The sequence below is a fragment of the Schistocerca nitens genome, chromosome 5 (assembly GCF_023898315.1).
Source record: "Schistocerca nitens isolate TAMUIC-IGC-003100 chromosome 5, iqSchNite1.1, whole genome shotgun sequence".
Taxonomy (NCBI): Eukaryota; Metazoa; Arthropoda; class Insecta; order Orthoptera; family Acrididae; genus Schistocerca; species Schistocerca nitens.
The window spans coordinates 583,659,183-583,731,271 of NC_064618.1; the positions used below are offsets into that span (position 1 = coordinate 583,659,183).

Genomic DNA, 72,089 nt, shown 5'->3' on the forward strand with positions numbered 1-72,089 from the left:
CCGTCTCGCCACCTTCACTGCCGTGATAAAAAGATTGACCCTGAGATCGTGACAGAAGAGGTGGTTTCCGAAGCCAGTTCCGAGCCAATCAGCCATATCTACAATGACTCAGGTCCCACTTACTTCATGCAAATCTTCATAGAATATGCACATCCATCTACCACATCCTCACAGAGAGCCCTGATTTACAGCAAAATGAATGTCGAACCCTGTATCATCCTTGGCTCCCCTCCCACCTGCAACACTTGCAATGATGTCCACCATCCCCACTCCGCCAATCACCCACCTGTCAAACCAGAATTAGCAGTAAGTGCATAACATATTGATCATCCTATCCAACCCTAGAATTCACTCCACTCAACCCCCACTGCCACAGACACCATCAGATCCCTCACAATTGTCCTCCAAAATATCCAACCCTTAGAATGACTACATGCGCTACAACGGATTTCTCTTGCTGCCTGCTGTTTTCCACCTCAACTCCCAGGGCATCTACTCCCAAACATAAGTCCACTTGAAACTTTCTGGCAGATTAAAACTGTGTGTCGGACCGAGACTCGAACTCGGGACCTTTGCCTTTCGCTCTACCAACTGAGCTACCCAAGCACGACTCACGCCCCGTCCTCAACTTTACTTCTGCCAGTACCTCGTCTCCTACCTTCCAAACTTTAAAGAAGCTCTCCTGCGAACCTTGCAGAACTAGCACTCCTGGAAGAAAGGATATTTCGGAGACATGGCCTAGCCACAGCCTGGGGGAGTTCAAGTTTCGGTCCGGCACACAGTTTTAATCTACCAGGAAGTTTCATATCAGCGTACACTCCGCTGCAGAGTGAAAATCTCATAAGTCCACTTACTTTACACCCACCTCAGCACCCTCACTTGAAACCCTCCATACCCTCACCTACGCAACTCCATAGACTCCCACCATGGTGTGACAGCAATAGAGCATCCTATACAAGAATATTTGCTCCCTACGCTTGAACAAGCCCCTTTTCATGCACACCCTGTCTTAACACGATGTGGACACGTTTTTCCTTTAGGAGACATTTCTCCAACCATATCACACCACCTAAATTACTCCCCATGTCCTCCTTTGTACAAACAATCCTCTCCCCATGGCCAGAGGTGGAGTTGCAATCACCCACACAGCTCTGCCACAATCCTTACTCAATAACCCTACTGAACACCTTGTCCTTAGCCGCCTCTTCTAATCCATAACTGCTACCAGCTACTATCTATATCCTACCTACTACTCCATTGCATACGATTTCCTAACCCACATTGACCATACCTTCTCCATGTATACTATTGTCGCTAACCTTAATGTCCATTCTAGATCCCCTGCAGAACTCGGGTGGTGGTGTTAGTTTACGTACTATCTCCAAGTTGACGTTGTCCTCAGTCCACAGCACATCCATCCTGAAAGCAACACCATGCGAGATGTTGTCCTTCCATTTCCCAACCTCCTTGGACACCTCACTGCAGAAGTCCTCGACCCAATTAGAAGTGACCACCCACCTGTCCTCACCATATCCTGCACACTACCTCATCCTCATGCACCCCATTCCCATCTTCCATATAAAAGTGCAAACTGGAGTATCTAATGGGAGTCCATAGATACCCAGACAGGAATTCATCCCCTTATCTCCTAGCAAACTGATGATATCCCCATGTCACAGCCTTCCTGCAGCAGGCATTGTCAGATGCTATCTCTAGCCATATCCCTACCGAAGCCATACATCCTCATTGCCCCACTCTTCCACCACAAACTGTTTTTCTCTGCAAATCAAGTCTTTTATATTGGTCTTTCCCGTGGGTTCTGACTACGATACACTCACAAATCATTGGAAAATACCGCGAAACATTAGTAATCTTCTCAATTCCAAGAAACCACAGAATTGGCGCCAGACATGCACCAATGCTACAATCTTAGTTAACTCTTCGAAGTACTCAAAGGCATTCCACCAACTTAATAACCATCCCATCCCTCACTACCTGATAACCCAACAACCTTCCCTTACCTGAGGACCTGAGCAGAGCCAATCTCTTTGCATCATGTTCAAATAACATACGGGTTTGCTGCCGGGTGACGTCGTCGACCACCGCCGATATTTCGACAGAAGCACCCCCTGCCATTCTCAAGTGACAACTGCAAGAAGGAGGCAATGTGCAAGGGAATTTAATTCCTCGGTTCACAGAGGAGACACAAGGAAGATACCACACAATAAGTAACCGCAGAGTCAACACAACCAAAGATGACTAACATCAGAAATATCGATAGTGACTATTAGCAGGTGAGGTAGCACTAATTCTGTACCTCTGTTTTTTGATGAGAGACAGCCGGATTCCAAGCAGCATTTAAACAAAATTCACCATCTCTGTTTATAAGGTTGCTTGATAGTTTGATTTCAACAGTTTCCTTAATAACACTATCCCAATAGCTGGACTTGCAAGCCGGAATCTCCGTGTTATTGAATTCCATAGGATGACCGATATCAAGGCAATGCTCTGCAATAGCGGATTTGCTCGGCTGTCGCAAGCGTGCGTGACGCCTATGTTCAATACACCGGTCTTCTACAGTTCGATTGACCAATATATGACATGCCACAACTGCAAGTAATACGATAGATATCAGCCTTACGCAAACCAAGATCATCTTTTACGGACGCCAACTGGGCCTTAATCTTAGAAGGTGGTCGAAAAACATTTCACACCCTATTTTCCCAAAATACGGCCAATCATGTTGGAAATGCTTCCTGCGTAAGGCAAAAAAGCTGTAGACTTAGGTGCCACTTCGTTGCTATCGTCACCCGTTGCAACAGAAGGCTGATAGCGCAACCCACGTTTGTTCTGCCTCACTACAATCATTCGGACGAAGGGTGACTTCGAGATGTGATAGCTCAGCTGCCCAACTTTCAGGGTCTGAGACAATGTGGGACCTGTGAACCAGGGTACGAAGTACTCCTTCACTCTGAGCTGGATGGTTACAACTATCAGCTCGCAGATACAAGTCAGTGTGAGCAGGCTTCCTATAAACAATGCCCCAACGTACCATCAGTCTTCCTTCTGACCAACACATCAAGGAAGGGAAGGCATCCATTCTTTTCCACCTCCATAGTGAACTGAATATTCGGGTGGATTGAATTCAGTTGTTTCAAAAACCGCTTTAAATTCTCACTACCATGAGGCCAAACAACAAAAGTATCGTCTACATATTTGAAAAAACACGCAGGTTTCAAGGTCGCTGACTCCAATGCACGTTCCTCAAAGTCCTCCATGAACAAATTGGCCACAATAGGGACAACCAGCTTCCCACTGCAACTCCATCAGTCTGTTCGTAGTACTGACCACTGAATAAAAGGTAAGTTGAAGTCAGCACATCTCGAAACGAATTTGTTAACTACACCAAACTTAACCTGAATTAGCTGCAACGAATCAGAAAACCACACCAAAACTGACTATAATATTAGAGTCATTCAAACAATCCCTGCAATCTACGTAAGAAATATGCAGAGTTGTTAATGTGGTGTTCACACCTACCTACTAGTGGGCTCAACAAACTAGCAAGATGTTTAGCTACACGATATGATGGAGCACCAATATTAGAAACACCAGGCCTCAACGGGACAGCCTCTTTATAGACCTTAGGGAGGCCATATAGTCTAGGTCGCACAGCACAGTAAGAATTAAAGCTCTTGATAGGCTCCTGTGACAAAGAACTTTTCTTCAGGAGGTTATTAGTCTCTCAACACTCTTAGTAGGGTCAGCACCGATTTTGCGATACGCCGAATCAGAAAGTAGACACTGCATCTTTCGAATGTAATCTTGCTTGTTCAACAAAACGGTGGCATTTCCCTTGTCCGCTGGTAAAACAATATCAGGATCCATTCTGAGTGAACGTAAAGCAGCCGCCTCAGCTGCTGTAATGTCACATGGGTGAACGAGCCCCAGTCAACACACGACAAGCTTCCCTCCGAACCTCTTCCGCAGCCTCGGAAGGTAGTTTACAAACAGCCTGTTAAATAGAACTAAGAAAATCAACGACTGGCAAGCTCTTAGGTGTCGGTGCGAAATTCAAACCTTTCCCCAGCACAGACAAAGCTGCGTCGTCAAAAGTTTTCTCCGTGAGATTGATCACAGAACGTCGAGAATTAACGTTAGAATTAGACACTGAGCCAAGGAAACGTTCAAACTTCGTCGAATTACGAGCAGTTACAGACAAATTCCCAGTCAGACTGCGACCAAGAGGCACTGTCCACCCAATCCCAAGAAAATGCAGAAACATTAGACACCATTAAATGAAGATGAAATAATTCCTTAGAAACAAAATCTAATTGACGGCGAGGATAGTGGATCCTTTCCCGAACAAGAGTTAAACCAGCACGTTGCTTGATGCCAATGGCGGCAGGAGAATTAATATGAAGCACACTATTAGCAGACGTTGGAAGCACATTATGATTTCGACACTACAAAAAAAAAAAAAAAAATAAATACTGCACATTCCAAACTTACTCTACCGCTGCGAAGTTTATCCAACCTCCGCAAGCAACGATACATTTCCTCCCCATAGAAGTAAACAATGTGAGACTTTAACTTTTCCCGACGAATTGAATGTTCAAATAACTTAAGGGTTTGCTGCCGGGTGACGTCGTCGACCACCGCCGATCTTTCAACAGAAGCACACCCTACCATTCTCAAGGCACATCAAGGAGGAAGCAATGTGCAAGGGAATTTAATACCTCGGTTCAAAGAGGAGAAACAATTAAGATACCACACACAGAACAAGTAACCGTAGAAGTCAACACACAACCAAAGATGACTAACATCAGAAATATGGATAGTGACTATTAATCAACAGGTGAGGTACCACAAATTCTGTCCATCTGTTTTTTGATGAGAGACAGAGCCGGGTTCCAAGCAGCATTTAAACAAAATCCACCATCTCTGTTTATAAGGTTGGTTGATAGTTTGATTTCAACAGCTTCCTTAATAACACTATCCCAACAGGTGGACGTGAAAGCCAGAATCTACGTGTTGTTGTATTTTACGGTTGAACGTTTTTACTACAGTTGGACAGTGAATGTTGGGTCGTGTACTGGTTATCGCTTGAACTAAGTTATGAAATAAATATGAGTATATAATTTCCTATACAGTTTCGTGTACAGTTCAACTACATTTTAACCGATGCAGGATCTTTAGGTGTTTCATTCTTGTTTATATGCATACATATCCATGAAACTAGTTTGTTCATAAATGGATATACAGTATATCACACAGCTGAAGCCGTCTTTTTCAACATGGTATAATTTTACAGCTACGAATGGCCCCAATACAAATTTTCTGAATTAAAATATGTGTAAATGTGTAATAAGACAAAACTAGTTACAATTCTTGTATTTGGGATGGTATGTAGTACGGAGTACGATCTTAAAATAACTAAAAGAGTAACTACAGGAATGATTACAACGTCATGTAATTCAAGAAAAGTCAGTACAAAAAGTAAATAAAATATTAATGTAGAAAATGAAATTATTCTTGTAATGTTTGTGTCGTTGTAGATCCATTGATTTCATAGAGGACATTACGTCTGGTGCCCGTCCATCCACGTACGCAGCGTTGCACAAAAAATTTATTTATTCGGGTGGCTATAATTAAAGAGCAGCTATTCATAGTGGTCCAGTATGGGCTGTAATTATCTTACGGCAGCCAAAACTGGTTGATATGCTAATGTGTTGACACGGACGCGATTTGCGGCGGAGAAAATTTATTACAGTTTTGGTTACCAGGTGCAAATCTGGCATTGCGAATGCAAGAGAAATGTTTCCGTAAGTAATGGATTAGGATGGGACGTGTGCAGAAAAGGTCACATAGGTGAGAAAGGCATAATGTAGAATTTATTACAAACCGCCGCAGGTACACTTAGTTCAGTATGAGCACTGGAGACGCTAATGAGATGCTGTATCCATAAAACGACGTGATCAACAGTTGCTCTCTCGGTGGAATCTGGACAACGTGCTCCTTCATAGCGGATCCGGTAAAAGCGTTCTGTTACATATTCCTAGAGCCGAAAGTCTCATAGATTCAGATGAAATGATTTTGCAAGCTACGCTTATGGAAAACCTCCGGAGATAATAAGATCGTGGAGGTTGTATCAAGCAGATCCTCCACTGGACTTGTGAATCCAAACAGCACAGTCACGTGCAGCGCGTTCAGTGGTCCTTTGTGCACAACACGTGGTTTAACAGTATCACATATTCGACAGTTCTGTGTATTCATTGTACCCTGCGCTGTAAAATGTGTCTCGTCACTCCATAGAATACTGCCCGGCCACATGTCATCAACCTCGATCTGCGCCACAAACCGAAGAGCAAATTGAGAACGTTGCTGCAGCTCATGAGGTTTCAGTTACTGCAGCGTCTTGCACGGGTACCAATGTAAAACAGACTGCACATTTTTCCGTAGTGTTGACCATGGAATGAACGATTCTGGAATAGGGATCCTTAAACCACCAGCTGCCACACCAAGCTCAACCGTGTTTTAGAATTTCATTATCTTCGTCTTCAAACAATTTAAGGGCATCGGGCCTCTCTCAGATCTTTTAGTCGGCGGTACTCTATTAGTGCATCACTATAACTGCTGCCGTTCACATAAAAAAGTTTCATTAAAAAGACGCGGTCTCTCTTCTCGATAGCCATAGTTTCACTCACGTTATGTCTTGTCAAATGATAGCGTGGATGTCATACTGTCATACAAACAGAGTGTAGCGCCAAATTTTCACCCGGTGACTAGATCTGAAACTAATTTTTTCCTGCGTACTTAGATTGAACATTACCTCATTAGCATATTTACCAACTTTTGCAGTCGTACGGTAATTATGGCCCACACCAGACCTCCGTAGGTAGCTACAATTCAATTATAACCACCTGGTGTGTAACAATAGCTAATTTTAATTTTCCAACATTGTAAATCTGCAGATGGCCTATAGAAACTGAAACTGGTCATCGAAAAACAGTGGAGGTTGAGATCAGTCCTGTGTAATTCGTACGGTGGAGGACACAGTACACAAGCTGGGGTTTCTGCCAGCACGGAGCTAGAATCGCTAGCTGCAGCAAGAACACAGACGGCGATTCCAAATAACAAGGCTGGAGCTGCATCGGAATATTGGAGGCAGGCAAAAGCAGCGAGCGGGCGTCGTGGCCACACGTGCATCCTGCAGCCTGCAGCCCACCAGACGCGCTCTGAATATTTCCACCACCTTACTTCCGCAGGCGCTTCTCCCAACGAGACTCTGCTTGGTCGGACACATGTGTCTACCTCCGACTTCTTGGGAAACAGCTCTCTAACCTCACAACTCGAGTGCAACGAAGCTCATTGTTACTGACGATGTCTCTCTTCCTCTCTCTGTAAATTAATGAAGAACGGTATGTTATTGGCCAGCCAGAGATAGATACAGTGTAACTGCTGTAGTAGACACTAATGATGCTTTGGTCTGGCAGTAACGTAGCACAAGTACACTTCAAAATGAAATAATTTATATTTTCTTCGGAAGAGGAAAACTAACAATTATACGTTGTTATTAGAACAAAATTGAGCGGTTCTTTTAAGAGAGACTCACGTCGTTATGCGACGTATCGCTACCTCTCGGTACAGCAGAAAAAAGACGTCCAGAGCTTTTAAGAAAGGATGTTACTAGCTCACTGTTCCGCGAAACTATTTTTCCCAATAATTTCGTAAGTTTCCGCAGCCAGTGTCCATATGAGTAAAATCATTTTGGGTATTAGACATCATTATAAATCAATAAAACAGCTATACCACCGGCGTTTCGACTGGCCTTACAGATATCCTCTTCAGCGGTAATAATTGCTACATTCTTGGAATCGTCTTCTCTATAAAATGTCTTATTTCGGATACCAGAAAGTTACTGATGTCGCACCATAAGGTTTGTCAAAATCGTTAATCACGAAGAAGAGATTTTTTCGTAAATATCGAAGGAATGCCTTCCATCAGCACAGATATTCTTGTATGAGTATGAAGATTAGCATCTCCAAAACGAAAGTAATGTCAGTGGGAAAGAAATATAAACGGATTGAGTGCCAAATAGGAGGAACAAAGTTAGAACAGGTGGACGGTTTCAAGTACTTAGGATGCATATTCTCACAGGATGGCAACATAGTGAAAGAACTGGAAGCGAGGTGTAGCAAAGCTAATGCAGTGGACGCTCAGCTACGATCTACTCTCTTCTGCAAGAAGGAAGTCAGTACCAAGACTAAGTTATCTGTGCACCGTTCAATCTTTCGACCAACCTTGCTGTATGGGAGCGAAAGCTGGGTGGATTCAGGTTACCTTATCAACAAGGTTGAGGTTACGGATATGAAAGTAGCTAGGATGATTGCAGGTACTAGTAGATGGGAACAATGGCAGGAGGGTGTCCACAATGAGGAAATCAAAGAAAAACTGGGAATGAACCCTATAGATGTAGCAGTCAGGGCGAACAGGCTTGGATGGTGGGGTCATGTTACACGCATGGGAGAAGCAAGGTTACCCAAGAGACTCATGGGTTCAGCAGTAGAGGGCAGGAGGAGTCGAGGTAGACCAAGGAAAAGGTACCTGGATTCGGTTAAGAATGATTTTGAAGAAATAGGTTTAACATCAAAAGGGCACCAATGTTAGCACTGAATAGGGGATCATGGAGGAATCTTATAAAGGGGCTATGCTCCAGACTGAACGCTGAAAGGCATAATCAGTCGTAAATGATTATGATGATGATGATGATGATGATGATGATGATGATGATGATGATGATGATGAGTCACTACAATTTTGTACTGTGGTAGACTAGGCTATTGAAACACCCGATTAGACAAATTTAATTTTATGAAAGTGATTAAGTGTAGCTGATGTTACAGTTTTACAATACAAATATCTTGAAATAAAACTCATGTTACTATTTCTATTTTTACGAAGTTATTGCTTTAAAAATTTTGTACTTCTGTTTCCTAATGAAATTAACTATCCAGCTTCACATATCCATTCAGTTGGCGACATTCCTCTTTCCTTAAAAGTTCTGCACAAACCAAATAGCGGTTTCCGTAAGGAACTGGTGAATTTTCCGAACATGCCACATTCCTTACCTTCCAGTTAATATCTCGGTTCAGCTTATTGTAGCTGTGTGTAATCAGGTTAGCAATTTAAAACTTTTCTTTACTATTTCGTATTTGTAATTAGTTGCAGAAGCGTAATGATCGACTGACCCATTGACCCATCAGCTGGGCACGAAATTTCCCTATGCTATTGAGAAGCAGTCAATTGTTCGACATAGAAAATTGTAAGTTCAAATTTAGGCGAATTCTTCCTAGCTATTTATAAGACTTTGCAGAGTGAAATTGCCTTTGAACTAACAACAGAAATTATTAGATATTCACTGTAATACAACAAAGTAGGTGGCTGTGTCTATTGCTATATTGGGAGACTATGTGTCTTTTGACGAGAACTTTCAAACAGTAAATTTAAATTTTCAGTTCAGTTACGATAACTTAAAAAGTTCTGGAAATATTTGGGGTAAGAGCTTGTTTGAGTCACTGTGTGTTTTCATCACCTAGATGTAGGGTTTTCTAAATTACCGGATTAAAATAATAATAGAATGTTAAGTGTCTAGCTTCCTGTGATACTGTTATCGTATTTGCTTACTTTCGTAAACATTGTTTGAATAAGAATGTCCTTTCTTATTTGCATGACTGCAGAGTGTTGCTAGAAGGTAGAGTCACACTTTGCACACGTTCCTCAGTATCATTGCTACATATCCTAGCAATTAAAAAGTTTCGTGGATGGATTAATAAATAGCTTTTGGGATGGCAGTCACATATAACTTTTTTATGATATGTGATTATTTTCCGCTTATTACTTGGATATTTTGAGGAAGGTACATGGCTTGCTAATTCAGGAAAAAGGGATCACATTTTCTTGACAGAAACGACGTGGACCTGGTGTCATTCCACCGTCTAGCTTGACCACAAGACTTTCGTCACAGAGACTATAGAGAGGGGCGTGGGTCTCCGGGGCACTGCACTTTCTGAAGATCGGTTGCAGTGAGCCCTTGTTCGCACTTTGTTGGCAAATAAGATTTTATCCTTTAAATACAGCTGTTCCTAAGTCATTATATGTCCCTAATATGGATGGATTTGCCACTCTCGAAGCATATCTAAGATCGAGCCATAGCACGAAGTGAATGACGAATGGGTGGAACTTGGCTAGAAAAGTGTTGCGTTTTAAGACGCATTCTGTAACAGTCTCGATTTTCTTTTATTCATATAGTACACGACGCGTTTCGGAAAATGATTCCCACTTTCAAGTGTGTTTGTTCTGTGGCATCTTTACGTAATGTTTTCGATGTGTGAGATTCTCCTTTGTTTTGTTGACTTAATTGCAATACATAAGAAACGTACAGCTTTTATTTATTTATCGATTTTTATATGTAGCTAGTGGCGAAAATTGGAAGAACTGGACCGTACAGTTTCCTTACGGTCCATTTGTGCAAGTGTACCACATATTAAAAACCACAAACAACTTCCAGTGCAGAGGATTTATCGAAAATAACTTACATAAACAAACATTTACAAAGATATTTTTAGATGTAGTTGACGGAGACAATGTTACAAATCTTCCATAGAGAGGGTTTTTATTTTAACAATATGGTTCATAATTGACTTGTATCTATTTCACAAAGGTGCTTATTTCTATGTGTCACTATTTTTATTTAAGTATATTGTCAAAACGTGTGAAGTAATCAACTAATTCACTTTCAAGTTTTTTGTTTAACATTTTGTCTTCACATGTTCTGTAATGTGAATATATGTCCAGTTCTTCTAACAAATCCATTTCATTGTCCTTATTTAGTCAGTGGAGTACTTTGACATTTTTCTGCAATTAAAATACCTTTGAACCACGAAAACTTACAACAAGAAATAAATATAGTGAAGCAGATTACAGTTGCCAATGATTACACTGCTTCCATGGTTGACATAGGCCTAGACAAACTGAAGAAAGATCCAAACACAAAGTACACCACAGAAGGAAAAGACAAAACAAAATATCTAGCATCTTACATATTGGCAATACATCACAGAAGATTGCAAATATTTTAAAATATCACAAAGAAAATGTTGGGTTCTCTATACCAAATAAACTACAACAAAACTAGTACACAGTATAAAGTTTAATCATGACCCAAACTCACACTGGAATATGCAAAGAAACATGCCAGCAACGCTGTGTTTTAGATATACAAAGGAACATATCAAAAAACTCCATGTTTTACCTAGGAAAAACAGGCCGAAATTTCAACTCCAGGTACATATAGCACATTAAAGCCTACACACACTATAGACATATAACATCAGCAAAAGAAATATACATACACAATATAGTGTTGAAAGGTGCAGGGCAAGTAAAATACAACGTTTAGTGTGTGTGCTTTAAAAAAAGAATAGTGCTTAACATCTAAGAGTTTATATAAAAATAAAATATATCTGTAAGGTAGGTTGACATAGCAACATATCAAGTGTGTATAGTATTTTTTTACTTTGTGTCTATGTATGCTCGGTATTACATTCTCATAAGGTTACAATAAAATTAAGATAAAAATCACAGAAATCAGAGAAATAAGAAAATAGAAAAGCTAAAAAATAGAAGTCATGAATAAGGAAGAAAAACAGTTGAAGACGTTTCAAGAAAACGAAGAATTTCGTGATACACAAGTGCTTAAAGATAGTAGTACATTCAATCTGTGGGATGTTGAAATCAGAATATTGTTTAATACACAAGACCTGTGTGATATTGTGGATGGAACTGAAACGCTGGAAAATTGCAAAACTTTAGAAAAACAGAAAAAATGGCAGAAAATAGACAGTAAGGGAAAACATTTTATAATGAGAACAATTGATAAAAATGTAAAGCCACATGTATTGTGTTGTTAAACTTCCAAGGCAATGTATGATAAACTTAAAGCAATTTATAAAAGAGGTGCATCTCAAAGAACTCAGCAGTTGCTTCAAGAATTTTATAGTTTCAAATACGATAAAACCAGAGACATAGCTAGTAATATAAGTGTACTACAGAATATAGCATTTGAACTGAATCGTCTCCAGTCAGTAAGGATGACAGATATTATGATCATACACAAGATATTGTCTATTTTGCCAGAAGAATATTAACACTTTTCTCCAGCATGGGATTCGTCACCCAGGGGTGAGAAGACTATGGATAATCTAATTGCAAGGGTTATAAGAGAAGAGTAACGACTGAAAACAATAATCAAGAAGAGATTATTGCCTAAGATGTTGGGTTTAACAAAAATAAAAGAAAAGATATAATTTTTAAAAATTATGTTGGTCATGGACATTTTGCAAGAGAATGCATGAATCCTAAAAAGAAAGAACACTGCTCTATATGCAAGAGGAATAATCACAAAGAAGAGTGTTACTTTAAAAATAAAAATAAGAACTAAAGTTGAGATAAATGATGACTAACTGACAACCTCAGCTGCCGACAGGTGTTGTTGATATACCTCGATGTGGACAGCTGAAAATGTATGCCCCAACCGGGACTCGAACCCGGGATCCCCTGCTTACATGGCAGACGCTCTATCCATCTGAGCCACCGAGGACACAGATGAATAGCGCGACTGCAGGGACTTATCCCTTGCACGCTTCCCGTGAGACTCACATTCCCAACTGTCCACAATTCTACATATGTATTGTACCTTGTAGAACATTTGCCCACCCACTCATTACTCGCGCACGCTTTGGCGATTCCCGAAAGAGTTTGGGCAACCTGTGCGCATTGGTACAGACGAAGGTCAATGGCTGGGTAGCCTTTTAACTGTGTATACGAAGACAGTAACTTGTTCTCGAAAGTACAGTTATTGTTGATGACCGTGCAACTTTTCCCTGGAATAAATGATGACTAACTGACAACCTCAGCTGCCGACAGCTGTTGTTGTTATACCTCGATGTGGACAGCTGAAAATGTAAGCAGGAGATCCCGGCTTCGTGTCCCGGTCGGGGCACACATTTTCAGCTGTCCACATCGAGGTATAACAACAACAGCTGTCGGCAGCTGAGGTTGTCAGTTAGTCATCATTTATTCCAGGGAAAAGCTGCATGATCAACAACAATAACTGTTCTTTCGAGAACAAGTTACTGTCTTCGTATAAAATTGAGATCTTTCAAGCCCTGTCCTCATTGCAAAAAGACTAACCACAAAGAAGAAGAATATTGTTATTTTAAGAACAACGATAGTGGAAGAATATAATTTTGCACTTCGTTTGAAGATATGGTCATGGTTGTTGATAATGTATGTACAGGACATTTGTGTCATGAAGTGGACAAGTTAACAAATGTGAGACATTATGATAGTATTGTAAAAGTTGCCAAACAAGATGGATCAATGAAAATAGTGGCAACAGGAAACTTTGTAGGAGAAACCTGTGTTCTAAAAGATGTTATGTATGTTCCTGAACTGAGCAGAAATCTGATGTCTGTAAATGCAATCACTGAGAAAGATTGTACAGTTGTATTTACTGAACATTCTGTTCAAATGTATAAAGGTGAAATACCTGTTTTGAAAGGACAAAAAACAAGAAAAATGAAGTGAACATTAAATCAGGAATGCAATCACTACCGACACAAGAAGAAAAACAAGAATGGCATAAGAAAAGAGGTCATCCAGGCATAAGCTGTACTTTAAAGATCAAGAGAATGTGTGAAGGAGTTCCTATTAGTTTATGCTCAGCAGAACAATTATGCAAAGCTTGTGTGAGAGCTAAATTAACAAGAAAACCATTTTGTACTGTGGGAGAAAGAGCAACAAGATCTCTTGAAATCGTACATACTGATATCTGTGGATAGTTGAACCCCCACCATTTAATGGATATAGGTACTAAATGACAGTGTTAAAAGGTTTCACTCATTTCTGTGTAACCTACTTGTTAAGATATCAGTCAGAAACTGAAAGATTCATAAGAAAATATGTGTTAGAAAGTGAAAATAAGTTCAATAGAAAAGTGTCAAAAATAAGATGTGATAAAGGTGGTGAATACATCAGCTGTGAGTTTAAGAATTGGTGTGAAGGAAAAGGAATTGTGCTAGATTATAGTATTCCTTATAGCCCTCAGCTCAATGGGAAAGCAGAGAGACTAAATCTGACAATAATGAACAAGGTAAGAGCTGTGATATTCGATAGCAAACTAAAGGAAGAGCTATGGGGAGAGGCAGTGCTCACAGCTACATACTTAATCAATAGAAACCCAACTATCAATCAAAGTGCCACACCTGGAGAGAAGTGGTTTGGGAAAAGACCAGATCTGCAAGACTTCAAATTTTTGGATCAAGAGTTTTTGCCAAAAATTTAGGCTATTTGAAGAAACTAGATGTAAGAAGTAATGCATAGGTTTTTGTTGGTTATGCACCAAATGGCTACAGACTGTTTGATGCAGAAAGAAGAAATATTTTTGTATCAAGAGATGTTGAATTTGAGCAGAAAGTGACAAAACAAACTCTACAGAAAAATCTTCTTATTGGTGAACTATAAAATGATACTAGCAATCAAGAAAATGAAATAGAAGACCATGAAAATCAAGGAGAAGAAAACCAAGAAGTAATAACATGCAATGAAGACACAAGAAACTTCAACCTTACGAAAAGAACTAGTTTGAAAGGACCTGTAAAATATAATTATTATGAAACAGCTTTACTTACCAATAAAGAATGTATGAGTGGTCCAGACAAATAAAACTGGTTAAAAGTAATTGAAGAAGAAAAGAGATCTCTTTAATAGAATGAAATACGGAATTTGGTTAGTCCAGAGGAAGCAAAAGGGAAAGAATTCTTAACAAGCAAATGGATCTTAAAAGTCAAAGATTATGGACAATATAAGGCCACAGTGGTTATCAGAGGTTGTCAAAAAGAAAAGGGTATAGATTTCAAGCAATTATTCAGCCCAATAGTAGATATGTGTTCACTGAGACTGTTGTTTGCCCTGGCAGCAGAGAAAAATTTCCATATGAGAGTGTTTGATGTCAAAACAGCATTTCTCGATGGGAAACTGGATGAAGAAATTTTTATGAAGATACCTGAAGGATACAAAGAAGGTGGAAAAATCTGTGTTTTGAAGAAAGCTCTGTATAGACCTAAACAAGCCCCATCCAGATGGTATAAAACTTTGACAGATTTCCTAACATCAGAAGGACTAATTCAGTTGAAATCAGATCAGTGCATATTTAAAGATTCAACTGAAGAAATGTACATGGCTATACATGTTGATGATGGAATCATAACAGGAAAAGACTTGGAGAAAATTGAAAATACACTAAAGAAACTTCAGAAGAAATTTGAAATGGTTGTGGGAGAAAATCCAGATATGTATTTAGGGATACAAATAATGACGACAGAGGATGGAATATTTTTTCACCAAGAACAGTATTCAAGGAAAGTACTAGAAAATTCAATATGACTGACTGTAAGACCATGAAGACTCCATTAGTTCCAGAGGGAAAGACAAATGAAGAAAATCAAGAAAACGAAAACATTGAATTTGCATGTCGTGAAGCCATAGGAAGCCCTTTTCATTCGTCATATTAAACCAGACCAGATTTTTGATTTATTATAAATTATGAGAGCCGCTTCACAGAAGACCAAATGAAAAGTGATTACAAACATGTAAAAAGAGCTCTTAGATATCTACAAGGTTCCAAGAATTATGGTCTTTCTATAAGAAAAAAGAATGGTAAGAAGATGACGGTATTCATATAAATGTTTATTGTGATGCCGATTATGCACAATATTTAAGAGATAGAAAAATTACAAGTGCATACATAGTTCTTTATAATGATGCACCCATTAGTTGGTGTTCCAAGAAGCAAAGTGTGACAGCTACTTCATCAACTGAAGCAGAATACATTTCAGCAGCAGACTGCACCAAAGAAATAAAACGCATCAATAATCTAATAACAAGAGTTAACCAGAGAAAAGTGAAAAATAATTTTTCATGTGTACAGTCGAAGTGCTATCCAAATGATCAAATCAGGACAGTTGGTTAGACGAAGCAAACATATAGATGTAAAATTTCACTATGTTAGCGAACAATATAGAGAAGGTTTGTTCGAGATAAAATATTTTAACACGGAAGAACAATTAGCAGACATACTGACCAAAGCTTTAGAAAGAGTAACATTTGAGAAATTTAGAAATGCTATTATGAAACAATTACCATGACTGTGTGATAACTAAATTTGTGAAGCTTGTGATTCAGAGTCATTAAAAACAAACATTGTATATTAAGGGGGGATGTTGTAAGGTGTGGAGCAAGTAAAATACAATGTTTGCTGTGTGTGCTTTAAAAAAGAGAATGGTGCTTAACTTCTAAGAGTTTATATATAAATAAAATATATCTTTAAGGTAGGTTGACATAGCAACATATCAAGTGTATACAGTGTGTTTTACTCTGTGTCTATGTATGTGTGTTATTACATTCACATAAAGTTACAATAAAATTAAGATAAAAATCACAGCATATAGAACATCCATTTGATAAAGCAGAGCAAAAGTCAAAGTATTCTATCGACTAAATAAAGGACATAAGATGGATTTATTAGAAGAAGTGGATATATATTCACATTACAGAGAATACGAAGACGAAATGTTAAACGGAAAAATTGAAAGAGTATCATTTAATTTCTTCAGATGTTGTGACAATATACTTAAATACAAATAGTAACACATACAAATAAGCACCATTTTGAAATAAATACAAGCCAATTATGATCCATATTGTTAAGGAAAATACCCTCTGTATAGAGGAACATCATACTCTGTGCAAGACCTGTAGCATTATCTCTGTCAACTACATTAAGAACATCTGTGTAACTGTTTGTTTATGTAAGCTATACTGAAATTTGCGTGTGATCTTTAACGTGTGTTACACTTTGCACAAGTTGATCATAAGGAAATTGTAAGCACAGGTTCTTCCAAATTTTGCCACTAACAACAAATAAAACCGATAAGCAAGTAAAAGTTGTGCGATTTTTATGTATTGCAATAAAGTCAACAAAACCTAAGAGAACCTTACACATCGAAAACATTACGTAAAAATTGCATAGTACAAAGAGAAAACACACTTGTAAAAGGGAATAATTTCCCTAAACGCGTCGTGTACAATACGAATAGAAGAAAATCGTGACTGGTAGTAGAGAAGTTATTTATAAGCAAATCCATAGTAGCACTGAGTTATCACTTCCACGCAGAGTTTTCCAAAAGCTGAGAATTATGTTTATGGGAGGATAATTTCGGAGAGTTGCGAACCTGCTGTGGAGGGAGAGGACTTCCGGCCATAGCGCCAGTTGCAGCGCACTCTTGCTGACGCTGGTTAGTGTGATCCTTATATGCTGGCGACCTGCATGGCTTGGCACACTTTTGCAGAGTTTTGAGTGAGTGTCACATAGCGATATCCAATTTCTAAGCAGCTCAAAATTTCCGAGACTTGCTATACAGCGTGAGTTGCCTGATTAATCATATTGTTTCGTGGGGTTTGGACTCGTTTGCTTTGCATTTGCGAGGTGTACAGTTGGGAAATTTTATAGTGTTCCCCAATAAATCTTTCACGTAAATGAGACTCCCTCACATAGTGTTAGTGAGGCGTTCTTGATTAAATTGAACTTCTAGAGATGTTTGTGTTTCAATATTTTATTCAAGACACAAAGGAATTAATGACATTAGCTACCAGTGGACATTCATTTAAATCAAAGGTGGAAGTTGAAAATTTGTGCCGGACCAGGATTAGAAATTGCATCTCCTGTTTCTTAGGCAGATGGGCTGACCACTGCACCATTCGGACATACCGGGCATCGTGACTTCACGGAATACCCTAGCACGCCTCCCGTCAGATCCAAATTCTCAACTTGTCCACAAACACTGCTGATGTAGTGCCTCTTGCCCGTTTTCCTCATTACTCGCGACATTTCGCCGGACATGTCCGAAGGAGCAGACGTGAGAATGACCAAGTGATCACCTCAGTGCAGATGCACACCACGCTCTAACTCCTACTGGAATCGGCGAAATGCCGCGAGTAATGTGGATAATTGGACAAGGGGCGCTATATAAATAGTTTGTGGATAAGCTGAGAATTTGGGTTTGGCGGAAGGTTTACTACTAGGATAGTTCGTGCTGTTTCGATGACCTCTGTGGCCGGATGGCGCAGTGGTCAGCACATCTACCTAGTATGCAGGAGACCCAGGTTCGAATCATGGTGCCGGCCGGAGTGGCCGTGCGGTTCTAGGCGCTACAGTCTGGCGCCGGGCGACCGCTACGATCGCAGGTTCGAATCCTGCCTCGGGAATGGATGTGTGTGATGTCCTTATGCTAGTTAGGTTTAATTAGTTCTAAGTTCTAGGCGACTGATGACCTCAGAAGTTAAGTCGCATAGTGCTCAGAGCCATTTGAACCATCGAATCATGGTCCTGAAAACAATTTTCAACTTTCCTTATTGATTTAAATCAGTACCCACTGTCTGCTAATGTCATTAATTCCTTTGTGTCTTGATGGATTCGTAATGGCTGCGCGATAGAAATTGTGTCCGTTCTTTCGGACATGTCCGAAAGTACAGTATTTTAGATGACTTTATGCTCGTTGTGTTGGAACAATGTTTTCAGTAAATTTTGCGAGACTTTGCATACATTCCCCTGCAAATATATTCTTTGTCATTGTAATGCGGTATGTGTGGAAAACTTAGAGTAAATAAACGACGTATTAAAGTCAGACTTGGTTTGACGTCAAAACCTAACTATTGCCCCACAGCTGATAGTGGTAAGGCGATCCTCTAAAAAAAGAAATATAGCCAGTTTATCTACATTTCTTATTTGTTTGTATCATTGTGACGATGTTGCGTTGAAATGCAGTGTCCAAACCTCCTGATCATAAGCAGACATTGTGATCGGCTGCTTATTTGATGTATAACAAGCATTGCACACATTTGTCTAACGTGCTATCGACGATATCGTAAGTAAAGACGGATAGCATATTGCATGCACCAGGTAAACACAGACTACACTTATATTTCACGTCTCTCCTTATCCAGGGTATCATAACGCCAACGTTTCATGACAGTCTTTAAGATGGTGATTTTAATGCTTCAGGAGTTTTGCATAGTCTCCCCCAGCCCGTCCCCACGCGTACATTGCACATAATGTTCATACAACAGTGTAAAACTGTCAGAAAAATCCTTCTTTGGGACGTTAAACTCGAGTGACATATTGGCTTGACTGTCAGTTACGCCGTCAAAGCGTCGACCCTTCATGTGAATTTCTGCACTTTGTCGTTCTCTGGTAGGTTCGAACTGATAACGCCAAGTTTCTCTTTTTACATAAAAGATTTGACGGCGTTTTGGCTTCAGTCGAGTGGCGGCCGATGTCGAAGCGTCGCTTTTGTTCTGGAGTAGCCGTGCGGTCTAAAGGCGTCCTGTCACGTTTCGCGCGCTCCCCCCCCCCGTCAGAGGTTCGAGTCCTCCCTCAGGTATGAGTGCGTGTGTTGTCCTAAGTGTAAGTTATTTTCAGTTAGATTAAGTAATGTGTAAGCTTATGGACCGATAACCTCAGCAGTTTGGTCCCGTAAGATCTTACCACAAATTTCCAAATTGTTCTGGAGATTAGGTGTGCGGAACAAACTTTGCACTCTCTCTTCTCTTCTTCAAAACATTCTGGAAAATGTCTTGATCAGTTGATTTAGAGACGTTTAGTTCTTGCTTCATTGCGATATGTGACACAACAACGCTGACACACTATGTTTACGTTATTGGGTCAGTTGTCTTCTGACTGGTTTGATGATATGATTTCTTTACCTGTGCCAATGGCTACATCACAGAACAGCCCCTAGCCACAACATCCTTAGTAATTAGTTATACGTATATACACTTGGTTACTCTAAAAATTTTGCCCACTACGGCTCTTTCTATTTTCATGAAAGTTATAATTAAACCTTCACTGCTGAAGAGGGTTTCCATGAAAAACGATTGACCGCAGAACAACGATGCTGTGTGGAAACATTTGTAAGGGCATGCAGAAGAGAAATAACGAATAAACCATTGAAGGAAACACATCTTATTATCATGTCCTAACCTCTACTTACATTTATCCACAAATTCATTCCCTTACCGGTTGTACAGACAACCTGCTCGTTTCTTAACTTACCAACCTGCTAACCTTTCTGTAACCCTTGTGTCAAACGCATCGATTAACATATACCTTGCTCAGTTTGACAGTTCTCTTCAAATAATAAACATTTGACTGGCGTACTCCGTTCTGAAAAGGGAAGTCCTTCATTCTGTAAAAGTTAGCAATCTGACTGCAAGAATTTTTGAACGGTATAAACTGCCTGAATAATCAACTTTGACATGAAACCTACGATAATTAGTTTTGCAAAACTGATCGCAATAATTGTCTCTTAATGACATAAGTTAGCCCTGATTGAATAAATAAAAAAGGACACCAAAATATTTAGTTCTTATCTACATTCTGCGCAAATCGGGATAACGTGTTGCAGTACTGCTCTGTCTTGCGCACCGATATGCAAAAGCTGCAAATTACTTAATCTACACAGAAACACTCGAGAGTTGCAATGAGTTCTCTGTTGATTGCAAATTCCCATGATAAATTAAAAATTGTAACAGAAAGGTTGGTAAAAAATGAAATATGCACATAAAGTATATTGTGAAAAAGTGCTCATGGCTGATTTTAAATTTAATGAACGTCTTAACATCCAAACAGTACACTTTCCTATCTTTAAAATTTAGCAATTCTCAGTACAATAACCAAGTTAGTCCAATGGTGCATCAGTAGTGAAAAAAAGTGACATCCTTATAATTTTTACCTCTGACATTCCATTAGACTTCCTCCCCCGCAAATCAGTTTCCGTTACGATATTGATGTAACCAAGTTTATTAAACATATTGATAAATTGAGACTTTACATTTTAAACATAACATTGCCTTTGCTTCCTCGCTGTAATACAGCTTTACATTGTCTGCCCCACTGCGCCCTCGCGCACTTCAGGTATAATAACCTAACTTCTGCGATACCGCTTTACAACATCGGTGATGCTCACAATCGATTTAGATACCAAAATTATACACGAAACGTATCAAGTTTAAGTACCAAGTTTGATGGAGGTAGTCTTTTCCTGTATAGTTTACTTCTTATGTTCTTACTGCTTCATCTATCACGCGTGTCTGTACGTAGAAGGTGGCAGAATTCCCCAATAGTGACGTTTGTTGCTAATCTCATTTTTACTTTCGTCAAACTTTGTTTTGCTCTTTGCTTAGTACATGGTTCCTTCCATTGAAAAGGTCTTGTAATCCCTCCTCATTTTCTAAGAGGATAATAGTGTCACCGCCGAATCTTAGCGTCGATAATCTTTTGCCTCAGATTTTAAACCCACTTCCGATTCTTTCTGATATTCTCTCAATGTTTAAAAAAAACAGCTGAGGAGAAACGTCTGTTATGTTCTTTAAATCGTTTTTATTCGGAAGACGTTCCTCTTCCTTTATAGTTTTTCCCTCTTGGTTGTTGTGCTTGCAATATACTATCCGTGTATATAACTGTTTTCCTGAGATTTTTTGGAAAAAAAGCAAAATCCGTTTGAGAGAAGTGTGATTGATTCACATTACGTTTGTTTTTATTTTATTTTTGACGATCACTTTTTATGGCACCATCATAACCAGTTTCGGCCTACAATGACCATCTTCATATGCGCCCACATCTGAAGACAGCCGCTGTAGACCGAAACCGACTATGACTGACTCATAAAAGTGATTTTGTAAAACTCTGTTTCAAGGTCAACAAATTCTTCGAAAGTAATTTCAGTAGTCTTGTACACGGAAGAGCCAAAGAAACTGGTGCACCTGCCTAGGAATGTGTAGTGCCCCCGCGAGGATATAGAAGTGTCGCAACACGACGAGGCATTTACTCGAATAATGTCTGAAGTAGTGCTAGAGGGAACTGACACCAAGCAGGTCTGTCCATAGATCTGTAAGAGTACGAGGGGTGTGGAGATCTCTTCTGAAAAGCACATTGCAAGACGTCCGAAATATGCTCAAAGACGTCCATAAGCGTACACGTTCATCCGCTCGACACAATTTGTCCATAAATCTGTAAGAGTACGAGGGGGGGGGGGGTGGAGTTCTCTTCTGAAAAGTACATTGCAAGACGTCCCAAATATACTCACAAATGTCCATAAGCGTACATGTTCATCCGCTCGACACAATTTGAAACGTGACTCGTCCGAGCAGGCAACATTTTTCCGGTCATCAACAGTCCAATGTCGGTGTAGACGTGCGCAAGCGAGGCGTAAAGCTTCGTGTTGTGCCGTCATCAACGGTACACGAGTGGGCTTTCGGTTCTGCAAGCCCGTATCGATGATGTTTCGTTGAATGGTTCGCACGCTGACACTTGTTGATGGGCCAGCACTGATATCTGCAGCAATTTCCGGAAGGGTTCAACTTCTTTCACGTTGAACGATTCTTTTAAGTCGTCGTTGGTCCCCTTCTTGCAGGAACTTTTTCCGGACGCAGCGATGTCGGAGAGTGATGTTTTAATAGATTCCTTACATTGACGATACACTCGTTAAATGGTCGTACGGGTAAATTCCCACTTCATCGCTACTTCGGAGACGCTGTGTTCCATCGCTCGTGCGCCGACTGTAACACCGTGTTTAAACTCAATCTTGACACCCTGCCATTGTAGCAGCAGTAACCGATCTAACAACTGCGCCAAACACTTGTTGTCTTATATAGGCGTGTTCGACCGCATCGCCGTACACTGCCTGTTTACATATCTCTCTATTTGAATATACATGCCTATACCAGTTTCTTTGGCCCTTCAGTGTATATTGTTTACATTATCAAAGGTAATGTAAGAATATTTTCTCTAGAGCCATTACATACGCTGAAGCCAAAGTAATTCTCAGTTGATTTTACGTTAATTTGCGTGTTATTATTCTCGACTACTTGGACGCATGCACGGTTACTGTTGCATTAAATGGGCTCTTGTTGTGTAGATGATATTTTTCACGAAGTCTGATGAAATAGCATCAAAACCTCATAGCTTAAAACAGCTTCGCAATCTCATAGCTTCTACGCACTACTTGATAATTAACTGGTGAACTGTGCCCCATCCCACATCCCTTTGAAATACATCTACATCTACATCTACATCTATACTCCGCGAGCCACCTTACGGTGTGTGGCGGAGGGTACTTATTGTACCACTATCTGATCCCCCCTTCCCTGTTCCATTCACGAATTGTGCGTGGGAAGAACGACTGCTTGTAAGTCTCCGTATTTGCTCTAATTTCTCGGATCTTTTCGTTGTGATCATTACGCGAGATATATGTGGGCGGTAGTAATATGTTGCCTATCTCTTCCCGGAATGTGCTCTCTCGTAATTTCGATAATAAACCTCTCCGTATTGCGTAACGCCTTTCTTGAAGTGTCCGCCACTGGAGCTTGTTCAGCATCTCCGTAACGCTCTCGCGCTGACTAAATGTCCCCATGACGAATCGCGCTGCTTTTCGCTGGATCATGTCTAAATACGTATGTTACAGATTCCTCATGATGTTTCTTCTCCCAGCTGTATTGTTTGACAGCAGGATTTTTCCGAGGCTCATTCAAACCTTGACTGTAACACTGGATTTCCAATGCCCCCCAAATCGACAACCATTCCATTTTCTACCACGCTGTGAGACAGTTTCTGGTTATTATGGAAGCTGTGAGTGTATTTATTCCAATTACTCACACTGTTTTGTATTAATATTCTTTTACACCTTTAGACCGGACAATTTTATTATCAAATTCTTTGAACGTTATTCTGATATTTTTATGCTGGATCTACGTTTTTGATGTCTATGTCCTTTTAGATTTGTTCACGTTTTTAACGAAAACATTTCGCTTGAGTCTCCCTGCTCTTCCCACTGATTTCTTTTCATTTCGCAGTTAGCTTTCATAAACCTATGTTTGTCTGTGCGACTTCTGTAATTTTCCGTTTTATATAGTCAGTTAATGCTCATCTGAAGTACATCCAGTGGTTTTTAACACAACAGTGTATATTGCCTCTGGGAGGTCAGACACTCATCAGTGTTCCTCAGCACTTAAATGTTCTGCTTATTTGCATATTGACTTTCCCATAGATTATCTCGTCTTTCAACTTACTTTTTATCGCATTTGTATCTGTTGTAAGTTCATACAGTTTCGATATCGGCTCCAGTTTGCATTACATTCGTCTAGGTAGTAGTCCGCGTCGTATTTCAATATGATGCAGTAACGCTCTGGCTACTGCTGCAAATTGCCTTCATTATGTTAATGTGTATATATCTGCTTTTCAGAAGTACAATATCTAATTTCACAGTCCATCTGTTTTCTTCTTGGGTCTCTTAGCTTTCCAAAATGTGTGTCTTGTGGTGAAGATCTCATTTATCTCGTTTCTAACATCTGACGCTGATCGTTTATTCTCTCATAGCTGTACCTTCTACCCATATCTACAACATTCCATCGCCCCCACCCCCCGAATGTTAGATTGTCACCCGACAGCGGTGCTGCCGGCCGATGAGGCCGAGCGGTTCTAGGCGCTTCAGTCCGGAACCGCGCTGCTGCTACGGTCTAAGGTTCGAATCCTGCCTCGGGCATGGACGTGTGTGACGTCCTTAGGTTAGTTAGGCTTAAGAAGTTCTAAGTCTAGGTGACTGATTACCTCAGATGTTAAGTCCCATAGTGTTTACAGCCATTTGAACCATTTGACTGCAGTGCTGAGATTACTGCTGCACTCCTGCCTCTCGGCATGGGAATAACCGACTGTAATACTAGTGGTGGTAGAAATTGTCACATCTACTGTTTAACCGGAAGGAGGAGAGGGGGGATGGTGGCATAAAGTTTCTAACCGCCAGACTTTGGTGTCGATTAAATCACAGTCCTCTCCGCAGTGACTCATGCAGAGAGGAGAAGTGACAATGTGATTATGATCCGTTAGCCTGTTTGTGTCGTTAGGCCCATTGGAACTCTTGGTACTGTTCGATAGTAGGAGGTTAGCTGCCGAAACCGGGTATATTTCTCTCCATTTCCACATCACCATCATACAACGCAAGCATGACACCATAGTATACGCACAGTTGCTACAGTCATCTATCCTCGGTAGTTTCACTTGACATATACCTCACACATCGCGTGGAAAGGGGCTACAGCATACTGAGGATGAAAATCCTTTCGTATTAGGAAGTTGAATAACCCCTAATGGTCTCCCAGTCAACAATGCCACTCGACTCATTCTTTTCTTGCTTTGTTGCCATTTTCCATTACATACCGTATTAGCCACATACATCTCTCTTTCTCTCTCTCTCACTCTTCTCTCTCTTCTGTCTCTTTCGCTCGTCATTTCATGCTTCTGTGTTCGGCACATGTACCTCAACGAGAGGTATTTGCAGTAAATTCGTTTCAGTTGTGATGAGAATAATCCTATTATCCAACTGTCCACAGGAACTTACCTTTGCCCTACATGCCTAAGAGTATTCATAACAAACCCTAAAGTAATTATACCGATCATTCTGTTGCTGTTAGTCTATATTCGTGTAGCCAGATTATTTATTAACTTTTCAAAGGTTCTGCCCTCAATATTCAGACCTGAATTTCAGCCTCTCATTCGTTGAATGTTGGACTTTCGTTCGACCCTCAGTCTTTCATTCTTAGTTTTGTAATAGTCACCTTCCCTGTAGTACTTCCATCCCAGACACCCAAATACGGGATGTTTTACCAATGGAGGGACCATCCTAATAATTTTTCGATTACAGGCCGCACTTTCTGTGGAGGAAAATTATATATATTCAATATAGTAATTCCCTCTTCTTCTCATCGTTTATCACTGATGATTTTACTGCATACAAGGTTTCTCACCTAATCACACTCAAACAGCAATAGGATACCTTGAATCTCTACCCATTCTTCTATCCACTTTCGACATGGCCTCTGACGAAATGAAGATGGCCGTAACATAAATGATGATTTATGTTGGAAACCCAACTAATGGATGGAGATTAGGGTTTACAGTCGTGTCGACATCGAAATGTCTCAAGGATGGGGAAGGAAACCGGCCGTGCCCTTTGAAAGGAACCATCCCGGCATTTTCCCGAAGCAGTATTGAGAAATCACGGAAAACCTAAATACCTAAATCCGGATAAGAGTCCGGTGTGCCAACTACTGCGCCACCACGCTCGGCGAAAAGAAGAAAAAGAAGAGAAATTGGAATAACAGCCTCATCAACCTCACCAGCGGGGACGCTTTTGTTATGGCGAGGGCGGGTTCAGCGGGCGCCTGGCGAGGGCAGCGCGGCCTGTCAGCTGCAGGGCGTGGCACGGCAGCGTCCCCCGTCCCGCTAACAACGCCTGTCGCTGCCGCCGCCGCCGCCGCCGCCGCCGCCGCCGCCGACAGTTTATCGACTGCCTCCCCCTCCTTCCCGTCCCCCTTCCCGGCAGGGCCACCCCCTAGCGGGCCGCCAGATCACACGAATTTCACGGCCGTGTACCGTAACACAGCGCGCCGCCAGAGCTACCAACCTGTAATTAATGAATACATTAATTAGCCGATTCGCGGAGTATTGACCGCGCCGTGATTCAAAGCTGCGCAGCCGGGCCGTTCCGTTTCATTTGCATTGTATTGCGCTGAATGGATGTTTGATTGAAATGGATCGTTTATTACGATTGCTGCCCACAGCCGGCGTCGAGGCGCTAAATGTGAGCTTGTGATTTTAGGAAAGGCCACTCGTTATTGTACGAATTTGGTCAGATATGATTACTGTTTAATTAGTGATTGAAGCATACCCAGAAAAAGATGAGTTTTCGAGATGAAAATGTTGATATAAGGCCTTCATTTTTTCCTGTGTCATGAAGGTTAGTGTCGAATGAATGAGCATTGGCTATAGTCCCTACCTTTTGTAACTGCCTTAGATTTCCGGAATTGCGTGTATGTCCACTTTCTAGATTAGTATGTTGCTAAGAAGGGAAGTGCTTTATGTGTTCTATGCCGTGTGTGTGCGGGTGTATGTGTGTGTGTGTGTGTGTGTGTGTGTGTGCGTGTGTGAGAAAGAGGGAGAGAGAGAGACAGAGAGAGAGAGAGAGAACATTTCTTGGTGCTAGTTTTCTCTCTGTCTGCCTCACACGAGGAATTCCATCCGTTCTCTGCTGTCAACTGGCTACGGTACCACTGAGTACTCGCTTCTACATCTCTAGCGCTACCACCTTCACTGACTCCCGTCATTCGTGTTTTTCATTATGTCGTTCACAATGAATTACAGACCAATATCAAACTTTTCTTACACACTGCTCAAAAGAAGGATGGGAAAATGTCTTTGGGTCTCTTCCATACTCTACTGAGCAATAATTAAAGAGGGACATGTTACCAAATTACACGACTATCTTTCACAAATTAAGTACGCAACAAAACTTCATTACATCCTCGATCGTTTACATAAAAAGAAGAGAAATGTCCGACACTTTTCGAAAACAAAATGAAAGTCTTTCATCCCCCTATCCTTAGTGCCTGCCATTTGACTTTGAGAGCTTCACAACGTGTACGCTCTCCGTGAGCGCTTATAACTGCCTGACATCTCACGTGGCATGCTCCATGTAAGTCTACAGAAGTCAACCAGTGGTGTTCAATGAGATCCCTCGAGACCTTTTGGAGATTCTGTGGTGAACAGAACGACGGCGAACATGTCTGTCAAACAAGTTCCACATACGCATGGTGGAGTTCAAGTCGGGATTTGTCGCCGGCCGTTGTATTACTTCAATGCTCAGGCTTCACAAGACATCCCTGTTGACGCATTTCACATGGCCCTGGCATTAGAACGAATTCTGGACCACCGTCGTATGCAGCAGCCACCACATGGTGAAAGGTTCCTTCTGTTTAGTTACGCATCGTTACCTTTTTGTATCTCTCTTCCTCTGTTTCCTTCTGTCTATGCGAGATCGTGCCGGACGTGTGTGTGGCCAATTCGCCTCATTGACACATGCTTGCCCGCTTGATACATTGCTCGGACGCATTGAATTTAAAGGGCCGGCCCGACATTTAGTTAAATGATCTGATGATTATTGTGTTAATATTGCGCAACGGATAACGCGGGGGAGGGCTCAGAAAACCAAGTGGGCAAGTCAGTAAAGGCCACGCTCTATCATGATCTATAAGGACCCCACTTTGTTGGTAGCATTGCTCTCTACTCAGGTCTGGGGTTTTTAATGACCACTAAATCCATGACATCCAGTTTATAGGTCACTTATTGTCTAGATCCCAGAAGTTTTACAAACTTAATATGACATTTATTATCTATATTCCCCAAAACTTTACAAATTTAATAATTGCCGCAAACAAAGTCAAATCAAATATCTTCTAGTTTTGTCTCGCACTGAAGGTGCTTAAACTAACAGGAATCTCGTTTCTACTTAAGCACTGGGAAAGAGGATGGGACTACGTTGCTGCCCTTGTGGTCCGTCTGCTGGGACAGTGATCTAAATTCGCACTCAAGATTACTACTAAGACCGAATAACAAAAACTGTCTTTGGCGGAAAAACGGGGGAACAAAGCAGACACAAACATTCCCCATATTCACAAAGAAAAGCAAATTCTTAAAAATAAAACATCCTGTGAAATACGGCACACGCAAATAGTCAATTAAGAGCACACGTAAGCATCCTCGCCTTAACTAATTACCAGGAACGAACTGGTAGCTCGCTGGTAGTGCAATTCGGCACCACGTGGCTGACCGATACCAACAGCTAATTTCTTTGTACTCACCCATTTGCTTGTTCTTGCTTTCCATACTATACAATTATTCACACGCTCAACCTATTCTTTATCAAAGTAGTTAGGACGTGCTGCTTGCAAATGGGGGTTAAAAAAGGAACCGTGAACAAAATTTATTAGATGGCCTAGAAAAATTTTACGTCACACGCTTAGAACCTTAAGTATGTCACACACGCATCTCCTACCAGGTTTCACACGGAATCGTCATCCAAATGACTCGTCAGCCGTTACGACCTCGTGTTAACTAGGCGGGGTGAGGCCCCAGGTTACTTTAACATTGCAAAAAATATGCTGCTTCTAAAAGTGAAACTATACAATTTTTTTAGAGCTATTGCTGCTCTCGCGAGCTGAAGGCACCAAGTGATTGCAGCACTATAAAGGGATAACGCGAGCCCCCATGCTCGCCTCTGAAAAAGAAACCCTAACTAAAAACTTTAATTGAAAAGGCAAAATTTCTAAAAAATGAATGAATGGCCGTAACGACACGCTAACTATCTCAACCCTGAAAAAGAGCGGATTAATAACAGTGTAAAACATAATACCTCATCCCACGATGAAATTGGCGGTAAAGACGGAGATTGCTCTCGATCCCGTCTGCTCAGTTCAGCCGCAACCCCAAGAGTGACTGTATCATGGCGGCTCTCAACGGCCGTTCCCTTACATGGAAGGGAAGGGGACCTGTTACCAACCCCGGACTACACTCTGACAAATAGGTGCATCATCTCTGTCTGTACTCCAGGCTTAGGTTGGCACTAACCGACCTACAGAGTGACCACATCTCTGCCTCGGCACTACCAGCAGACCAACTCTTAATAACAAACCCCAAACTTAATCAACCCAAGGCAACGTGGTGGGATTAGGGAAAGTAAGTGTTTTTATGTAATTATGAATTCACACGAGATATCACACTATTTAAACTAAAAAATGTTGAATCTATAATGCAACAAAAAACTAATTGTAATGAGAACAAACTGTTCCCTCTCAATGGACCAACAGATATGTTCGATTGGCGGTCTGGCGTCCATGAGCAACGACAAGATCTGTATGGCTTGTAACGCCGGAAATGCATATCCTCCTATTTCCATCTATTGTACTGTAAATTTTTTTCTTATTTTGTTACCTGAATATATGACATTTCTGTGCCTTTATATATTGTAATTGTTTTACTATATATATATATATATATATATATATATATATATATATATATATATATATATTTATGTCGATGTATAATTGGTTTGTTTCGTAAATATTATTTGTATTTTTACGCTGGGTCTTGCCTAGGGAAAACTGCTATCGAACGATTACATCGATAGGTCGTGTGAAGAATCAAAGTGTGTAGGAACTTTGGTAGTGGGAACCCTGCCGCGTGGAGCGCGGGCAGAGGGGGAGTCTGGCGGGAGTAGCGAGTGGAGCAGGTGTGTTGTGTGTAGCTCCCGCGAGTTGCCGCGCTTTCGGGGTTTGGCAGCATGTAATTGCGCTCGACTTGCGATGATAGTTTCTGACATGGTGTCGCGGACGGGAAGCATTAGCTGGCGCACATCAAGAGCCCGTTTCGCCTGGTGACCGTGTCGAGAAGGCGCGCCAGCATCCAGCTTCTGCAACAGCGACGCCCGACAATGAGTGACTGTCGCCACCTCCTCGATCGACGGCATCAAACCTTCAATCAACCAACAAGGAAGACTAAAAGCACGTAAAGTTTCAGTACTGTATGGCACACCTCAGCTTTTCAAATTGTTCCATTTGCCTCGCAAAATTACAGCAACTTAGCATGAACCTTTGTTGCTCATTGTCCCAATTGCATTGCCAAGTAGGGTTCCTTCCTTTTCCGAAATGAACCCGAGTGTCGTTGAAATTCAAACGCCAGCATTAAAATAATATAATTAGATTTCACTGCTTTAATTTCAAAGTTCAGTTAAAGTATTCATATTTAGATTACACGAGCACAAATTAAGAGTGCGAATTTTGTTATCATATTTTAGCTTACCTGCGACTGGAGCTCAGCTTGGTACGTACTAAATTTTACTATTGTTAATTGTTCAGAATCATTTAATTCAAGTTCAAAGTTAAATCTCTTGTTTCTAAATTGCGTAGAGTCAAGTTGCTTTTGAAATGATTGTTGAGGTAGTCCAAGACTAACCGTAGTTTACTGGATTTCGATGTGCTTCAGAAAGAAAGCTCACTATTAACTTCAGTCACTAAATTAACTTTCGATTTTCCGGTTTTATTAATTCTTTTGCTAAATTAAGTCAGAGTGTAGCGAAATTTATTACTTCTGACAAACTTTCAGTTTTCACACTACACGTGTCAACCTTCAGTTGCCACGCTTCTAGTGCTAATTATATGTGTAATAACCTTTCTTTTTCAGTTACTATAGTAATTGTCCTTAGGACTGGCGACCGTGATTTCCCCCAAATCTCAAATATCTAATTACCGCTAGTTAATTGTTAACGTAACGGCCGCACATTTACTTTCTTTATTAACTTTACCCCTTTTCAAAATTAATTTCCACCAGTTTCATTTGCATTTTTCCTTTCATTTAGATGCAACCCTTTCCTCCCTCTTTACCGACAGATTAACTTCGGTGACGATTGCTTTTCCCAAATTTCCATTAGGTACACGCGGTTTAATTTTTCACTGTCATTAAGGTCGATAAGTGAGGGGGAGGTTACACGTGGCGACCTGGTGACAAGACAATCTTCAAATTTGAGGTTGTTCTGGACACGAATTTTGCATTGTGCAAATCTCGTAACAAAGTACTGGTTACGAAATGGTCGATACGTCAGCGAGAATATTAGTGTGAGGAATCCTAATTAGATTTGAGGTTTTGCATTTATATTGAAAATTATTAAAATGAGTGAAGGCAACAATTACCAAAATTTGGTAGACTTGGATACGAAACAATCGGTCGAACAGTGGGAAACGCGCACCGCGGTACTCATTGTTCAGGGGCAGGCGGCTAGCATGAAAGACGCGACCGCCGAAACGCAACAAAGAGCAGAAATGGAATTCCAAACTTTAGAAATTGTTTCGGAATCGGAAGTGAAAAACAAATATGAATCCCTTGATGACGAATGCGGGGGGACATTTAAAGAGGAAGCCGCTACTGAAGTAAAACCGGTAGTTTCCGAGAATTTAACTGATTTATTGAATGTTTTGATTAACGAAATCAAGAGTCAATCGGCAGAAATTAAAGCTCTGTCTGCCAAGCAAGAAGCTCAGGCTGCCAAGCAAGAAGCTCAGGCTGCCAAGCAAGAAGATCAGGCTGCCAAGCAAGAAGCTCAGGCTGCCAAGCAAGAAGCTCAGGCTGCCAAGCGAGAAGCTCAGGCTGCCAAGCAAGAAGCTCAGTTTGAAAAAATTGAACGAAAGCTAGACGATCAGAACAAAGCTATTAATGTTGTTAACAACAATGTTGGAGTTGTTAACACAAAAGTTGATAAAATCAAAGAAGATATTGTTGTGATTAATACCGAAATCGGTAATCTTAAACAAAAATGATAGGCGTTCAGGCGGAAATTGCGAGCATAAATACTCGTTTTGATTCCGAAATTAGCAGAATCGAGAAAAGTGTAGGAGACGCAGTTGCTCCGATCATCGAGATAAGGTGACGGAACAAATTCAATTAGTGAAAAAAGAGGATCAACAGAAGGTGGAAACTTTAAAGGCTTTAGTATCCGAAGTAGATGACGGAAGAGGAGCGGTTCGACCCCTTGAAAAAAGGCGGTATACACGCGACGGATTTCATTAAAAATTGTTAAAGAGTTTTACCCAGATCATGGACTATAGAGAGAAAAATGAATGCGGTTATTGATGTGTTGGCTGGTGATGCCAAGCGTTGGGGCTTAAATCTCAACATTACGAACCTGACTTTCGACGAGTTTAAAAATTTGTTTCTGGCTGAATACTGGTCAGAGCAAAAACAGCAAGGTGTCTGGCGCGAATTTGTCGTATCGAGGTCTTTCGATGCGAATTCGCGCGGTTCGATGAAGGAGTTTTGTGAGGGCTGGATCCGCAAGTTGGAATATTTGCGTGATCGCCGCACGGAAACCGAAATAGTTTGGGAACTCTACAAGAAGCTTCCAGATGATACAAAACGCTACGTAGGAAGCAATTACAGGACAATCAATGATTTCCTGGAAAGAGTTGAGGACGAGGACAATTGGCGCAATAATCGCGATACTGGTAGAGGCCGTGGTAACAACAACGGGTACCACAGCAACCACAACAATCATAACTATGGGAATAATGCATACCGCAATCTTGGCAGCAATAACAATAGTGGTTCGGGCCGTAATGACAATCGATACAATGCAAATAATAACAGGAATGACGGAAACCAGTATCATACTAGCGTGATACGGGCTTCGCAGAATAGTAATAACGCCAGAGTGTGTGATCAGCCGCCTCAGAAGCATCCGGGGAGCGTATCTGCTGGGACGAGACAGGGAAACCATTAGCCGCGCCGGTGAGGGGCCGACCGGGCGTGGAGAAATTTTGGCGGCCCAATAACAGTAGAAAACCGAGGTGTAGTCGTTATGAGAATTAGGTATGGAATAATCAACGGCGGGAGAGTGTACCAGTGTTAGGAGAAAGGAGTGCGCCCACTAGTAGTAGATCAGCTGTAGACACGGCAGTAGAAAATACATTCGCTGTCAGTGAGAACAATTTAAATAGTGTTCCGGAAATCGATTATAAAGTGGCAGCTGTAATACCCACAGCGGAACTGGAGATTGAGTTTAAGAATGATTCGCAAGTGTTGAGAGAAGATCAGATGTCGGATAAAACGTCTGTCATCGAGCGAGGGGATGCAGAGAGGGATGAGGTCTGGTTAAGGCAGTTCGGTCGCTTATACGACGAACTAAGAGATTATAGGGGCCTATATGGGAGAAGTGTTTATGGGGAGCGCGGGCAGGATTTGCCGCGTTTCGTCCCACAGGAAGATAGTGTTTGTGAAGTGGTAGAAAGTTCTGGCCCTAACCGGCAGACTTTACTAGAAATAGTTGATGTTAATGGGGAGCACGAGCAAGGTTCGTCGTGTTTCGTCCTACAGGAGATGGATGTTGAAGTAGTAACGGAAAGTTCTGGCCCTAACCGGCAGACTTTACCGAAAGTTATAGTGGTAGAAGTAGCCGACCCATCCGACGCAAAACTCCAGTTTAAACATTGCGAAAGTATTGAGGAGAAAGATTACGAGAATTTTAGTGATAGCCGGACACGATTGGTAGAAAAGCATGTGGATTACAGCGTGTATGAGGTTAGAGCTGACATTATACGGTCAGACGATGGCAGTGTGGGTTGCGCAGATCCAGAGGAAGTAATTGCAGATACTACTGGGCACATTCCTCCAGGTAGATTGGCAGATGAGATCGATCTGACCAAAGAGGAATCAACGAAGGTGACAATTAGTGAATCGATAGCAAAGCAACACTCACTAGTTGACGAGTTACAGGATAAGGTTTCGGTATTGGAGGCGAAGCTACAGACTAAGCCTCAGGACAAACGTGTTGAAATTAAAACTGTATGTGAACAGAGGCTGAAAAAGTCACCAGATAAACCGGATTTAGGATCAAAGCCGGATGGTTTTTTCTGGAATGACCTGGATATAGACGAGGATTTATTGTGGGAAAATAAAGAAATAGTCGAGGATAAATGTAGACACATAGTAGTGTCTGTTAATATGCACGACCTACAACTAAACGCGTTGATTGACACCGGTGCAGAATTGAGTGCTGTATCTGGGAAAATATTTAAGTTACTGAAAGACAGACCTGGCATCGTAGTTATGCCAGTAACAGGAGTGAAAATTATCGGTGCTACTGGGAAGGCCAGTAAACCGGTCACAAAACAGATTTTTGTCAACTTCGAGATATGTGGGGCACGATTTGAACAAGAGTATGTCGTCGTGCCAGACTTAACTACGGAAGTAATTATCGGGTTAGATTGGCTATTAAAGTACCGTGCAGTGATTAATTGCGAAAGCAAAACTTTGACATGTACGTCACAAGATAAAACAATAGTAGTTAGTTTTGACGAAGCAGGAGACGGTGTGCATAGGCAATACCAGCCTATACACATTGTTAACTGGCTGGATGACATTGACGTAGGAATCAATTTGAACTGCCGTAACGTTAGGAATCTCGGCATTGACAAAAGTGTAAAAAGTTTAGTGGAAGAGATAATCAAATTCCCTCCACGGATTGACATTAGTATTGGTGTGAAAAAAGATCGTTTGCGAGAAGTAATGAAGCCAAAAGCCGATGCTCGCATACGTCGTCATGACGCTAAAGCGCGGTTTGCTAAGTTTGCAATCGGAGACTTAGTACTTGTAAAAGCTCATGAGAAATCGAGCGAGATAGACAATGAAATCTCTAAATTTAAGTTTGTTTATAATGGACCACATAAAGTCATTGGTATACCTCACACAAATGCTTATTGCTTAGAGTATCCAAGCTCTGGAAAACTATTAGGTATACGGAACATTGTAAACTTGAAATTGTACCAACCTAGGATTGATTAATACCACAGAATGGGTAATTTGTACAGTTTGTGAATATAGAGTGTAAGATTTAAACGATTTGCTAGATTGTCATGCTTTTGCCTGACCAAGAGGACATTAAAGAAGTTGTAATTAATAAGTAATTAACTTGTACTAAATGATTTAACAGAGAGTGATTATTTATCAATTGAAAAATCCAAGCTGCTAGTTTAAGTTTTCAGCTGAGTCACAGTAGATTAAGTAATGTAAATATGATTTAGTAAATATCTGTAAGATTTCATAAATATGTGATTTACTAGTCGTTGCCGATGTACTTAGACGCTGTTTTAAGTTTCAGGCTAGTACATGCGTGTGATGATGGACAGTGTTGAGTTATCCACTGTGATAGTGTTAATGGACTCCTTGAGATTACTCGGGAGTGAGTTTTTCCCAAAGAATTCAGTGAAACGGACGTTCTGCAGATGCCGTTAGACAGGCGAGTGAGACCGAGCGTGCCGCACAGGCGGGCGCAACAATACTGACGAGGCGGAGCCGCTGTCGGCTCTTGTGCCGCTCTCGGCTCTTGTGCCGCTCTCGGCATTCTTTGTACTTGCGGGTACGGAAGGCGGAATAGTTTTTCTTCCCGGACAGCTGATGTGAAAGAATTCTGGTGTCAATATTTATGTTTTTTCGATCTACTGAACATTATTTTCTTGTTTAGCGTCAAATAGATTCTCGTGACGAAAATATTAATTATGAAAAGGTTATACAAAATGTGTAGTCTATTTAATTGTTTATTTGCGTATTTTGATCTACCTGTTTTTTTGACCATGCACTCTAATTAATTATACAAATAGTATTCCATTTCTTATAGTGATACCAATTGTAAAGATTTTGGAATAGCTAAACCATTTTCTATGTTTTCTATGAATTTTGATATGTTGTCAACCTGTTTTATTTTGTGCAAGATGACAGAGTGGAATAAGATTAAGAGTGTCTCCACTCAATTATTATTGTCTAAAAATTGATTTATGCTTAATTAGACGAATGCTAAATTTTGATGATGTTTTGAGCATATGCATTTCCGCTGTTTATTTTTTGGGACATTTTCTGAGTCTGTTTAGGTTACACGAACACCCTCAGACAATGTGGGGCACGTGTAACGCCGGAAATGCATATCCTCCTATTTCCATCTATTGTACTGTAAATTTTTTCCTTATTTCGTTACCTGAATATATGACATTTCTGTGCCTTTATGTATTGTAATTGTTTTACTATCTGTATATATATATATATATATATATATATATATATATATATATATATATATATATATATATATATGTATGTATGTCGATGTATAATTGGTTTGTTTCGTAAATATTATTTGTATTTTTACGCTGGGTCTTGCCTAGGGAAAACTGCTATCGAACGATTACATCGATAGGTCGTGTGAAGAATCAAAGTGTGTAGGAACTTTGGTAGTGGGAGCCCTGCCGCGTGGAGCGCGGGCAGAGGGGGAGTCTGGCGGGAGTAGCGAGTGGAGCAGGTGTGTTGTGTGTAGCTCCCGCGAGTTGCCGCGCTTTCGGGGTTTGGCAGCATGTAATTGCGCTCGACTTGCGATGATAGTTTCTGACATGGTGTCGCGGACGGGAAGCATTAGCTGGCGCACATCAAGAGCCCGTTTCGCCTGGTGACCGTGTCGAGAAGGCGCGCCAGCATCCAGCTTCTGCAACAGCGACGGCCGACAATGAGTGACTGTCGCCACCTCCTCGATCGACGGCTTCAAACCTTCAATCAACCAACAAGGAAGACTAAAAGCACGTAAAGTTTCAGTACTGTATGGCACACCTCAGCTTTTCAAATTGTTCCATTTGCCTCGCAAAATTACAGCAACTTAGCATGAACCTTTGTTGCTCATTGTCCCAATTGCATTGCCAAGTAGGGTTCCTTCCTTTTCCGAAATGAACCCGAGTGTCGTTGAAATTCAAACGCCAGCATTAAAATAATATAATTAGATTTCACTGCTTTAATTTCAAAGTTCAGTTAAAGTATTCATATTTAGATTACACGAGCACAAATTAAGAGTGCGAATTTTGTTAGCATATTTTAGCTTACCTGCGACTGGAGCTCAGCTTGGTACGTACTAAATTTTACTATTGTTAATTGTTCAGAATCATTTAATTCAAGTTCAAAGTTAAATCTCTTGTTTCTAAATTGCGTAGAGTCAAGTTGCTTTTGATATGATTGTTGAGGTAGTCCAAGACTAACCGTAGTTTACTGGATTTCGATGTGCTTCAGAAAGAAAGCTCACTATTAACTTCAGTCACTAAATTAACTTTCGATTTTCCGGTTTTATTAATTCTTTTGCTAAATTAAGTCAGAGTGTAGCGAAATTTATTACTTCTGACAAACTTTCAGTTTTCACACTACACGTGTCAACCTTCAGTTGCCACGCTTCTAGTGCTAATTATATGTGTAATAACCTTTCTTTTTCAGTTACTATAGTAATTGTCCTTAGGACTGGCGACCGTGATTTCCCCCAAATCTCAAATATCTAATTACCGCTAGTTAATTGTTAACGTAACGGCCGCACATTTACTTTCTTTATTAACTTTACCCATTTTCAAAATTAATTTCCACCAGTTTCATTTGCATTTTTCCTTTCATTTAGATGTAACCCTTTCCTCCCTCTTTACCGACAGATTAACTTCGGTGACGATTGCTTTCCCAAATTTCCATTAGGTACACGCGGTTTAATTTTTCACTGTCATTAAGGTCGATAAGTGAGAGGGAGATTACAGGCTATCAACATTAAAGCCTCTTCGCAAGAATCTGTCGATCCTGTACAACATTTGGAGGGTACCGCTCACCATGGATTCCCACACAACATGATCACAATCTAGCGTCAGAGGATATATGCATTCGTCTGCGAACAACACGTTTCACCAGTGACGAAGTTACCAGTTGACATGGGGACGGCAGAATTGAAGGCGAGCACCAACATGTTGTCGTGTCAGTAGGGATACTCGAACATCTGGGTCGCACGGTCGTTTCTCGTAACCTGTTCGTTACAGTTTGATCGAACATAGCGTCTCCAGTGGCCTTTCTGAGATTATCTTCCAGGTCTTCAAGTGGGTTCGTAACGCGAAGGCGACTTTGTCCACTCGCCTTGTGTACTGACCTGTGCCCCTGTATCGTTCCACAACCCATAGATGACAGATAGAGGAACCTGGAGCAGCACGAAGGAAAGTCCATCCTCTTTGGATAAAAAAACCGCCCTTGCAATTTAAATTGCATTAAGATGTCGCTTTGCTTGTACTTGGTTGAACACAATATTCACAAATGGGAACTGCCATCTGTGTATCTCACTAGAAAACACCGGGACACCGGCGCTCGCTTCCTTCAGAGGGGTCACCTGACACTGTAATGCATGACGCAGTGAATGGATGGTGAATGATATTAATTGTTGCATGCACTGAATGCGAATATCTCAAACCATGCAATAACACCCAGGCACCTTAAATGTATTCCCAGTTGAGAATATGGATAACCACGAGTTATCTAACCGAATGACGTAAATGAAAATTTGTCCCGGACTGGAATTCGGACCCGGATTTCCCGCTTGTCGCTTATAATTAGGATATCCGAACACGACTCACGGTCAGACCCAAACTTTCGTATGTCGTTAGCCGTGTGTCTCCAAACCGCACTCGTACATTCATTACGAACAGGGTTAAACTTTCAAACCGCTGTAGAAATAACACCACTGGTCAGAATGACGTCAAATTGCAACGGAACATTATCGGAGAAGGTGAAAACATATGGCAGAAGAAAAATAAATAGTTGAAAATGTAGCAATACATGGCGCTGTAAGCGTCTTAACTTAATAGTGCTCGACCACAAATGACAAATGAATGATACAACAATGCCTAAGTTGTACGTGTGCCTAACTGTAGTACTCAGTGCGCATAAGTGTAGAGGTGTGATACAGTTAGTTAAGTAAACCTACCCATCACGGCAAGGTCATATCACATCGGATGGGAAAAACCGGTTTTTAATTGTCCTGAGGCCAAAAACCGCCTAAAAAGCATCAATAGCATCGGTTTTTAATTGTCCTGAGGCCAGAAACCGCATAAAAGCATCAATCAAAATCAAATCGGATTATTAATTTCCGTGTGACTGGCGCAAAACATGTTCAATATGCTGTCCATCGTTTTCTGCAACAGGTTGAAATCGAAGAACAGCATGTTCCACAACTGATCGAAGTGTTCAGAAAGTGTTGCGCAATGCGTGCCTTAAATGCAGATAAGTTTGCAATCGGAGCACTGAACACAACATCTTTCAGATAGCCCCACAACCAGAAGTCACACGGATTGAGATCAGGTGATTGGCACGGCTAGGCTGTAGGGAAATGGCTGCTGATAGTTCTAGCTTTTCCGAAATGGCGCTTCAGCAGCTGCTTAACTGGAGGTGCGGCATCTTGCATAAAAATGATCCCATTCACACATCGACGCTGTTGGAGAGCTGGAATGACGTGGCTGCGCAAAAGAGACTCGTAGCGCTTACCAATTGTGAGTTAACAAGCATTGCGCTCTCATTTAAATATATGACCGAAAGAGTCAGCCTACAGGACTTGTGAAACGAACATTGTCGTCCAGGGCCGCGTGCCACAAAGGGCGCAGATTCACCATGAAATGGGCAAACTCACAGGCGTCTACTGCCTATGAGGCCTAAGCGCTGTAGTGTGCGAGTGAGACAGACGAGAACCTACGTCATAGGGAAACCCAGTAGAAGCTGTTTGTGGGCAACGAGACGTAGCAGTGTTAAATATGGTGGACCTAAGATCGGCCATAAAGGGAAACGTTTATGGAAACTATTTAATTCTGTAGTAATTCAGGAAATAAAGCCACAGTAACTTTAATCTACCATTCTTCATAAATTTTCATGGTAATCACAATAAAACTTGCATATTATTAAACTTACAGTTATAAATGATATGTCAAATGAAAGAGCAACTCAAACAGTTTTACCAAGAACCTTATAAATGTTCAATGTGAGCACCATTTGTCACACGGCACAGATCAAGTGTATAACCGAGTTCTTCCCAAACGTTGATAAGTGTATCTTCCGTGATTGTAGCAACAGCTGCTTCAATCCGGTTCCGTAATTCAGGAAGATCTGCTGGTAGCGGAGGCACCTACACACGATCCTTGATGAAGCCCCAAAGGAAAAAATCGCATGGCGTTAGGTCGGGCGAACGTGGAGGCCATGCAAAGCAAGCCCTGTCATTGAGCCCCTTGCGGCCTATCCAGCGCCTGGATGCAGTGAAGTTCAAGACTTGATGTGTGCCATGTGACAAATGGTGCTCAAATCGAACACTTATAAGGTTCGGAGTAAAACTGTCTGAGTTGCTCTTTCATTTGAAATATCATTTATAACGGTAAGTTTAATGTGATAAATATCATAAAGCGTTAAAACCCCGATATTCATTTATAAACACCCTGCAGTTTAGGATTTACTATTAAAGTGAATGCTAAAATTTGAACGCTTTGGTCGATCTTAACGATCGACATTCCATATAGAAGCGTATCATTAAAATGACAAATGTTGTAAATATCAACTCTGTAACTTTATTTGTCTAAAAGATGTAGTAAATTTAAATTATCAGTATTTTCAATTAAGCATCAGATCATCATTTCCTTCACACAAAACATATTGAACGATGACAGCATGACACCTTATTGAATCATTAGGTAATAGAATATTTGTTGTTAAGTTTACTGCATAATACTTACTTTTGTTCTTTATTTATTTATCAGAAACCACATTGGTTCAAGGCTATTGATCGTGACATTCAAAGTTAAGAAGGATATTGTATTGGTTTTATCTAAAAGAATTTAACGTTTATTATGTTGTTGTTGTTGTGGTCTTCAGTCCTGAGACTGGTTTTGATGCAGCTCTCCATGCTACTCTATCCTGTGCAAGCTTCTTCATCTCCCAGTAACTACGGCAACCTACATCCTTCTGAAACTGTTTAGTGTATTCGTCTTTTGGTTTCCCTCTACGACTTTTTCCCTCCAAGCTGCCCTCCAGTGCTAAATCTGTGATCCCCCTTGATGTCTCAGAACATGTCCTACCAACTGGTCCCTTCTTCTTGTCAAGTTGTGCGACAAACTCCTCTTCTCCCCAATTCTATTCAATACCACCTCATTAGTTACGTGATGTACCCATCTAATCTTCAGGATTCTTCTGTAGCACCACATTTCGAAAGCTTCTATTCTCTTCTTGTCCAAACTATTTATCGTCCATGTTTCACTTCCATACATGGCTACACTCCATACAAATACTTTCTGAAACGACTTTCTGATACTTAAATCTATACTCGATGTTCACAAATTTCTCTTCTTCAGAAACTCTTTCCTTTATATCCTCTCTACTTCGACCATCATCAGTTATTTTGCTCCTCAAATAGCAAAACTCATTTACTGCTTGAAGTGTCTCATTTCCTAATCTAATTCCCTCAGCATCACCCGAATTAATTCGACTACATTCCCTTATCCTAGTTTAGCCTTTTTTGATGTTCATTTTATATCCTCCTTTCAAGACACTGTCCCTTCCATTCAACTGCTCTTGCAAGTCCTTTGCTGTCTCTGACAGAATTACAATGTCATCGGAGAACTTCAAAGTTTTTATTCAATGGATATTATTGTTACTTTACTTAGAACGTGAAAGTGGTCAAGCTTTGGTTATTTAAACATGTTAAAATGTAAAATAATGTAGAATAACCTGTAGTCAATCAGATGGACGGCTTCAGGAGAGGGAATTCCCCTCATCAGTTGAGCGAGGACATTCGGCTCGCGGGAAACGCGGCCGGGGACGGGCAGAAACAGTGCTGGTACAGACGCGAAGGCGGACAGTTCGGCTGGAGACACCAAATGGTACAGTTTGGATGCAGACGCGAATGCGGACGGTCGGTCTTTAGGCAGCTAGGAAGTGAAACGACGTAGAAAATTTCGCGTTGTGTGGTATCGCGGGACTTAGTCTCTGAGCGGTGAGCAGCCGCGCGCCTGGTGTGAACTTTTCGCGTAGATAACTTACATTTCGCAATGAGATTGTGAGTGATCGAACTGTGTCAAATGGATATGCGCTCAAGTGTAACAGTAACTCAAAATAAGACCACTTTCGCTATTAGTTTGCTTTCTGAATAAACATTATTCTAACCAAATCGCAACTGAGTGGCCTACATCGTTTATGGTTCGTTAATTTAGTTCCCGATATTATTATTACTGTTATTATATGTTATAACAACTTTGTATTTCGCAAACTTACCATAAGCCTGACAATTTAACCAAAGGGTCACAAGTATCTAATTTAGGGCGTGTAATGCGTCACGTGCGGTTCAACCCCTAGACGTGTTTATGCCAAGACATTTCGATGAAGGGAACCGCATGTGAGTCCGAACGTCTTTGGTGTGTTAACTCGCACAGTGACTGTACAGGTAACAGGATCGGAAGCACCTGTCTCTGCCTATGATGAATGATGCCGTAACTCGCACCACACAGTGACCTTTCCAGGATGAAGTAATACTGGTTGATTTGTGTGTGGATTTTCCATTGCCCATATTTGACAATTCTGTCTATTGACATATCTTGTCAGATGAAAGAGGGCTTCGTCTGTCCACAAAAATTTCCACGGCAAATCGATGTACACTTCCATGCGAGAAAGAAATTCTAAAGCAAAGGTCTCTCTCGCTGGAAGGTCAACAGGAAACAATTCGTGCACATGAATAATTTTGAATGGATAGCAAAGAAGGATGTTTCGTAGGATTTTACGCACCGTGCTCGCAGGTATGTCCAATATCGGGCCATTCTCTGTGCACTACACGTTTGCACACCACTACTCGTCTCCTGCTGCATTGCTGTGGCCACTGCTTCCACTGACGTCGAATCAGTTCATTTTCTTCCTCCACCAGGTTGCACCCCAAAAGAACCCGTCTTTTCGAATTTTCGAATCATTTTCTCCAGACCCATGGCAGTCATCGGAGCAACGCCTTTTTTCAAACACTTCAGTGTTCGGAACTTCTATAGAGCGACTTGTGCACAGTATCATTCTCGTAATACAGCTTTACAAGCAAAGCGCAATCGTGCATTGAGACAGTCATGGGGAACGTGAAAGGAAGAAAAGCCGTGTATCCGGCGTGTTTGTACCAACTGCAATAGGTCGTGGGCATGACAGGTGTTTTCATCTACGTTTTCTGACACTTACAGGGCTACCTACTGATCAATTTTCACTACATTCTCATTCGTTTTGCCATACGTTTTTCCTCTTCTCTGATAATATTCCGTTGCAATTTGGCGTCATTATGACCAGTGGAGTTATTTGTACATCGTTTTGAAAGTTTAACTTTACTTATAATCATCCCGTTTATTACCGTATAGAGGAGACATTTTTAACTGAAAGTCGCTTGCCCGGTTGAGGCGGATGTATACGACATTGTATTGCCTGTGTTATTCAGAAGTACTAACTTTCTTTCATCGTCATTCCATTATACAGCTGATGGTTGTCCATATTCGCAACTGCAAATACATTTCATGTATTTCATAACGGCCGTAGTCGCAGCAGTGAAGAAGTACCATGCGAAGTTCCTTTGGACATGCACACATATCCCAAGGAACTTCGTATCGTACGTTTGAACAACACACACTACAATATTGTACCATGGGTATCGCCTGTATTAAAATATTTTTAAAATATCAGACGTTGTTTCACGTGTTCCCCTAATTCTTTTTAACACTGTGTATATCACTGTTGCGGAGTTGGATACTTGTTGGGAGTGAGAGACTGTCTGATTATCCTTTGGAGCACTATCTCTCACTTGTTGATGTATGTAGTTCTGTGACAAGAAATATCGTTGTGGATCTAGTACACTCTGTCATTACTATATTTTCACTAAATAACATTTTTTGGTGCGGAAATGCTGGAAGAAGCGAACCGAGAAGAAAAGGAAAAAACTCCGAAGACGAGCTGGACGACAGAAGAAGACACACATTTTTCCTACAACACAGCTAACTAAAATTACAAAACGTTATACTTTCGGAATACTGCGCAATCTCTATTGCAGTAATCAATCAAATTGATGCTCTGGACATAAGTGAGATACTGCACATCGTTTGTGCTTCCGTCGCTGTTTAAATCAAACGGTTCTTCTAGAATGCTATTGCGAATGTGTATAAAACTAGTGCTACTGTAGAGTGGTCGTCCATGACACTACTCAGACTAGCGATCCTCGGATAACGTCGGTTCAGGAACAGCTGATTGCGAGCCGGCACTTCCATACCACCATCTAACACATACAGACACGACATTCATACTGAAATTTGCTATACGCTGCAACAGTAGCGCCCCAAGCGGACAGAAAGCTACACTTCTGAATATGTCGGATCAGTACAAATAAAACCATATTATATTAAAAATGGCTCTGAGCGCAATGGGACTCAACATCTTAGGTCATAAGTCCCCTAGAACTTAGAACTACTTAAACCTAACTAACCTAAGGACATCACACACACCCATGCCCGAGGCAGGATTCGAACCTGCGACCGTAGCAGTCTCGCGTTCTGGACTGCAGCGCCAGAACCGCTAGACCACCGCGGCCGGCATATTATATTAATTTGTAACATTGTTTTACAGCAGGGAGCACATGTAATGCCATGAAAATCAGCAATAATTAAAAATTAAGTACACCACATTTATCTTTCTTTAGTGTCCTAAGAACTCTGGGAGACATAAAACGGTACATTACAAGGCAGCTTATTTACGTTTCTCTTGTAAGCTACAGGCGCTTAATGAAGAATGTCGTTAATAGACTTTGACCGTACATTTCCAAATAACGAGACGTATTGTATATGGCGGAAAACAATCCGAAAGCACAATTATACGGTCTAAAAAGGAAACGCACGAGAGAAAGGCTAAATATTATGCGCTTCGTCGCGGAAGTTGAAAGGTTGCCAGACCCTGCGGAACTCGCCGATTATAAATGCTGTCAAGAGAGACTACAAGACGTTTTGGACCGGTCACCAAACTATATGAGGGGGTTTATGACCTGTTACATGATGATGAATACGAGGCAGACGTTAGAAACTGCGAACAGTATACAGACGTCGCGAAACGCCCTGTTTCTCGAATGTTACACGAAACAGGGAAACTGATTGAAAAATGTACTGCAAACTTAAACATTTCCGATACTTCTTCGGTGCACTTTGTAACAATGAATGTTTCTTCAAATTCCACCAATCAAGCTTGACCCCTATTCAGTATTCTGGACACGATAATGGAAGCAGTTTGGTAAATCGGTCGTTAAGGACCCGTCGCTAAAACTATTGTCAATAAATACATATTTCTTCGCGGTTATCTGTCAGGAGGACCGAAGTACAGCATTTAATAGGAGGTATTACGGTGATGGCTGAAACGCAATCAGAAACCAAGAGAATCCTCCAATTTCGTTATAGAAACAAGGATCGTATAATTCAGGCCGACCTAGATTACATAGAAGCCATAAAGCCCATTCTGTTGGCCACCTCGGAGGAACTCAATTATTCATTCATTGAATGCCAGCGGCGAATTCAGGCTCCCCGTCTCTTGGGGTAGAAGTAAATGAATACGGCCAAGTCCTGGCGCATAAAATTTCACGCTTTTCCGGATTACGTGTGTCGCAGCTGGATAATTCGCTCCAAGCATACGAGACTATTCAAAAGCCATATTTTGCAGCCTAAGGAGTTTCTGAACTAGGAATTGGACGGAGCGCTTACTACGTAGAAGATACGCGCTGATCTATCCACCACCAGCGGCACTCCGAAGGAAGTTGCACTCTACTCGCACGCGAAACATAAATGACCAACCCTGGAAGCTATGACAGTAATAGAATCAGCCTGGGTCTTTTGTGAAACTCACGGTCATTGGGAGCAGAACTGTGAGAAGATAATATGTATCAGTAATCGAATAGATAAAATGAAACTAGCAAGCAGATGTTTTCTTTGTCTCCAATTTGGCCGTAGAGTATCAGATTGCAGGAAGAAGGAAAAGTGTAGACAGCTGCAACATAAGTCGATTTGTTATCAAAGAAGGGATACTAAGGCTCCTGCAGCTCGGAAAAGCAATAATTCCGTGCTAAAAATAGCTGTCGCTCCCCACGGATTCACGTACATTCAGATGAATTAACCGTTTGCTCATTTGAATTAACGAGTGAACTCTCACGCCACCGTAGACTTATTCGGTTTAATAGTGAAGATACTTTGGAAGAATGCTTCCGTGTCACCTACGTTGAAAATCGTCATGTGATTTCACACGAACCACCTGTTCCATAAAATGTAAACAACTTATCGCAGGTTCGTAATATTACACTATCAGATCCAAAAACAGACTAAACGGACGATATTTCCTTAGAGATTGTCATAAGAGGAGATTTTAATCGGAAAATAGTGAAGGACAATTCGCCAATACGCATCTTTGGATTTTTAGAGTTAGTTTCTTCCATATTTGGCTAGATACTTTGTACGAAAAAATCAGAAGTATGTGTGTATGCAGCTGTGGCGAATTTTGTTCGTGCTCACTGGTCTTCTCTGCCGTCGGATAACGGCGCTTTTGTTTTGGAGGCTGTAGGGATTACTGCTATTAAAGATCGATCCGTGAGCAACAAAGTCGTGAGTCTTCTTGAGGAGTTCGGAGCATCTTCCTGTGGCTTCACCTCCTAAAAGACGGGATAAAACCCTTCCAAGCAACGGAATGACTGCAGAAAAACGATTCAAACACAAAGGGACAAGATTTCAACGCCAAGAAGCCTTTAAGCAAATGTACCACTTCATAATGTCAGACTGTGTAACGAAGGGGTAAGCAGAGATCGCACCCACTCAACTCTCAGGGAAGACAATGTTTCATCTCCCCCATCATGCAGTGAGGAAAAAGAAACATGGATAGCAATGCATCATTTTTGAACGAGGTACTAGAGACAGGTCAGAATCTGGTATCCGAGAGCTAGAGATTTTACTGCGTTGCAAACTACATTCTACTGCTATTGTCAAGGGCATCATGCAGGCTTTTCTTCAACAGGTATTGACTGAAAAAGACAAAGACTTGACTTCTGGTTTGGTGCTAACCGGAACAAAACGGGAGATCTTCAAACGACAAAAATGAGATAATGCAATACCGCTTCAGCAGGCTCTTATTCCGTCTGACCTGCAGCCCATTTTTACTCTCTGCACCTACAAGAGAACACACAGAAAGCTGTATGACATCATTTCCCACCGTAGTGCCTCATAAGCAGGAGTACATACATGGAAGACGTGGCGATCGCAGTAGAAAGTGATCATTTGGCGATCACCATATACTATGCATCTGTAGCTCTAATGAAACCGATCAGCGTCTCCTTACCTTAGAGCGAGAACCCCACGCACAGACTCAGTTTTTAGGTGTAGACTGGAACTCCAATGGAGATCATTTCAAGGAAATCAACAGAAAGTCATTAGAAGAGCCAGCTAAAAAACAACAGTTCGTCAAACGTATGGTTAATCTCTGTGATCCACTTGGACTGTTCTCCCCTGTCTCTCTTGTAGGGAAATTGCCATTCCAGGAGAGACTGTGCAGGGAAATAGGCTGGAATGTACTCATGGCCTGGACCTAGTAGCACGATAGCACACTTGGATACCTAGCATACTCTCATTGCCACAGCTACGTGTTCCAATATGGCTAGCCACAGCTCATAGAAGAAACACACAGGTTCACGTATTACGCTACGTATCTGAAAAGGTATATGGAGCTCTGCTGTACGTTCACAGAGCCTTAGAGAGTAACGCCCTAACGCATATAGTATGTAGCAAGAACAGACTTGCTCCTATTGTAAAGCTAACCTTTCCTCGACTGAAAAATTTAGCAGCAGCAGCAACAGAAACACGACTACTATATCATTTCTGATACACAACAGAATTAAAATCGCACATGCGATGTTGTGTTCGAACGCTACAGTCACACTAAGCTGGGTTTGCAGCAATCCAAACAGATAACTGAGTTCCAAACACCAATAATTCCCACGCATGAGAAGCACTGCTCAGGACAAAACAACCCTGATAACCATCTTTCACGACGACTCCTCGGAAATAAAAGACATCCCTAGAAATTTGGTGTGAAGGACTACCTTCGCTTACGCGCCGACTTCAGTTTAGGCCATTTGATAATTTGACAGCGGACCGACTACATCCTGAAGTGAAGACGAAGAAAAACCGTAGCCAAGTTCTGTTAGCATCCAAACCGACTAGTCTCATGAATATACATAAATGCAACTCATACTGGAAGCTGATTCGTACTACAGCCCTGACTCCCTGTTTTCTACACGACATCAGTCAGAAGGAGAAATCTTCTGGAGAGCTTACAGCCATTGTACTTTCAGCTGCATGAATGTATTGGATACGATTAGACCAAAGACGTTAGACGACAATTAGTCTGGCTTTAAGTAAGGGAAAGGCACCAGAGAGGCAGTTCGGACGTTGCAGTTGACAGTCGAAGCAGGACTGAAGAAAAATTTGTCGACCTGGAAATAGTGTTCGAGAATGTCAGATGGTACAAGATATTCGAAATTTGGAGAAAAATAGGGGTAGACTGTAGGGAAAGGCAGACTGTATACAATATGTACAACAGGGAATAATAAGAATAGAGACCAAGGAAAGCGCACAGATCAAAACGGGTGTAAGACAGGAATGTAGGTTTCCGCCGACGAAGAAGGAATAACGGAAATAAAAGATTTCTGCTACCCAGGTACCAAAAAACCACGATGGACGGACGGAGCAAGGAGGATATAAAAGGAAGACTAACAGTAAAAAAAAGGCATTCCTGTCCAAGAGAAGTCTTCTAGTACAAGACACAGACCTTAATTCCAGGAAGAAATTTCTGAGATTGTACGTTCGGAGCACAGCATTGTGTGGCAGTGAAACATGGATTGCGGGACAAACACAGCAGACGACAAATGGTTCAAATGGCTCTGAGCACTATGGGACTTAACATCTGAGGTCATCAGTCCCCTAGAACTTAGAACTATTTAAATCTAACTAACCTAAGGACGTCACACACATCCATGCCCGATGCAGGATTCTAACATGCGACCGTAGCGGTCGCGCGGTTCCAGACTGAAGCGCCTAGAACCGCTCGGCCACACCGGCCGACAGCAGACGACAACCGCAGCTGTTGAGATGTAGTGCAACAAACGAATCTTGAAAATTACGTGGACTGATAAGGTGAAGAGATTCTCCCCAGAATCGCAGACGGAAGGAATATGTGGATCACACTGACATGAAGAAGGTACAGGATGATAGGACACCTGTTTAATGTTAAGACATCAGGGGATAACTTTCATGGTATTAGAGGACGTTGTAGACAGTGAAAGCTGTAGAGAAAGACAGAGACTGGAATACATCCAGCAGACAAATTGAGTTTTACCAGTAAACTGAATTACACATGACTGCCACTAAAGGAACTAACAATTCCCCAACATGGATAAATCTTAAATAAATAGACAATGCCCATCCAAAATACAGAAAGGATAGCAGATCATTCCGCTGATTGTCTGTTGGAAAGCCCTTAATATTCTGTAAACCTTATTAAAATCCCTTAAGCAATAAAATCCATAATCCCCAAAATTCAAGAAAAGCTGGGAAGGCATACAATTTAAATGTGACTCCCAGCTGGTAGACACCAGCACAAACATTGACAACGACCCTTAAATGAATATGTAATCCCCCTAAATACACGTGTTCCTTGAGATAACTGTCAGTACCAGGGCCTGCCAAAACCAACAAGACAAGCCTCGAGCAGAGACCCTAGCTCCCAACATATGATCAGGATCGATGACGGCAGCCCAGATAGTTAGTGAATCCAGCATAATGCCATGTCCGCCAAATTGAAGCCCCTCCTTAAGCCACTTTCCCCAACCCCCCTATGAGAAAAGTGGGGGAGAGGTCAACTAACCGGATTAAGTTGACTAAGGTGAGCTCTGATGTTCTTGCCCGTGGCTAACTGCTTGACCAGTAAATTAACCAACCCCAGAACCTTAACAATGGAACATGGTCCGATAAAGCAGGGGATGAACTTACCAAGTCTAATGCCACCCTGGGCTCGCCTGGCGTAGTTTCTAATAAAGATCTTATCCCCCACCTTGCCCTGAAAAGGTCGTCTAGCCCAGCTATAGCGCTTTGCCTGTCGACTATGGGCCGATTTGAGATTGTTCCTAGCCCATAGGCAAGTTTCCTCAAGGGCATTAGGAGTAATAAATGTGGGCAGAAGACCATTAACATTCCACAAGTTAGACAGTGAAGAATTGACGGGTTACGACAACATAAGGGCAGCATGAGCAGCTTTCAATGCTTCGTGTTGACCGACATTAAACGCAAAGTTGATACAAGGGAGGGTAATATCCCATTTACTAGGGATGTTAGCGTGGTATGTAATCAAGGCATGCCTAAGATTACGGTTGTCTTTCGGCAAAGGCCGGATGGTGATCATATGGCGTACTATTGATGTGCTTAATGGCATTCGAAAACTGTGTAGAAACAAAGGCTGGAGCATTATCGCTTACCAGAGCGTTAGGAGGGCCAAACTAGCAGACGATGTTGGCCAGGTGTCCGTCAGTAATAGCGGCAGTAGCTCCTCGGTTAGGAACGAGCCAAACAAATCGTGAAAACGCGACAATGACCACAGGGATATAACGGTTTCCATTCTTAATACGGGGAAGGGGTCCCTCAAAATCAATAAAGACTTTGTCCATAGGGTACTGTTCGCGCTCGGACTGTAATAACCCCGTCAGTGGGTTGCTATTGGGTTTTCCCCTTCTATAAGAGTCGTACTCAACCAACCAAACGCCGGATATTCCAGTACAATAACGGCCAGATGAGGTGAGCTCATATCTTCACCACGGTCTTGTACAGGCCTAAATGACCACCCACCAACGAACTGTTGAGGTAGTGAAAGATGCAGGGGACTAACTCAAGAGGCAAGCAAATCCTGAATTCCCTGGGTTCGCCCACTTGTTTACGCAATATACTGTTCTTCAGTGAAACTCTCGGGCCGGCCGAAGTGGCCGTGCGGTTCTAGGCGCTACAGTCTGGAACCACGGGACCGCTACGGTCGCAGGTTCGAATCCTGCCTCGGGCATGGATGTGTGTGATGTCCTTAGGTTAGTTAGGTTTATCTAGTTCTAAGTTCTAGGTGACTAATGACCTGAGAAGTTGAGTCCCATAGTGCTCAGAGCCATTTGAACCATTTTTGACTGTTGGTCTCCATATCGAACTCATTATCTTTCAGACAGAACTGGAGTTTTTCTAGGGCGAACAAAACGGTCAGTGTCTTACATTCACACACAGAATGATTCAACTTGGGGCTAGACAGCCTCGTTGACGCTAAAGCTAAAGGGCGTCTTTGACCATGACCCTGCTGGAGGAGAATCCCAGCAATCCCTGCGTTGGAGGCAGTGGTCTGTACAATAAATTTCTTGCCAAAGTTGAGCAAGGCCAATACCGGGGGGCTCGTGATTGCGGTTTTAATAGCTTCACAGGCAAACTGTTGGCTTTCGCCCCCATACAAAATTTTCTCCCTTCCTTTCTGCACAGATTATTAAGAGGGGCAGCAAGCTTAGCAAAATTTGGGAAAGAACCTGTGAAAACGCTTGGTCATTCCAGGAAACCTAGCTACCTCCTTCCTAGTTCTAGGTTGGGGGAATCTCTTCGTGTCCTTTGTTCGTTCTTGGTCGACACTAATGCCATCGCCAGAAACCAGATAACTGAAAAATGAAACCTGACGCCTGGCGATAGTAATCTTAGACTGCTTCACTGTTAACCCAGAACCGCGAAGCTTCGACAACACTTGTCTATGATGGGGAAGGCGTTCCTCAAACGAACCACTATAAATGACCACATCATCCACATAGTTAAATACACAGATGAATTTCAAATCCCCCAAGACATGATCCAACAAATGAAAGAGAACAGCGGCTCCAGTAACCAACCCAGACGGCACCCTACTAAACGTGTAGAGATTCCAGTCAGTGCAAAAGACCGTAACATGTCTAGATTCTTCGGTGAGAGAAATTTGATAATAAGGTTGATTCAAGTCAAGCACGACGAACCACTTAGCTCCAGAGAACCGCTTGAAGCAGTTGTGAAGATTCGGCAAGGGGACTGACTCCAAAACAACCTTTTTATTCAGCAGCTTGTAATCCGTGATTTGCCACTTGTTCTGACCCTAAGCCTTAGGGATAAGAAAAATCGGCAAGGCATTTGGAGAAGTAGAAGGCATGATCACCCCATCCTTAAACATATTAGTCAGCTTATGAGTCAAGATTTTCATTGTAGGAGGTAAAAGTCGAGAAGGAGACTGCCAAACTGGAATATCGTCAATCAGACGTATGTCATATTGGATCACACCGGTCACTCCTAGCTTATTAGACAAAACATAAGGAAACTCGCCAAACAGACCCAAAAAATGCATGGCCTGCTCCGATTGAAAATGAGCCACGTCAAATTCCCCAGCCTCACAGCTTAAAGAATTAATCACTCTTGGATGGCGACATTACACAGGGCTATTTTCTCACCTGGAGAGAATTTAAAGAATGTATGACTAGAAAAATCAAGGACTAACCCGACTCTTTGAATAAAATCGCAGACGAGCAGCAAACTAATTGCTAGGTTCTTCACAATCGGGAGAATAACGGACGGGAAAAACTGCAAATGGGCAAGTTACCACGCACCTCCCCAACCAGAGACAACTCTTGCCCATAGGCCAAAGGACATCTCTGAGGGCAGGGGCACATGGGAGGTAATTTACACTAATGTTCGAACTCCAAATACTACCAAATACTACCAAAGTACTACCAGGGACCAATAATGTACAGAGAGGTTCCTGTCCAACACAGTGAAAAACATATGGGATGGACGGTCTTGTCGCAGCATGATTATGTGCACACCAAGGGGTTGACCTCGTCCGACACGTACGAACCTTGCCTCTCCCCCCCCCCCCCCCCCTCTCCCCATGCCGTCAGCTGTTAAGCCTCAGGGCCCGCACAGCTGGACACTCTCGCACAAGATAGTCGTGCGCGGCACAACGAAAATAACGCCTATGTGCGAGTGAGTCAAATTTGAGAGAGGGTTTGTCACCCCTGGAAACTGAAGACACCGGTGCCGCACCTACATCTACCCTACGCTGTTTATGAGAAAAAATGGGGGTCTCAACAGAATCTACTAATTCTTCCAGTTCATTAAAATTAGTGGGACGGCAAGCAAACACCAAACGTGATCGATCCTCGGGGCGCATGCCCCCTAAGATATTAGAAATGATAGCAGATTCCTTAACGGATATACCAAGGACTTTACGTATTGGCTCAATGTCTCTGACGATCCTGAACCTGCCAATAATACTTCCGCTCAAACTCATTGTGGCAGCCACAAGATTTGTTGCACTTGATTTAAACCATCAACAGACAATTCTGACATATCGCTAAGGAGGCACATAATCGGACTGGGTAACTTACCAGAGTGATCGGAGGACAAACGGCCTAAACGCAGATGAACCAAGAGGCTACCATCAATGTCTCCTTAATGACAACTCAGTGAAGGTTGTTGTATATGGGCCGCCACAGTGGGCGCTGTGTTCGTGCACCCATACTGACTGCTGTTTATCGGCGACGAAGACTTGAATTTGCACGCCAGTACCGCAGCTGGACGTCCACTGAGTGAGGACAGGTGACCGTGTCAGATGAATCACGTTATATGGTCCGCCAGAGACATAGTCGTTGATGTGTACGACATGAAGCGTCTGAAAGCAAAGAATATAAGCCGGTGGAATAACTTTACGCTCTGGAGAATGTTATGTGGCACTGTCTGAGTGATCACATCATTCTAGATCAACACAAGTATGTATATCTATCCACCGTTACATACAGTTTGTTTTTCCTTCTCATGATGGCGTCTACCAGCAGGTCAATGCAACTTGCTACACAGCTTGCGGCGTACGTGAGTGGCTCGAAGATCACCGAGATGAGTTTATTGTACTTCCCTCGCCGTCAGACTACTCGGATTTAAACACAGTCCAGAATCTGTGCCATATTCTCAATCGAGAATACCTAATGAGATGTCGGGATGGCTCCACATCCCTGTCCGTACCTTCTACCTCTTCCAGCACGTCTTGCAGTGGGCTGCGCTGCAAAACGTGATTTCCAGGCTTTTGACAGGTGATTATATTAACGTGACTGGACAATGTACAACATTGTTTGTACGAGTGCGTACTGGAAAGTAATGCCTCCAAATTTTCTTTCTGTTCTCAGTATAGCTAGAGGTGTTACACGTCATGCGTATTTTCGGTCGACATTCCTGCCTCGCTGGCGTAAGTCGTGAACCTCTGCCGCTAGAGGACTCCAAATTGTAGCTTGTAACATCGCATTGTGTTACGTAACTACGTCGGTGCGCCGGAAACAGCGTGCAGTAATCGAGTTTCGAACTCCAGAAAATGTTACTCCAATTGAGATACAGAGAATAATGAAAGCTGCGTACGGTGCAGATTGTATCGCCATTGGCAATGTGCAACGTTGGGTTGTTCATATTCGTAATGAAGGAAGCGGTGGTGCGAACATCAAGATCGGAGAGGACGACGGCGTATGGCAACGGCGAGACTCGACAGAATTGGGCTGTTGAACTCACCAGAGAAAATCGTCGGATAACACAAACACGGTTCTCAGGTAAGTGTGGCATATTACGAGAGCGTGTACAGGCCATTAGTGCAAAACAGCGACACAAAAAATCGTTTGAATGGTGGGAACCTCGAATGTTCACTACTGACAAGAAAAAGGGGAGACTGGGCATCTGTGAAAAATTTCTTTGGTGTTTCGAGCGTGAAGCTGATGGATTTCGTAACAATATTGTGACATGTAATGAAAGCTGGGTTTCTCCATTTTGATCCCGAAAACAAGGAAGTGTCAATGGAGTTCCGCCATAGAGGATTACCGATGCCAAAAAAGTTGAAGGTCATGCAAGGATCAGACGAAGTCATGCTCACAGTGTTCTGGGATGTTCAAGGTGTGGTGCATTTGTAATTCATGCCTAAAAGCACCAACACAAAGTCTGCAAGGTACAGTGAGACCGCCAGAAAGCTGGAAGCTCGAATTCGAAGAGTTCTTCCACGCATGGAGCACCCTCTCCTTCAGCATGAAAATGCCAGATCATACAAGAGCGGTGCGACATGTGCAACATTCCGACGCCTTGGGTTCAATGTTGCCGATCATTCTCCATATTGTCCCGACTGCAGCCCGACTTAGCCTTAAACGTTTTTCGTCTAACTACATAACATTTTCGAGGATTTCGCATTTGATGATGACGAAGCGGTGGAAGCAGAGGTGAGGTTTTGGCTCCGTCAGTAAGTCAAACATTTTACAGTGACGGTATCAAAAAAACTGGTCTCTCGTTGGGGGACATATGTTCGTCGCCAGGGTGACTATGTTGAGGAATAAATATGTAGACATGAAGAATAGAGATGTAGAATGTTAATAAAGTTTGTTCTATTTTAAAAGTTTTAAGAATTTTCACATAAAAAATTCGGAGTCCTTTCTTTTTAGCACCGTGGAGAACTGAAAGTAGATAACAATGCTACATTCTGCAGGTAGCTCCTGAACTAGGAGGACCTACACTATTGAATGACCTGGATGTTCCTCAACGTTGATGAAACATTTACTGAGATGGGGAATAGGTACGCTAATATTAGAACATTGTTATTAACAGTTCCGAGGAAGGTTCTTAGGGGAATTCACTGTAGGGAATGGTACGCATGTGATTGTTGACACAGGAAGGAGGGTGGTCGGGAGAAGGTCAAGAGACAAGAGTGCAGGGTTTGTCAGAATAATGGACGTGACAAGGACGTAAGCTGTCTAGAGACGCGCAACCATCAAGGCAGTTGCCTCTAGGAAATTATGGATATCTAAATGTGGGTGGGTGGGTGGTGGTATGAACCACAGTCCTTCTGAATGTGAGTCAATTCCGTAAAACTGCACCAGTACTCTCGATACCTAGATTCCGAGTTAGATCTTACTCACTACCTAGGTTCTGAACGTAGATTGCTAGCTTCATTCTGCGATGTAGAGAATAGAAGAGAATGAGAGAATAATGGTGCACATGTACAGGGCTGGGCAGCGGGAACCCTTCTCACCGATATAAATAAGACTCCAACTAAAATTTATCTGTGCTAGATGTTTCTGTGGAAAACAAAAAGGCATTTCGCCGTAAGGGTGGATATAGAAATAAATAAGGGAATAACAGCATTCAGTTTATTATAATAGACAGGAGAAAGACGCATTATCACATAAATAAGTTCCCAGCCTTCAGTTAAAACTGATGAGCCAAAACGTTATGACCACCTGCTTGATAGCTTATTTGTCCATCTTTGGAAAGAAATACATCACTGATTCTGCGTCTGACGAATCCGATAGTTTATTGGTATGTTTGTAGAAGTATCTGGATTTGATATCTACGCACAAGTCACTCTGGTTGGTCTTTGTTTGCGAGTAATCGACAAAACAGTATCATAACTTCTTATGATCGATAAAACCCTTAAAAATCATTGATTACCAAAGGGTCCCTTAAACTGGCATAAAGCATGTTAGAATTTGCCTAGTAATATAAAGAAACTCAGTCGCTCCACATTATTTGATAAATGTGAAAAGAATGATGAAATAGAAACAGCTCTGAACAAAATTAGGTATTGTAAGGGGGTAGGAGAAGAACAGATTACGACGCAGATGCTTAAAATATGGGGACAGACACTTGGAGAAGCATTCCTACTTCTATTAAACAAAAATCTAGAGGATGGGAAGGTTCCAGAGCCACGGGAGAATGCAGAATTCGTTTTCCTATTCAAAAAATGTGATACCATAAACATGGAAAATCAGAGGCACTAGTCTTTTAATGTACGGGGTGATCAAAAATTCAGTATAAATTTGAAAACTGAATAAATCACGGAATAATGTAGATAGAAATGTACAAATTGACACACATACTTTGAATGACACGGGGTTTTATTAGAACCAAAAAAATACAAAGGTTCTAAAAATGTCCGACAGATAGCGCTTCATCTGATCAGAATAGCAATAATTAGCATAACAAAGTAAGACAAAGCAAAGGTCATGTTCTTTACAAGAAATGCTTAATATGTCCACCATCATTCCTCAACAATAGCTGTAGTCGAGGAATAATGTTGTGAAGAGCACTGTAAAGTATGTCCGGAGTTATATTGAGGCATTGGCGTCGGATGTTGTCTTTCAGCTTACGTAGAGATGTCGGTCGATCACGATAGACTAGCGACTTCAGGTAACCCCAAAGCCAATAATCGCACGGACTGAGGTCTGGGGAGCTGGGAGGCCAAGCATGATGAAAATGGCGGCTGAGCACACTATCATCACCAAACGACGCGCGCAAGAGATCTTTCACGCGTCTACCAATACTTTGTGTGTTTTTTTTTTTTTTTTTTTGGACCTAAGAAAACCCCATGTCATTCCAAGGATGTGTGTCAATTTTTACCTTTCTATCTACATTATTCCATGGTTTATTAAGTTTTCACATTTACACTGACTTATTGACCATCCGGTATACATACTGAAGCAGCAAGTGAAAGCTTTTACTAAGGTCCAGAATGGAAGCCAGGTCTCCGCCCTACTAGGCAGGTGGGCTAGCTACTAAGTTCACACAGCGGTTTGTACATCTGCACGGATTACCGTGGCATGCCTCCTTCTCCGATACAAATTGTCATTGCCGCCCTAGTATGCTTGAAATTCCTCCTTTAAATTTAAAGTAGACTGAGACGGCAATGAGAATCTTAATCGGGGAGGGAGGCGTGCCAAGGAAATCCGTGCTGCTGTGCGAACAGCTGTGCCAAGGTGGCTTAGTGGCTAGCGCACCTGCGTGGTAAGTAAACTGGGGACACGGGTTCCGTTCCTGGTCTTGGTACAAGTTGCTACTCGCTGTTTCAGTCTATATACATGAAATCACATCTGCATGAGACCAGAAAAGTCTCTGAAATTCTGTTATTTCATTTGTATTATCCTTTTATATCTCACTAGTTGCTAATAAAAATTATTGCGAACCATCCTGAGTCAAATATTTAACTTACCAGCCAGTCGAAAACCGGGATTCAGAAAGGGTGTCAGTACAAATGAGCATATCCAAGCAGTACGCATACTGAGAGAGAAATATACGAATATCCCATTTCCCATGGCCGTCATAGGCTACTAAAGGCGTTCGACATGGTCGAAATCTGGACGATGATGACGGCGATGGAGAGAGCCCACATTGACTACAGATATGACAGGTTAATGCGCTACAGTTACGAAAATGCACTCTACATGTGTAAAAGAATGAGGAGTGGATCACTGGAAAGGATCCTGTGAGATGAGGCAACAGACAAGGAGACACAAGCCAACCTAAGTTGGTAACCTCAGTTTTGTATGATGTGTTCAAGTGTATACGTTGGAGACAGGAAGATATCAAGATAGGTGGGGAGCGTTTCAACTACTTTCACTTTGCAGATGTTGTCATTGTCTTTAACATGAGGAACAGTCGTTGGCTGCACTGTGGGTTTCTGAATGTAACACTGTGGCGGCCGAGCCAAGAAATGGGTGACCGGTAGTTATGGCCAGGCCATGCTAGCAATGCCGGCATCCGACGGCTAATGGTTCCCAGATATTTACCGTTAAGCAAAATTTTAGCAACGGTGCGACGCGCACGGGTGCGCACAAAAGCAAAGACCAGTCCGAACTGAGCAACGGACCAATGTAGATGTGTCTCCAGGTGTATGATTCTGCTTGCCGTTGCCCACGTGGGTTGACCTATACGCGAGCTGGCCACAACGCGTACGGGATTGCTTAAACAGCGCCGTCCGTTCGTCCGTCTTGTTACATCGCAACCGCTAAGTACACGACGCTCCGCGGGTCGGAAGACGGTTATCGATTTCGTCACTCACGCGTCCGTCGTTTTTCATACAGTTACGCCGTCGGACCACGGGAATGGAGTGTGAACCCTCCGGGAACAGTGTTCGACCATATCTACTATGCAACACCCGTTCCTGCGACCACGCGATCGCAACACCACAGAGTTCGGCATTACAAGACGTTGTCAGTTGGTTGTGTATTGCTTTGCCACAAATGAATATACTGTTGTGCGGACACGTTTTCTGTTAATTACCGTCTCCCTGAGCACAGTGCGTGGCTGCGGTAATAAGATTGGCCTACAGCACAGCTAACTTATAAGCGGCTTCCCTACACGCTCCCGCTTCAACATTTTACACCAAAAAGAAATGCCAGGTGCAAGATAATCAGTGTATACCTCTTGTCATGTAAAAATGACTAGTTGTCTTTGTCCCGAATGGTTTCTTCTCCGTCAGCTACAGACTCTAACGTATGTGCAATAAACAGAGCATAATGGAACGGCAAATGGGAAAGTCTCAGCGTTACTATAATGAGAATTGCGAAATAGGAGAATGCCATCTGATCTTCTTCTAATCATAATCAAGAAAACGATTATTAGAGCCAATCTAACATTAATGTTCGCAGCAAAGTTCCCCGATACTAGTCATCAGTTCTCGAGCACCATAAAAAGTTGTAGAGAATACTTCACACAAGCTTAATATTAACATGAGATCACACAAATAAGTTTTCCGAGACACGTTTTAACAAATTGTTTCCTTTTTACACTGGATCACACTTCACACTGACCCCGGAATCTAGCTGGAGACACCTTGCGAGCTATGTTAACTATTTAGCCAAAATTGTTGAGGCTTTCGTGGCCACTTGTTGACAAACTGCCTATTGGCTTCTGTCTCGGGTTCTTCGGCCGACGTTCATCTAATGATTTTTCTGACGTTTCGCCAGCACGAGTGGCTGGCATTGTCAAAGCTTCACCCTCCATTGCCGGTGGTGAACTGGAGCCGAGCTCGCGGGCGCAGGCTATATGTACCTGGCGCGCCAACGTCCGAGGGCTTCTCTGAACAAGCGCGTGTGATAGTGCTTCTCTACAGCCAGAACTTCCGTGTCGGCGAATTTTATTACATGGTCGGTCTCATTCAGTGCGTGCTCTGCCACGGCCGATTTCTCCACCTGCCCCAACCTGCAATGTCGCTTATGCTCTTTGATCCTGGTGTTAATGGATCGTCCAGTCATTCCGACATAAACTTTTCCGCATGTGCATGGTATGCGGTATACTCCCGACGTTGCAAGTGGGTCTCTTTTCTCCTTCGCCGATCTAAGACACTCTTTGATCTTCCTTGTCGGTTTGAAAATCGTCTTTACGCCATGTTTGCGCAATATACGGCCGATTCTGTCGGTCACTCTGGGAATGTATGGCAGAAAGGCCGTACCCGACAATTCTTTTTCCGGTTCCTTACTTCGCCGAGGGTTGGGCTCTGTTACACTTCTAATATAATTTGTGGAGTAACCATTGCTCCTCAGGACAGTTTCCAGGTGTTGCATTTCTCGTTTGAGGTGTTGCGGCTCACATATTCGTCCTGCTCTCGTTACGAGCGTACTAATCATGCCTCTTTTCTGGCTCGGGTGGTGGTTTGACAGTTTGTGCAGGTATCGGTCCGTGTGAGTCGGTTTTCGATACACGCTGTGTCCCAGATCTTCGCCGTCCCTTGTGACCAGAACATCTAGAAATGGCAGTTTCTTGTCCTTTTCTACTTCCATGGTAAATGTTATGTTGGCATGGAGGCTGTTCAAGTGTCTTAGGAAGTCACTGAGCTGTTCTTCACCATGGCTCCACACCACGAAAGTATCATCGACGCACCTGTACCACACCTTAGGTTTGTAAGTCGCCGAGTCCAGTGCCTGTGCTTCGAATTGTTCCATGAAGAAGTTGGCCACCACTGGACTGAGAGGACTACCCATGGCGACGCCTTCCCGCTGTTCGCAGAAATCGCCATTCCACGTGAAATAGCTCGTGGTGAGACATGCATGGAAGAGCTTTCTGATGTCTAGCGGAAAAATGGAACCGATGTGCTCCAGAGCGTCACTGAGTGGCACTTTCGTAAATAACGAAACAACATCAAAGCTGACCAGGATGTCGTTTGGTGCAAGTTTCAGTTTCTTCAGCTTCTCAATGAAATGTCCTGAGTCCTAAATGTATGTGTCGGTCTTCGCCACGTGTGGCTGGAGCAGAGAGGCCAAGTGTTTTGCCAGTTTATATGTCGGTGATCCAGGAGCGCTAACGATCGGTCTCAGTGGAACGTCGTTCTTATGGATCTTGGGTAATCCGTACAGCCGAGGTTGTAGGGCTTCTGTGTTGCGCAGGTTTCTCTGTATGTCCGCCGGCAGAGAAGACGCCTTGATTAATCGATTCGTATTCCGTGTGATACGTTGCGTCGGATCTGCGCTTAGTTTTCGGTACGTCGTCGGATCTAATAGGTCTCGGATCTTTTGCTCATAATCTTCGGTCTTCATTACGACGGTCGCATTCCCCTTATCGGCAGGCAGTACCAATATACTCTTGTCGGCGTTGAGATTCTTAATGGCTTGTACCTCTTCTTTCTTCAGGTTGCAAGCTGGTGGTTTTGCTCGGCGCAGTATCCTGGCTGTTTCCGTGCGTATTTCCTCTGCCCTTTCACAAGGAAGGGTACGAATGGCTGCTTCGGTGTTGGCAATGATGTCCTCCATAGGTATAGTTCCCGGGATGATAGCGAAATTCCCTCCTTTTTGAAGAACAGACACTTCCTCTTCGGTCAATTGTCGTTCAGTGAGGTTGACCACTGTGTGTGACATGTCCGGAGTCGCCTTGTCGGTGTGCTTCCGGCATCTTTCAAACTTTTTCTTCTGTCGATCGGTGCAGCGCTCGAGTTCGTTCTGCATGCTTCTGTGAGTGATGCTGTCAATCTTGTCCCAGTCGTCTCGATGCATTCTGCTACTTAGTTGATAGAAAAGGTCCAGAAGTTCCTGATCCGTTCTTGCCAAGTCTCTCCGTGTTGTATGTATTCGCTCACGAAGAAAAGCTCGTTCCATTCTGTCGTAGATACGATGTGCTTGGGCGGTGGTGAATAGGCGCTTACATCTCAAGAACTTCGGTGTAGCACATTCATCTCGGCAACGTGACAGAAAGGCGAGAGAGGACATCAGTCGCGCTTTCTTCTTCCGTCGTTGGTCAAGGCGTCGGTACAATCTGCAAATCTCCTCCCCGTAGAGGCGTAATACAAAATTGTTGAGGCTTTCGTGGCCACTTGTTGACAAACTGCCTATTGGCTTCTGTCTCGGGTTCTTCGGCCGACGTTCATCTAATGATTTTTCTGACGTTTCGCCAGCACGAGTGGCTGGCATTGTCAAAGCTTCACCCTCCATTGCCGGTGGTGAACTGGAGCCGAGCTCGCGGGCGCAGGCTATATGTACCTGGCGCGCCAACGTCCGAGGGCTTCTCCGCGGTCATTTCCGGTGCGGTTCTCCTCTTGCTACCTGCGACGGTCGTTCGCTGCAGTACGGGAAGCCAGGATCCGTTGACCTTAAGGCTTTCCTCTTTCTTGTTCAAACTGTTCGCGTGTTTTTGTATTTCTACAGCTTCTCTGAACAAGCGCGTGTGATAGTGCTTCTCTACAGCCAGAACTTCCGTGTCGGCGAATTTTATTACATGGTCGGTCTCATTCAGTGCGTGCTCTGCCACGGCCGATTTCTCCACCTGCCCCAACCTGCAATGTCGCTTATGCTCTTTGATCCTGGTGTTAATGGATCGTCCAGTCATTCCGACATAAACTGTTCCGCATGTGCATGGTATGCGGTATACTCCCGACGTTGCAAGTGGGTCTCTTTTCTCCTTCGCCGATCTAAGACACTCTTTGATCTTCCTTGTCGGTTTGAAAATCGTCTTTACGCCATGTTTGCGCAATATACGGCCGATTCTGTCGGTCACTCTGGGAATGTATGGCAGAAAGGCCGTACCCGACAATTCTTTTTCCGGTTCCTTACTTCGCCGAGGGTTGGGCTCTGTTACACTTCTAATATAATTTGTGGAGTAACCATTGCTCCTCAGGACAGTTTCCTGGTGTTGCATTTCTCGTTTGAGGTGTTGCGGCTCACATATTCGTCCTGCTCTCGTTACGAGCGTACTAATCATGCCTCTTTTCTGGCTCGGGTGGTGGTTTGACAGTTTGTGCAGGTATCGGTCCGTGTGAGTCGGTTTTCGATACACACTGTGTCCCAGATCTTCGCCGTCCCTTGTGACCAGAACATCTAGAAATGGCAGTTTCTTGTCCTTTTCTACTTCCATGGTAAATGTTATGTTGGCATGGAGGCTGTTCAAGTGTCTTAGGAAGTCACTGAGCTGTTCTTCACCATGGCTCCACACCACGAAAGTATCATCGACGTACCTGTACCACACCTTAGGTTTGTAAGTCGCCGAGTCCAGTGCCTGTGCTTCGAATTGTTCCATGAAGAAGTTGGCCACCACTGGACTGAGAGGACTACCCATGGCGACGCCTTCCCGCTGTTCGTAGAAATCGCCATTCCACGTGAAATAGCTCGTGGTGAGACATGCATGGAAGAGCTTTCTGATGTCTAGCGGAAAAATGGAACCGATGTGCTCCAGAGCGTCACTGAGTGGCACTTTCGTAAATAACGAAACAACATCAAAGCTGACCAGGATGTCGTTTGGTGCAAGTTTCAGTTTCTTCAGCTTCTCAATGAAATGTCCTGAGTCCTTAATGTATGTGTCGGTCTTCCCCACGTGTGGCTGGAGCAGAGAGGCCAAGTGTTTTGCCAGTTTATATGTCGGTGATCCAGGAGCGCTAACGATCGGTCTCAGTGGAACGTTGTTCTTATGGATCTTGGGTAATCCATACAGCCGAGGTTGTAGGGCTTCTGTGTTGCGCAGGTTTCTCTGTATGTCCGCCGGCAGAGAAGACGCCTTGATTAACCGATTCGTATTCCGTGTGATACGTTGCGTCGGATCCGCGCTTAGTTTTCGGTACGTCGTTGGATCTAATAGGTCTCGGATCTTTTGCTCATAATCTTCGGTCTTCATTACGACGGTCGCATTCCCCTTATCGGCAGGCAGTACCAATATACTCTTGTCGGCGTTGAGATTCTTAATGGCTTGTACCTCTTCTTTCTTCAGGTTGCAAGCTGGTGGTTTTGCTCGGCGCAGTATCCTGGCTGTTTCCGTGCGTATTTCCTCTGCCCTTTCACAAGGAAGGGTACGAATGGCTGCTTCGGTGTTGGCAATGATGTCCTCCATAGGTATAGTTCCCGGGATGATAGCGAAATTCCCTCCTTTTTGAAGAACAGACACTTCCTCTTCGGTCAATTGTCGTTCAGTGAGGTTGACCACTGTGTGTGACATGTCGGTAGTCGCCTTGTCGGTGTGCTTCCGGCATCTTTCAAACTTTTTCTTCTGTCGATCGGTGCAGCGCTCGAGTTCGTTCTGCATGCTTCTGTGAGTGATGCTGTCAATCTTGTCCCAGTCGTCTCGATGCATTCTGCTACTTAGTTGATAGAAAAGGTCCAGAAGTTCCTGATCCGTTCTTGCCAAGTCTCTCCGTGTTGTATGTATTCGCTCACGAAGAAAAGCTCGTTCCATTCTGTCGTAGATACGATGTGCTTGGGCGGTGGTGAATATGCGCTTACATCTCAAGAACTTCGGTGTAGCACATTCATCTCGGCAACGTGACAGAAAGGCGAGAGAGGACATCAGTCGCGCTTTCTTCTTCCGTCGTTGGTCAAGGCGTCGGTACAATCTGCAAATCTCCTCCCCGTAGAGGCGTAATACAAAATTGTTGAGGCTTTCGTGGCCACTTGTTGACAAACTGCCTATTGGCTTCTGTCTCGGGTTCTTCGGCCGACGTTCATCTAATGATTTTTCTGACGTTTCGCCAGCACGAGTGGCTGGCATTGTCAAAGCTTCACCCTCCATTGCCGGTGGTGAACTGGAGCCGAGCTCGCGGGCGCAGGCTATATGTACCTGGCGCGCCAACGTCCGAGGGCTTCTCCGCGGTCATTTCCGGTGCGGTTCTCCTCTTGCTACCTGCGACGGTCGTTCGCTGCAGTACGGGAAGCCAGGATCCGTTGACCTTAAGGCTTTCCTCTTTCTTGTTCAAACTGTTCGCGTGTTTTTGTATTTCTACAGCTTCTCTGAACAAGCGCGTGTGATAGTGCTTCTCTACAGCCAGAACTTCCGTGTCGGCGAATTTTATTACATGGGCGGTCTCATTCAGTGCGTGCTCTGCCACGGCCGATTTCTCCACCTGCCCAAACCTGCAATGTCGCTTATGCTCTTTGATCCTGGTGTTAATGGATCGTCCAGTCATTCCGACATAAACTTTTCCGCATGTGCATGGTATGCGGTATACTCCCGACGTTGCAAGTGGGTCTCTTTTCTCCTTCGCCGATCTAAGACACTCTTTGATCTTCCTTGTCGGTTTGAAAATCGTCTTTACGCCATGTTTGCGCAATATACGGCCGATTCTGTCGGTCACTCTGGGAATGTATGGCAGAAAGGCCGTACCCGACAATTCTTTTTCCGGTTCCTTACTTCGCCGAGGGTTGGGCTCTGTTACACTTCTAATATAATTTGTGAAGTAACCATTGCTCCTCAGGACAGTTTCCAGGTGTTGCATTTCTCGTTTGAGGTGTTGCGGCTCACATATTCGTCCTGCTCTCGTTACGAGCGTACTAATCATGCCTCTTTTCTGGCTCGGGTGGTGGTTTGACAGTTTGTGCAGGTATCGGTCCGTGTGAGTCGGTTTTCGATACACGCTGTGTCCCAGATCTTCGCCGTCCCTTGTGACCAGAACATCTAGAAATGGCAGTTTCTTGTCCTTTTCTACTTCCATGGTAAATGTTATGTTGGCATGGAGGCTGTTCAAGTGTCTTAGGAAGTCACTGAGCTGTTCTTCACCATGGCTCCACACCACGAAAGTATCATCGACGTACCTGTACCACACCTTAGGTTTGTAAGTCGCCGAGTCCAGTGCCTGTGCTTCGAATTGTTCCATGAAGAAGTTGGCCACCACTGGACTGAGAGGACTACCCATGGCGACGCCTTCCCGCTGTTCGTAGAAATCGCCATTCCACGTGAAATAGCTCGTGGTGAGACATGCATGGAAGAGCTTTCTGATGTCTAGCGGAAAAATGGAACCGATGTGCTCCAGAGCGTCACTGAGTGGCACTTTCGTAAATAACGAAACAACATCAAAGCTGACCAGGATGTCGTTTGGTGCAAGTTTCAGTTTCTTCAGCTTCTCAATGAAATGTCCTGAGTCCTTAATGTATGTGTCGGTCTTCCCCACGTGTGGCTGGAGCAGAGAGGCCAAGTGTTTTGCCAGTTTATATGTCGGTGATCCAGGAGCGCTAACGATCGGTCTCAGTGGAACGTTGTTCTTATGGATCTTGGGTAATCCATACAGCCGAGGTTGTAGGGCTTCTGTGTTGCGCAGGTTTCTCTGTATGTCCGCCGGCAGAGAAGACGCCTTGATTAACCGATTCGTATTCCGTGTGATACGTTGCGTCGGATCTGCGCTTAGTTTTCGGTACGTCGTCGGATCTAATAGGTCTCGGATCTTTTGCTCATAATCTTCGGTCTTCATTACGACGGTCGCATTCCCCTTATCGGCAGGCAGTACCAATATACTCTTGTCGGCGTTGAGATTCTTAATGGCTTGTACCTCTTCTTTCTTCAGGTTGCAAGCTGGTGGTTTTGCTCGGCGCAGTATCCTGGCTGTTTCCGTGCGTATTTCCTCTGCCCTTTCACAAGGAAGGGTACGAATGGCTGCTTCGGTGTTGGCAATGATGTCCTCCATAGGTATAGTTCCCGGGATGATAGCGAAATTCCCTCCTTTTTGAAGAACAGACACTTCCTCTTCGGTCAATTGTCGTTCAGTGAGGTTGACCACTGTGTGTGACATGTCGGTAGTCGCCTTGTCGGTGTGCTTCCGGCATCTTTCAAACTCTTTCTTCTGTCGATCGGTGCAGCGCTCGAGTTCGTTCTGCATGCTTCTGTGAGTGATGCTGTCAATCTTGTCCCAGTCGTCTCGATGCATTCTGCTACTTAGTTGATAGAAAAGGTCCAGAAGTTCCTGATCCGTTCTTGCCAAGTCTCTCCGTGTTGTATGTATTCGCTCACGAAGAAAAGCTCGTTCCATTCTGTCGTAGATACGATGTGCTTGGGCGGTGGTGAATAGGCGCTTACATCTCAAGAACTTCGGTGTAGCACATTCATCTCGGCAACGTGACAGAAAGGCGAGAGAGGACATCAGTCGCGCTTTCTTCTTCCGTCGTTGGTCAAGGCGTCGGTACAATCTGCAAATTTCCTCTCCGTAGAGGCGTAATACAAAATTGTTGAGGCTTTCGTGGCCACTTGTTGACAAACTGCCTATTGGCTTCTGTCTCGGGTTCTTCGGCCGACGTTCATCTAATGATTTTTCTGACGTTTCGCCAGCACGAGTGGCTGGCATTGTCAAAGCTTCACCCTCCATTGCCGGTGGTGAACTGGAGCCGAGCTCGCGGGCGCAGGCTATATGTACCTGGCGCGCCAACGTCCGAGGGCTTCTCCGCGGTCATTTCCGGTGCGGTTCTCCTCTTGCTACCTGCGACGGTCGTTCGCTGCAGTACGGGAAGCCAGGATCCGTTGACCTTAAGGCTTTCCTCTTTCTTGTTCAAACTGTTCGCGTGTTTTTGTATTTCTACAGCTTCTCTGAACAAGCGCGTGTGATAGTGCTTCTCTACAGCCAGAACTTCCGTGTCGGCGAATTTTATTACATGGTCGGTCTCATTCAGTGCGTGCTCTGCCACGGCCGATTTCTCCACCTGCCCCAACCTACAATGTCGCTTATGCTCTTTGATCCTGGTGTTAATGGATCGTCCAGTCATTCCGACATAAACTTTTCCGCATGTGCATGGTATGCGGTATACTCCCGACGTTGCAAGTGGGTCTCTTTTCTCCTTCGCCGATCTAAGACACTCTTTGATCTTCCTTGTCGGTTTGAAAATCGTCTTTACGCCATGTTTGCGCAATATACGGCCGATTCTGTCGGTCACTCTGGGAATGTATGGCAGAAAGGCCGTACCCGACAATTCTTTTTCCGGTTCCTTACTTCGCCGAGGGTTGGGCTCTGTTACACTTCTAATATAATTTGTGGAGTAACCATTGCTCCTCAGGACAGTTTCCAGGTGTTGCATTTCTCGTTTGAGGTGTTGCGGCTCACATATTCGTCCTGCTCTCGTTACGAGCGTACTAATCATGCCTCTTTTCTGGCTCGGGTGGTGGTTTGACAGTTTGTGCAGGTATCGGTCCGTGTGAGTCGGTTTTCGATACACGCTGTGTCCCAGATCTTCGCCGTCCCTTGTGACGGCACTGGACTCGGCGACTTACAAACCTAAGGTGTGGTACAGGTACGTCGATGATACTTTCGTGGTGTGGAGCCATGGTGAAGAACAGCTCAGTGACTTCCTAAGACACTTGAACAGCCTCCATGCCAACATAACATTTACCATGGAAGTAGAAAAGGACAAGAAACTGCCATTTCTAGATGTTCTGGTCACAAGGGACGGCGAAGATCTGGGACACAGCGTGTATCGAAAACCGACTCACACGGACCGATACCTGCACAAACTGTCAAACCACCACCCGAGCCAGAAAAGAGGCATGATTAGTACGCTCGTAACGAGAGCAGGACGAATATGTGAGCCGCAACACCTCAAACGAGAAATGCAACACCTGGAAACTGTCCTGAGGAGCAATGGTTACTCCACAAATTATATTAGAAGTGTAACAGAGCCCAACCCTCGGCGAAGTAAGGAACCGGAAAAAGAATTGTCGGGTACGGCCTTTCTGCCATACATTCCCAGAGTGACCGACAGATTCGGCCGTATATTGCGCAAACATGGCGTAAAGACGATTTTCAAACCGACAAGGAAGATCAAAGAGTGTCTTAGATCGGCGAAGGAGAAAAGAGACCCACTTGCAACGTCGGGAGTATACCGCATACCATGCACATGCGGAAAAGTTTATGTCGGAATGACTGGACGATCCATTAACACCAGGATCAAAGAGCATAAGCGACATTGCAGGTTGGGGCAGGTGGAGAAATCGGCCGTGGCAGAGCACGCACTGAATGAGACCGACCATGTAATAAAATTCGCCGACACGGAAGTTCTGGCTGTAGAGAAGCACTATCACACGCGCTTGTTCAGAGAAGCTGTAGAAATACAAAAACACGCGAACAGTTTGAACAAGAAAGAGGAAAGCCTTAAGGTCAACGGATCGTGGCTTCCCGTACTGCAGCGAACGACCGTCGCAGGTAGCAAGAGGAGAACCGCACCGGAAATGACCGCGGAGAAGCCCTCGGACGTTGGCGCGCCAGGTACATATAGCCTGCGCCCGCGAGCTCGGCTCCAGTTCACCACCGGCAATGGAGGGTGAAGCTTTGACAATGCCAGCCACTCGTGCTGGCGAAACGTCAGAAAAATCATTAGATGAACGTCGGCCGAAGAACCCGAGACAGAAGCCAATAGGCAGTTTGTCAACAAGTGGCCACGAAAGCCTCAACAATTTTGTATTACGCCTCTACGGGGAGGAGATTTGCAGATTGTACCGACGCCTTGACCAACGACGGAAGAAGAAAGCGCGACTGATGTCCTCTCTCGCCTTTCTGTCACGTTGCCGAGATGAATGTGCTACACCGAAGTTCTTGAGATGTAAGCGCCTATTCACCACCGCCCAAGCACATCGTATCTACGACAGAATGGAACGAGCTTTTCTTCGTGAGCGAATACATACAACACGGAGAGACTTGGCAAGAACGGATCAGGAACTTCTGGACCTTTTCTATCAACTAAGTAGCAGAATGCATCGAGACGACTGGGACAAGATTGACAGCATCACTCACAGAAGCATGCAGAACGAACTCGAGCGCTGCACCGATCGACAGAAGAAAAAGTTTGAAAGATGCCGGAAGCACACCGACAAGGCGACTACCGACATGTCACACACAGTGGTCAACCTCACTGAACGACAATTGACCGAAGAGGAAGTGTCTGTTCTTCAAAAAGGAGGGAATTTCGCTATCATCCCGGGAACTATACCTATGGAGGACATCATTGCCAACACCGAAGCAGCCATTCGTACCCTTCCTTGTGAAAGGGCAGAGGAAATACGCACGGAAACAGCCAGGATACTGCGCCGAGCAAAACCACCAGCTTGCAACCTGAAGAAAGAAGAGGTACAAGCCATTAAGAATCTCAACGCCGACAAGAGTATATTGGTACTGCCTGCCGATAAGGGGAATGCGACCGTCGTAATGAAGACCGAAGATTATGAGCAAAAGATCCGAGACCTATTAGATCCGACGACGTACCGAAAACTAAGCGCAGATCCGACGCAACGTATCACACGGAATACGAATCGATTAATCAAGGCGTCTTCTCTGCCGGCGGACATACAGAGAAACCTGCGCAACACAGAAGCCCTACAACCTCGGCTGTATGGATTACCCAAGATCCATAAGAACAACGTTCCACTGAGACCGATCGTTAGCGCTCCTGGATCACCGACATATAAACTGGCAAAACACTTGGCCTCTCTGCTCCAGCCACACGTGGGGAAGACCGACACATACATTAAGGACTCAGGACATTTCATTGAGAAGCTGAAGAAACTGAAACTTGCACCAAACGACATCCTGGTCAGCTTTGATGTTGTTTCGTTATTTACGAAAGTGCCACTCAGTGACGCTCTGGAGCACATCGGTTCCATTTTTCCGCTAGACATCAGAAAGCTCTTCCATGCATGTCTCACCACGAGCTATTTCACGTGGAATGGCGATTTCTACGAACAGCGGGAAGGCGTCGCCATGGGTAGTCCTCTCAGTCCAGTGGTGGCCAACTTCTTCATGGAACAATTCGAAGCACAGGCACTGGACTCGGCGACTTACAAACCTAAGGTGTGGTACAGGTACGTCGATGATACTTTCGTGGTGTGGAGCCATGGTGAAGAACAGCTCAGTGACTTCCTAAGACACTTGAACAGCCTCCATGCCAACATAACATTTACCATGGAAGTAGAAAAGGACAAGAAACTGCCATTTCTAGATGTTCTGGTCACAAGGGACGGCGAAGATCTGGGACACAGCGTGTATCGAAAACCGACTCACACGGACCGATACCTGCACAAACTGTCAAACCACCACCCGAGCCAGAAAAGAGGCATGATTAGTACGCTCGTAACGAGAGCAGGACGAATATGTGAGCCGCAACACCTCAAACGAGAAATGCAACACCTGGAAACTGTCCTGAGGAGCAATGGTTACTCCACAAATTATATTAGAAGTGTAACAGAGCCCAACCCTCGGCGAAGTAAGGAACCGGAAAAAGAATTGTCGGGTACGGCCTTTCTGCCATACATTCCCAGAGTGACCGACAGAATCGGCCGTATATTGCGCAAACATGGCGTAAAGACGATTTTCAAACCGACAAGGAAGATCAAAGAGTGTCTTAGATCGGCGAAGGAGAAAAGAGACCCACTTGCAACGTCGGGAGTATACCGCATACCATGCACATGCGGAAAAGTTTATGTCGGAATGACTGGACGATCCATTAACACCAGGATCAAAGAGCATAAGCGACATTGCAGGTTGGGGCAGGTGGAGAAATCGGCCGTGGCAGAGCACGCACTGAATGAGACCGACCATGTAATAA

General features: G+C 43.1%; 1 protein-coding gene across 1 annotated transcript; it reads left to right on the forward strand.

Moving 5' to 3' along the window:
* The first annotated feature begins 26,368 nt into the window (after positions 1-26,368).
* On the forward strand, positions 26,369-56,342 carry LOC126260593 (acid shock protein-like). The gene is made up of 3 exons (XM_049957928.1): positions 26,369-26,638; positions 32,056-32,228; positions 56,225-56,342. Exons 1-3 carry the CDS (start codon positions 26,369-26,371, stop codon positions 56,340-56,342), a joined length of 561 nt encoding a protein of 186 aa, XP_049813885.1.
* The last annotated feature ends 15,747 nt before the right edge of the window (positions 56,343-72,089 follow it).

Excerpts from the sequence above, each read along its gene's own strand:
- LOC126260593 (XM_049957928.1), top strand. The coding sequence starts at position 26,369 with ATGGCGAGGGCGGGTTCAGCGGGCGCCTGGCGAGGGCAGCGCGGCCTG. Across the intron at positions 26,639-32,055 it reads GCCGCCAGAGCTACCAACCT|AGTCAATCGGCAGAAATTAA; the intron begins GTAATTAATGAA and ends AACGAAATCAAG. Across the intron at positions 32,229-56,224 it reads GCTGCCAAGCAAGAAGCTCA|GAAGGAGGGTGGTCGGGAGA; the intron begins GTTTGAAAAAAT and ends TTGTTGACACAG.